General features: G+C 50.7%; 1 protein-coding gene across 2 annotated transcripts; it reads right to left on the reverse strand.

Moving 5' to 3' along the window:
* Positions 1-4,446: 4,446 nt before the first annotated feature.
* DRD2 (dopamine receptor D2) lies at positions 4,447-16,756 on the reverse strand. 2 transcript variants are annotated; one of them, XM_068988617.1, is made up of 7 exons: positions 16,472-16,756; positions 11,017-11,126; positions 9,869-10,005; positions 8,502-8,692; positions 7,395-7,481; positions 5,489-5,816; positions 4,447-4,640 (listed from the first exon to the last, which is right to left on the reverse strand). In XM_068988617.1, the coding sequence occupies exons 1-7, from the start codon at positions 16,754-16,756 to the stop codon at positions 4,447-4,449; spliced, it is 1,332 nt and encodes a 443-aa protein (XP_068844718.1). The 2 variants fall into 2 exon arrangements, with proteins under 2 accessions (XP_068844718.1, XP_068844719.1); XM_068988618.1 differs by lacking the exon at positions 7,395-7,481.
* Positions 16,757-71,255: the final 54,499 nt, after the last annotated feature.

Raw genomic sequence — 71,255 nt, forward strand, 5'->3', positions numbered from 1 at the left:
TGCATGGTTCCAACCACGTAAGAGTCCTTTCCAGATGCCCTGCAGGCCAGGGGCTGTGCCCAGCAGCACTCACCCTGCTTTGTTTGTCAAGGAGCAGAGCTGGGATGGGAGAGGGAGTGGGAAGCTGATCCTACCACGTGCCCCCTTCTCCCCGCCCCCCAGAGATCCACTAAGGCAGCACAGTCTCCCTCTGCAAAGAGGGTCTACTCTCTCCCCGCCAGCTTCCTACTTCCCTTGATCCCCCCAGAACCGGAGGCAGGGAGGGATGCCTGGCTGGCCAGAGGGGACCTTCAGTCACGTGGATGCCCAGAGTCCTGCCTACTGCTACTGAAAACCCACTAAAACCTGCTCCTCCTAACCTGCACGTCCACCCCCATCACATACTCATGTGGTCCAGCTGCCCAAATGGTCATTGTTCTATTCACAGTCACCCTACGGGCCACATCCTGAAAGTCTGGTCCCAGATGGTTTTCTTTTTCTCTCTCCTCTTTAAAAAAATTTTTTTCCTGACTACAGTGCCCTCTCCTATCTTCACTCAGGGCTGGCTGGTCAGGGAAGGGGCTGGATGAATAACATCAGATGCAGAGTTGAAAGGCCTGGGCTCAAAGGCCAGCCTTGACACCTGACCACCACCCTCCCTACTTGAAAGGTCTCTTCTCTGTAATGGGGGGTCATATGGGCTGACCACCGGGGGTCACGAGGAGGACAGGACGACATGGGAGGCAAAGGTGTCTGCTAGCGCCATGGACACAGCCTGGGTCCTGGGCTCAGGACGGTGGAGAGGCAGTGGGGGCACAGGCCAGGCCACACCTCCCCAGGACAGGGGTGGTGTGGGAAGGCAACCCAGGTAGGTGGGCACCCTGGCAAGACCCCCAAAGCATGCCAGTCCTCAAAGCCCCTGGGTGCAGGCAGCTGACTGCCCTGTTCTGAGCCCACCCGGAGCAGAACGTGCAGTCGCTTCCAGGGGCCTCCGCCCCACCATCAAGGAAGTCCTCTGCCATCAGACTTCCTGCCCTCCCCAGGTCCCTACCTATTTGCTCCCAGGTCAAGCCACGCTGGGGCTGCTACCTCCCGAGTCGCCCGAGTCATCTAGGTAAAGAGCGCCACGGGGCTGGGCATCAGGTGCCTGTGACAGTGGTCACCGCACCCAGCTGGGACTCTGCCCAGAGCTTTCACCACTGTTGTGTGAGTGTTGGGCTGACGCCTGACGCCCACTGGGTTGTGAACTCTGCAAAAGCAGGGATGGTAACCCCCTTCTTCACTGCTCGTTCCTAGTGCTTCGCTTAGGGTCTGGAGTACCATAAACAGTTGCTCAGTGAATATTCACCGAGTAAGACCGCGCTGGGGTGATGGATGGATGAATGGATGCAGTTTATCCGGCACTACTGCCTTCTCAATTCCTGGGACATCTCCTGAGCCTGCGGCCACCTGGAACCTCTCCAGAGCCCAGCAGGGGATGAATAAGGGACTGAAGCTTTGGAGACTTGCGGCCACAAACAGACATCTGAGAGGATGGCTGCACGGCGCCCCACCGTGCCTGACTAGGAAGGCTCCTCCCTTAAGTGGTGCTTCCTGGCTGCACGCTGCGGGAGGACGCCCGGGGTGTAGACTCCGTGTTCCATAAAGGCAGATCAATGATCCTTTGATTAAAAGGTGTTCTACAGACAAAGACAGGCATGGAGGCAGAAGCACAGCAGAATGGCCAGAAAAGAGAAAATCAGGGGGCTGCTATGCCCAGCCTGGGGCTCCCTTCTGCCCTCGCTGATCGGGGCAAACGTGGGCTGTCGGGCCCTCTGGGGAGACAGCCAGAGCCTGGGCCACTCCCTTCCACCTTGGTGTTCCCGGGTCCCCCGCCACCCCTTTGCCCCCGAAGCACTGAGGGGGGAGGAGGTGGAGCCCAGCCCGCCCCCTGCCCACTCCCGCTGTCAATCTGCTGTCTGGCACGAAGACGTGAAGCTTCGTGACAGCTGTGGGCAGCCTTCCCTGCCCCGCCTCCCACCCCTGCCTGCCCTCTTCCCCTCTTCTGTCAGTGCTCTTCCCCACCTGCTCTTCAGGCTACCTTCCCTGCCTCCCCTCCTCTTTCCTCCCTCCCTCCCGCCTCTCTTTCTCCCTCTTGTTCTCTCTCCATCCTTTTGTCATCTCTTCCACCCTGTGTGACCCCCTAAGATTTCTAACGCTAACAGGAGTTCTTAAGCTTCCGTTCCAGGTCAATATCATTTATAGACTCTGTGTGCACGCATGTGTGTGTGCGTGTGTGTGCACGCACAGGTGTGTGCGTGCACGTGCCCTCATGCATGTGCCTTGACTCCGGGCTGCATAACAGAGCTGAGAGGTCCCTGGGGGTGCTAGCCCCCTTAGGGACCTAATGCCTTTCCCAGGATGGGGTGGCTGGGTTATCGACCCCCTCCCCTGAGCTAGACTCGGAGCCTGCTCTGCCCATCTTCTGAAATCAGGTGTTCTGGGGACAGGAGCCTCTCCCCGGGCTTAGCACTATGTTCAGGTTCAGGGAGAAGATCAAAGTCCATAATTAAGTGTTCAGGGCAAGTCAAGTGCTCCAAACTTTTGGTGCTAAAAATATTGTATTTAGCATGCAAATTACGCCCTGACAGCTCCCAGGAGCCTGAGCCCGTGGGTGCCAGCACCCTGTTTGTTACCACCGCTGTTATTCTCAAGCTGGTAAGAATATTCCTCCTTCACCGGCTTGATTTTATATTTCATTTTTTAAAAGCCAAACTTCTGTTGTTGGGTCAGTACCGAGTCGTGGCCCCAGAAGGCTTGGAGCTGTGACCGGTCTGGAGGCCAGGAGGCAAGAGGATACCAGGCCACGTTGCGCAGTAAGTGGGTCCTGATACCAGACAGGGCAAGGGGCAGACACAGACCCGGGCAGGGCCGCACCTCGAAGGCCACTGTTTCCAGAAGCCTCGTCTGCCCCGGTGGGTGAGCAGAGCTGAAGCCTGGGCCTGCAGAGGTGCTCGAACCTGGAGACAGGAAGCAAAGGGCAGGGGGCAGTCTGGCTTGCCCTGCAGCTCTGGTGATTAGGAAGCCCTGGGGACTCCACACGAGTCCCATTGGAAATGTTCTGCCCGCCATCCTGGCCGACAGCTGAAGCGCAGGGCCACCCCACAGCAGCACTGAGCGCTCAGGTCCACTGGGGAGGAGGGGCCGGGATGAGCGGGACACACACAGGCACGTGCCTCTTCTCCCGGTCCTCCTGGCACAGCCCCTGTGCTCCCCCCCCTCCCCACCAGCACCCAGTCCTGTCCCTCTGACGGTGTCAAGGGCCCCCCCCCCCGGGGTCTCTCCAGCTCTCAGCCCCCCACACACAGAGCCCTGGCCACACCCGACGTGGAGGACGGAGGGGACACTGCACCCCCCGCCCGAGGGAGCCTGGAGGGGACTCTTGTCAAAGTTTTATTGGTGTGGAGCATGTGTGGTGACGTTACAGAGTGTGGGGCCTGAGGAGAGGCTTCTCCTCTCCCCTCAGCAGCTGCTCAGCCGTGGGCTCCTCTAAGGCAGAGGCAACAGAGAAAGGGGACGGGACTGCGAAGAGGCGGGAGGAAGAGAAAAGGACAGTGGTTTGTGGCAGAGGGTGGCAGGCCCCCCGCCAAGGACCCCAGACACCTCCAACCCCGACCCCAGATACCGCCAGCCCCGGCCCCAGACATGTGACGAGCCTGCCTTCTCTGCCCGAGACCCCGCTGGCCCAGCATTTGCTAAGAGAAGGGCTGTACCCGTGTCCGTCAGCAAAGTGGGCTTGGGGTGGGGGCGTTCTGTCCACACAGGACCCCGCGCCCAGGCCCTTGGAGACCGGGGCTCCTCCATCTCAGGGCGTGGAAACCTCACGGTGAGCGGGTGGATCAGGACCACTGCTGTGCATAACTGAGCAGCTCCCGCCAGGCCAGGTGGGAGAAGGGGTGAGGAGTCTGGGCTTCTGCTTCTCTGGGGTCCGTCCAGACCTGGGGTGTACGCGGGTCTCCCAGGCCTGACACTGCCTGCGGCCGTGGCCAGAGCTCTGGCTTCTCAGGTGTGGGCCCTGGGGAGCTGTGACTGTCCACCCCTCCCCACTACCGGCTCCAGAACGGCCTGTGAAAACCAGGCCTCTGAGCCTCAATACTGGCCCCGCAGCCCCAGAGCCCCAGAGAAAGGTCGGAGAAGGCAGCTGCGTCTTTGGTGCCAAGGAGCGAGGGTCTGGGAGTAGGCGGGGGGGCCGTGAGCTGCCCCTGAGCCCGGTCCGCCCGTGGCGCCTCGCTCTCTAGCGCTGCCCCCCGCCGCTCCAAGATGCGCGGACGGTGCGGGGCGGGAGCCAAGCTAACACTGCAGGGCCCGCGGGCAAGGACGTGGCCGAAGCTGCCCTGCGCCCCCCTTGCGCGCGGCTCCCGGGGCCCCAGGCGGGGCCGCGGGGCAAAGAAGGGGAGAGGCGGGCTGCTGTGCAGGTAGGCAGCAGGGTCAGCAGTGTAGGATCTTCAGGAAGGCCTTGCGGAACTCGATGTTGAAGGTGGTGTAGATGATGGGGTTCACGGCGCTGTTGACGTAGCCCAGCCACGTGAAGGCGCTGTACAGCACGGGCGGGATGTTGCAGTCACAGTGTATGTTCAGGATGTGGGTGATGAAGAAGGGCAGCCAGCAGATGATGAACACACCTGCGGGGGAGGGCGGCGGTCAGCGGGCCCAGCGAGACGGGCGGGCGGGAAGGGCGCGGCCCGAGGGCGCACGGGGTGGGGGAGGGGCAGGGGACCTGACCGGATCGCTTGCTGCAGCCCCGCCCAGGCACCAAGGCACAGCCCAAAAGCCTTGTCTCGCTCACCCTCATTTAGCTCGGGGGAGGAGGGGTTGGGGGCGGTTGGGGGTGTTCCTCACTGCCCCTTTAATTGTTCACAGCGTTGGTTCCACTGGGCCTTGGTTGAGGCAAGAAAACTTCCTGATTCTTCAACAATAGCAGCACTCACAGCAGCGCAGGGTACTGACTTGCGGTGGTAAAATGCTTTCACCACCGTGCATCACTTAATGACCACAACAACCCTGAGAGGTAGTCTACTCTGCTGACAAGGAGATCGGGAGAAGGGGCTTGCTCAGGGTCACTAGGTTCTCAGAGCCACGATGGAACAGTGGTCAAGTTCAGATTCTAGAATCCGCACGTGCTTGCCTGTGTGCTAAGTTGCTTCACTGCTGTCCCGACTCTGCAGCCCTATGGACTGCAGCCCGCCAGGCTCTTCTGTCCATGGGATTCTCCAGGCAAGAATGCTGCCTGAGTTTAAGTCACACATCCTCTCTAATCAAGTGACACAAGCCCTCTGAACCTCAGTTTCCCCGCCTTTAAAATGAGATAATTATAGCATCTACCTAGTCAGGAATGTCATTGGGTTTGACCTGTGATCTACCAGCCCTGGTTAGGGAGCGATGACAGGTAAGGGGGCCTGAATTGCTGGGTCCGTCACCCAGCCGGGGTTGGGCAGGGCAGGGCTGTGGCCAGCGGCCAGGGCTGACTCACCAAGAACAATGGCGAGCATCTGGGTGGCCTTCTTCTCCTTCTGCTGGGAGAGCTTCCTGCGGCTCATGGTCTTGAGAGAGGTCCGGGTTTTGCCATTGGGCATGGACTGGATCTCAAAGATCTTGGCAATCTTGGGGTGGTCTTTGGCATGCCCGTTCTTCTCTGGCTTGGCGGGGCTGTCGGGTGTGCTGTGGAGGCCGTGGTGGGATGGGTCGGGGAGGGTCAGCTGGTGGTGGCTAGGGGCAATGGGGCTGTATCGGGTCCTCTCGGGCGGGCTGGTGCTGGAGAGCATCTCCATCTCTAGCTCCTGGGCTCGGCGGGCGGCCTCCTGCACAGAGGCAGAGAGCACTGGGTGGAGCCAGGCAAGCTCTCAGCCCTCGGCCACCCAGCCTCACCTAGCCTCCTTGGCCTCACCTGGCCTCACCTGGCCTCACTCAGGCTCCCTTATCTCCTCTGGAGACCCCTGCAAGCATCCCAGGGTCCCTCTGCCAGAGAGGCAAGGGGGATGGTCACTGGGAGGCAAGGGCTGTGTGGGTACAGGACCCAGGGCCCACAGCAGCCTCCACCAGCCGGGTTACCCCCAGCCCCTTCCTGGAGCAATCCTCAAGCAGCCTCAGGGATCCCACCACCACTCTGTGGGGGCTTCATGCCCAGGCACTTCTCTTCCAGGAGCTGAACAACCCTTGCTGAGTGCCAGGCTGAATGCCAGGAGCCCAGCTGGATGCTGAGAGTGAGTTAGTGATTGACATTTAGTGCCTGCCTCTCCAGGAGCTCATGTTCTAACCACAGAGAGGGCACCCTGTTCTTCCTGCCCCGGCTCACCCGAGGCACTTGCGCCAGCACTCACAGGTGAGTGCCACTTCTCCTGCTAGACTGCTGGAGGTGCCGAAGGGCGAACCCCTCTATCCCCACATCTTCCCTGCTGGGCTGATCTGGAGGGCCTTGACCTCAGGTCTTCACGGCTCCTCAGGTCCTTCCCCATGTCCCCTTATTCCAGGCTTTGGGGTCTCAGCCTGAGCTTCTGGAATGCAGCCTCACTGTGCCCTGATCCCTGCCCTCAAATGGTTCCGTGGAGTCCTGCCTTTGCAGGTGAACCTCAACTGCTCAGATGACAAGCGGGGGCCCTGCTTGCGGAAGACACCTGACCTGGACTTGGTGTACAGTTCTCTGTGTGTTCCCTGGTCCCCATCCTCTGCTCGTGCTGGTGGAAGGGACATCTGCTGCCTGGACCCCAGTGCTACTATCCCTGGGCACAGCCTGGGATCTGCTGGGATTGTGGGTTTCTGGGCTCTAATTACAGGCTGCACTGCACTGTGAGCCCCGAGTGCTTTGCTCTCTCCCTCCTGCCACGAGCTCCCAGCTTCCAGCCCCCAAACCTGCCTGTCTGTCAGGCAGTATGTGCAAGTAAAAAGAACATGGGCATGGGTTTCAGAGAGTCACTTAGGTCTGGGCTCAGCTATTCATTCTCTTGTTAACTATTTAGCCTCGGGTGAGTTACCTAACCTCTCTGAGCCTCTGTTTCCTCTTCTGTAAAATGAAGATCCATAAAATCAATAAGACTTACCTCTCAGGGTCGCTGTGAGGATTTGATGAGAAAATAGAAAGATGGTAGGTATTCAATTAATGGTCATAGCCATTAATATTATTGTTCTATGGCCAAGCGCTTTCTCCCATCCACCTCCTTGCACTAAGGGTAATTCTTTGTCCCCTGTAGAATTAATTGAACTGTCCTGCTCCACGCCTACTTATGAGTGTGTGTGGTGAGCTTGGCCTCAGCTGAGGCAAAGTGAGGGTCCTGGGAGAGGCTTATCCCTCAGACCAGCTGGTGAGGTCTCTGAGAATCATGGCAGGTCGTTTCCCTGGAGGCAGACAGACCGGGCTCTGGGTCCCTGACCTGAACACTTACCACTCTCCGCCTGTTCACTGGGAAACTCCCATTAGACTTCATGATAACCGTGCAGAGTTTCATGTCCTCGGGGTGAGTACAGTTGCCCTGTGGAGTGAGCCAGCACATGGGTCATGATGGGGAGGGGGGTGGGAACAGAAACCCAATGCAGGGTAGTCAGACTGGGCACAGGAGCTCAGAGAAAGGCAGAGATTAGGAGGGTGGGGCCTGAGCAGGCAACTGAGGCAGGGTTGAAGGTCGGTACTGTGAAGTGATGAGGTGGGCCGGAGAAGGGTCAACAGGACTCTGACTTTCAAGTGGCAGCTGCTAAGGATCTGGCACGCTACTGGGCATGCCCAGTCCCTCTCACGCTGAATCCTCAAGACCACCCTGTGAGATCGGTATTCTTATTCACACTTAACAGATGAGAAGACGGAGGCTCAGAGAGGTTAAGCAACTTGCCCAAGGTCACTCAGCAAAAAAAGCAGCAGTGCCAGGATTTGAACATGATGTATCTAAGCCCCAAGCTCTTATTCCTCCTGTGCCCACATACCATCTTCCTCTGGGAGGGCTGAGTGGGGAGGGAGGGGAGGAAGAAGTCACAAGACACAAGGGTGGAAATGCAAAGAGGGCAGAGGAGGGAAGCAGGTGAGAGCGGGTGAGCAGAAGGAGGTTTGAGCAGAAGAGGATGGCGGAAAAGAAAGAAGATGGGATGAAGGCGTCAGAGGGACGGAAATGGAGACGGAAGGCTAGAGTGAGCGAAGGAAGAGGAAGGAAAGCAAAGGAGAGGAGCAAGCCGGGTGCCAGGAGCTGCTGCGCTCAAAGGTTTCCTCCCAGGTGGTCTCCACCCCCTCCCCACCTCCCCGTCCTGGAGACTCAAGTTGCTCACTGAGGTCCCAGCTCTGAAATCTGCCTTCCTTGTGGCTCCTTCAGCTTGGACCCCAGCCCACCCCGCCCCGCCCCGCCCCGCCCCGCCCCCGCCCCCGCCCCCGCCCCGCCCCCGCCCCGCCCCCGCCCCCGCCCCCGCCCCCGCCCCCGCCCCCGCCCCGCCCCCTACCCCGCTCCCTGCCCCGCCCCGCCCCCGCGTCACGGTGAGGCAGAGACATTGGGGGAGGGTGGTCTCGGGACCTTGAGCGGGGCCTTCAGGTTGGCCCGGAAAGCCCGGCTGCTGCGCTTGGTGTTGACGCGCTTGCGCCGCCTTCGGAGGACGATGTAGATCTTGATGTAGACCAGCAGGGTGACGATGAAGGGCACGTAGAAGGAGACGATGGAGGAGTAGACCACGAAGGCGGGGTTGGCGATGATGCACTCATTCTGGTCTGGGGAGGAGGAGGAAAGCCCCGGGGGTGGGTGCGTCAGCGAGGCGCCCCCAGCCTGGGGCCACCGTGCCTCCCTGCCGCCAAGGAGCAGTGTTACAGAGAGTAGGCTAGATGCCTAAGGTGGCCTGGAAGCGTTAGATGTGAACAAATGCACCAATCAGAGTATTAAAAACAACCATGAACAAAAAGCTGCTTCCAAGTGTTTCCGTTAATAACCCCTCGTTGCTTCCTCATTGATTTTGTCATCCATGAGCCCACAAGTGGAGCCACGGGGTTTTTTTGGAAAAAATAATGGGAGAAAACAATTTTTATAAAGTAGATTATTATTTTAGCTTTCCTGTATATTGTGCAGGGTGGGGATCTGACACCTTTTAATTTTAGGAACAAGACCACTTGGTCCTGTTTGCTGAACTTAACCTGTGTTCCACTGGCTTTCCAAGCTCCCTGCCAGATCTAGCAGATGACTGTGCTGTCTCCCAGGGCCTTTCCAGATTAATTCAACCATGTTTAGCCCCATTCCCGCTTCTTCACGTTCTCATGACACTTAGATTTTGAACCACATGCTTTTGAGTCTTCCTTGTGTCCTGTCCAGTAATGGTCTCCAGAGGCACGCTGGCGTTATGTGCCAGGCATTATGTGAGGCATGATGAGCCCCCAGAGGCTCCCACGTGGCGGCTGTGCCCTCTCTGTCTGAGATGCTCCTGACTGCCTCACACAGGACCTGGTCACGATGGGCTAGCCTCTTACTTTCTTCTATCTTTTCTGCTCCAGGTGAGTTTGGCCAGCCCTTGGGGCTGAAGCTTCATTATCAGGGGTGATGGAGGCCCAGCAGCCTCCCACCCTGGGTGCTCACACACATACAGACAGGCACAGACATGCAGTCTGCCAGGCTGTCTGGTCGGCTCCAATTTAATAAACAAAGTTGAAAATTGCCAGCCATCCTCCTGAAACATTATCCCCATTCCTCACCCAATACCATTGTGCTCCAAGCCATTCTTCCTCTCTGACCTCACCAGGAACAATCCAGGAGACCTGAGTCACCCTGACCCAGGAGACTCAGCCTGGCTTCAGTCTAAGGTGGTGAACAGACTCTTGGTGGGCCACCACCCATGTCCACGCCAGGGTTTGGCTCCCTCAGGGGCCGCTGAGCCCCAGGAGGACAGAGGCAGGACTCACCTGTGTTGTTGAGTCCGAAGAGCATCGGGCAGGAGATGGTGAAGGACAGGACCCAGACAATGGCGATCATGACCGTGACTCGGCGCTTAGAGCTGTAACGTGTGTTGTAGAGCATGGGCATGGCCACGGCTGTGTATCTGCAAGGGCGCGGGGTGTGGCCCCTGAGTCTGGGGCACAGGCCCAGGGACTCCTCACTCCACAGAGACACCCCACTTTGGGAGGATGGAAGATTGGTCCCCCTCCTGTTTACCCTAAATCAACCCTTTCCTGTCCCGGACTTAGCAAGGAAGTTGGTGACACTCATCAAGTGCTTAATGACTGACAGGCTACCATTCAATCCTAGACTGTGTCTACCACTCCAGTCTCCCTGCTTGGATTTTAGGTTTCTTGAGGGGTCGTGGCCTGGGTCTTTACATCTTTGAAACTGCACCTGCTGCACCTGTGCTGGGCCCATGGAGGGTAGACGTGTTTATTGATGGATGGGTACCTGGGTCCCACAAAGCAAGGATTAGGTCTCATTCAGCAGAAAAGAATAACAATGGTAATCGTTTCTGATGCCACACATGGCTCTACTCAGCACTTCTCAGACATCAGCTCCACTCATCTTCCAAGAATTCTGTGAAGGGCAGAGAGCCAGGGCTTCTGGAAGCCCATATGACTGTGTGTGCAAATTAGTAAAAGGCTCCAAATGTAGAACTTAGCAAAGTGAGCTGAGCCTGAGTCCCCTTGGCCAGGTGCCCTATGCGGGACAGAAATCGCTCAACTGACGGTAGAGTCCCATGTGGGCAGGTGTCATCATCTTGGTTTCCAGACAATGAAACTCGGGTTCTAAGAACATCCACAATCTGCCCAAGGTCATGTAAGTACGAAGTGATAGGGCCTCCTGCAGTCGCATCGAGCGCTTTCTCTTCTGTTCTGATCCCTGTCCAGGGATGCTTGGTCGCATCACTGTCCACAGACACCTCCCTTTATGGGGTCTGTCCTCTCCCAGCCAGACACACGTGCACACACATGTGCATACAGACACATGGACTTAGGCACACAGCCAGCCATACAGCATCATGGATAGAGCCTGACCCTGCAGGAGAGGCAGGGCAGCCCGCAAGGTGGATGGTCTGGGTCACCTCTCCCACCCTGGCTGGGCTCACCTGTCGATGCTGATGGCACACAGGTTCAGGATGCTGGCTGTGCACATCATGACATCCAGGGTGACAAAGATGTCACAGTGAATCCTGCTGAATTTCCACTCGCCCACCACCTGGAGACAAAGCAACATAATGGGTGGGCCGCAGAGGATACTGGCCCATGCACCAGAGCTTGGTCTCCCGGGGTGACGGGCTCAGCTGAGGCCTGATGGGTCTCAGTGATGGGTCTCCAGCCTGGGGAGAAAAGGGGCAGCCATGGGGAGTTGTGTTCGTGGGTGAATGAGGTCCTTGCCCGGGTCACCTCTCCTCCTAGACACGTAAGGCCACTCACTCTGTGCCAAGAAGTTTGGGAGAAGAAAGATGATGAAATTATACAAGTGCTGCAGCTTTGAACCTTCACCTGTAAAACCTTTTATGACTCTCATGTTACCAATAGGGAAACTGCCCCAGAAAAGGGTGGGGACTCACCCAAGGCCTTCCAGCTCAGTTTCTGGACTCGCCCTGGCCCAGGTGTCTGGGGGTGGTGGGCTGGGCTGCTCCTTCAGTGCCCTGCATGGGGTATGACACAGACCTGGGACTCAGTAAGTGTCTGTGAAGAGCAATGGTGATTAGGAAACAGTGAAGACATTTCTACTCCTTGCTGCACTTGGAGAATGAAAGAGGGGGAAGCTTTAAGAAGAACAGAATGGGCTGGGGAAGATGTGTAATAAATCATCCCTTGTTCAGTGCAGAACCATGAGTCCAGCTTATGACACAAGCATTTTGCACCCTTCTTTCCCCTGACATACACACACATACCCCACATGCACACCCCCACCCCACAACTCGCCTTTACACATACAGACACACACACTCATTTAGCAGGCTACCCTGGCATCTGTGGAAGCTTGGAGCAGCCCCATCCCTGGGGACAGAGTCAAGACAGGGAGATACAACTTGGGCCGCTACCTATTGGAGAAAGAGGGGCAGGAAAGCCCGTCCTGGTGATGGGAGCAGAGCAGTAGCTGCTCTGTGGGGCACAGCAGGGCTAGTTACAAAGCTCATTCTCGGTGCTGCCCTCTTAGCTGCTCGCAGGCATAAAACCAATTGCTGGCATAAGGACAGTGATGGGCAGTGCATGCAGGAAACTGTAGCTTTTTCTGGAAGACAGGAAGCCTCTTGTGTGGCACTGCCCTCTCTGGGACTCATGTGAGGCAAGGGTATCTAAGCGCTGGCCAGGCAGGCACGCAGCCAGGGTGGGGGGCATGGGATAGGAGGGGCTTCCCTGGCATAAACAGAGTCTACCTTTAAGGAACCCCTGGGAGAGTCCCAGGCACACCTGGCTCTGTGCCCCACCTTGACATCCTCCTAGGGTAGGACCAGTATTTCCAAGCTGCTCTCACTCACCTAACAACCTAGGTCTGAGATATCAGGGTCGTCTCCTCCATCCTCCTCACTTCCTTCCCTCTTCCCTGCCTTCCTTACTTCTAACAGACACTTACTGAGCATCTCACTATGCGTCCAGCTCTGTCCTAGACTCTGGGGCACAGCGGTGAACAATCCGGACCAAGTCTTTAGGGAGCTCTCAACCCCTGTCCCTAAAGGGTTTCCCGGAGCACAGAAGTGGGAGCGGGAACAGCTGCTCTAGAATGCAGGTTGGGGCTCCTGAATCAAAGGCTCAAGAAAGTGTGTCGGTAGCCACTGTTTATAGAACATCTCCCACGAGGACTTTACCTCATTTATTGTAACTTAAGGCAGTGGCGCCTCACTCCAGTACTCTTGCCTGGAAAATCCCATGGACAGAGGAGCCTGGTGGGCTGTAGTCCATAGGGTCGCTAAGAGTCGGACACAACTGAGCGACTTCACTTTCACTTTTCACTTTCATGCATTGGAGAAGGAAATGGCAGCCCACTTCAGTGTTCTTGCCTGGAGAATCCCAGGAATGGTGGGAGCCTCGTGGGCTGCCGTCTATGGGGTCGCACAGAGTCGGACACGACTGAAGCGACTTAGCAGCAGCAAAGCTCATGCAAGAGGGCGCTGCTTACGCCCACTCCTGGATGAGGGGTGAAGCTCTGGAGTACAGCCAGATCATGTGCAGCAGGGCTGGGATTTGAAGCAAGCTTTTGGGGGCAGCACATCCTATGCTGTTTTCCGAGCTGCCTTGGAAGGGACCGTCTAGTTTGTCAGAAGAGGAGACAATTAAGTAAGAAGTCCTTAGATAAACAGGGCTTTCCAGGTGGCGTTAGTGGTAAAATATCTGCCTGCCAGTGCAGGAGAGGCAAGAGACACAGGTTTGATTCCTGGAGCAGGAAGATCCCCTGGAGGAGGAAATAGCAACCCACTCCTATAGTATTCTTGCCTGGAAAATCCCATGGATAGAGGTGCTTAGTGGGCTACTGTCCGTGCTGTCAGAGTCGGACACGGCTGACTAAGCACAAGCCCTAGATAAGCATAAAGTGGGAAAGGAGCGACTTTAACTGCACAGGTGGGCTAACTTGAGGTCAGGGAGGGAAAAGGTTTGTCCAGGCTCTCCTGGTGATTTAGTAGCAGAGGGAGGACTGGCCCTCAAGCTTGCTAGCCCCACTCCAGGGCTGTTTCCTCGGAACCTTTGACAATGTGCATCAACATCCTTGCTCACCCGAGGCTGGGGTCTGCAGAACTGGCTTTATCATCTCCATCAGACTCCACTGTAATGGTCCTGCTGGGGCCTCAGACCCCAGCCCCACGGATGCTCGTGGCTGTTGACTAAGTCAGTAACTGTGATCTGAGTCTGTTACATCTGTGCTTCTGGAAAATGCACCCAGCAAACCCTCCCCTCAAAGGCCAGTGAGGCCAAAACAGCACAGGCTGGCGACTGGCTCTCTTCTCTCAGCTTCTCCAGATGTCAAGTGGAAGGGTAAAGACCGGAACTGGGTCCTCTCACGCCAAAACCAGCGTGCTTTCCTTATTCTGAGCAGAATAAAGGCTGCACATCCAGTCCCACCTAGCCGGGTGCTGGCTGATGTTATCAGAGGATTTAACATCCCTGGAAATGGAACCGGATGGAAAACTCTGGACAATCAGAGCATCTCCTGGAGAGAACACAGTATAGGCTGAGAGGATGCTTTAACAGGATATTGGCATAGGGTGAGACTCCACACTCTCTAGGGACAATAAGTAGCTGAGATGATGTCACGTAAGCAAGGCCCGCTGTCCAGCTCTTGTTTTGAGAGTTTGGGCACTGCTGTCTGAACTACCACTCTCCTCTCTCCCCTGAAAGACTGAGCTTCACCTTTAAAATAATGTGAACAGATAATGTTTAAAATATCCGTGTGAAGGACTTAAAGATTCCTAGGGGCCCTAACACACACGTTGGGCCCTGCCTTAGAGGGTCTAGGTAGGGGTGGTGGGTCTGAAAGCCCCAGAACCCACGCCCAGAGCCCTGGGTAGAGCATGCCTTCCTCTGGAAGAGGGCATCTCTTTGCCTGGACATGGGGAGGGTCCTTCAGTGTGTGTGTGTTTGGAGGGGGGCGGGTGGTGATGATCTATCGTCACTTTCATCTTCATCACCGTTGTATGGCTACTTTCACACGCTGCTTACTATGTGCCTGCTGCCATTCTAAGTACTCTTTGTATATTAACCCACATGATTCTCAAACAGTGCTTATGAGGTAAGTACTGTGATGATCTCCATTATGAAGATGAGAAGACCAAGTACAGAGAAGTCGCTTGCTTGGCCAGACACCCATCATTTTTTTCCTACTTGTCTGTGGCCTGGGAACCCACTTAACAAGGGAGCAGGAGGGGAATAGCCCCCAAGAAACAGAAAGGCGTTCTGGAGGGAGAGGCCCTCAGATAGGATGTGGGACCGACCGAGGCTCGGGGTCCCCGTGAACATGCCATCATGGAGGAACCGGATGCCTGGCCCCTGGTGCCTGTGTGTTTTTAGCTTGTGTTGTTTCTACTGTTTGTTTCTTGCTGGTTCTCTCTTAACATTCCGGTCACTTTGAAAGCTACAACCTGTCTGGGTCATGCCAGAGGAAACCAGGGGTGTGATGGCCCAGAGCTCCCTGTGGTCGTGACAACAGGAGGCCCTGGGGACATGGAGACAGAGGGACCAAGCTCCCCTCCCCGCCTCTGCTTCTTCTCCTGGATGTCTCCTCTGCTCAACCTCAACCAATAACAGTTTCTTGTTTTCTTTGAAAGGTGGAAGCCTTTCCCTCCCAGGCAGGGGCTTGCCTCTACAGCACAGGTAATTTCCCCTCGCATCCAGGGCAGGAAGTTCACGACACAGAGATCTTAGTGACCTGGGCATCTGAATATCTGCCCAGTTTTTCCATGTAGCCAGACAGCACCACAGAACCCTGGGAAGAGAAAAGAGCACCCAGCCCGTGCCCACCCCAGTTCCCCCCTCATCTGCCTGTCACCTCTAGAGTGTGTCCTCCTGGAGGCGGGGCCCCACTTTGGGAATCCCAGAGGTTTCTCCCTTTGCAGCATGATCTGGATACAGACAGGCAACTTCTCACAGCTTCTGTTTCCCCTTCCTTAAAGTGTGAAGAATGGTATCAACGCAGGAGCAGCAGGAGTATTTGCTGAGAGTGGGTCTGTAAAGAGCCTGGTAGCTCCTGGCCCACAGCAGGGGCTTCGGGCTGGGTGGGCTCTGTCCCCAGCCAAGCAGTGGATCACTGCGCGGTCCTTCCTGAAGAAAGGAGCTGGAGTGCAGTTGACAGCCACCTCAACCTCGAGGTCCCAGACACACGGTGGGGTGGGGAGGCAGAGAGGAGAGTGTGGAGCCGCAGCCCCCGTCTGAAGTCAGGGGGAGAGGGGTGAAGACGTCAGGCCTGGGAGCACAAGCCTCTGCCGTCCTCGGGCTTCCTCGTCAATGACTCCCATTCTCCATGTGACCTAATGAACCGACTCTGGGGCCCTGGCTCCAGTCACCACGTGAGGCTGGAGAAGTCACCTAACTTCTCTGACCATCCAGCTCACCGTCTAGAAGATGCCATGAGGACTCGGTGGGGAGATGCTGTCTTTGAAGGACTAACACAAGGCCTGACACTTAGTGCGCGCACGCTTCAGTTATGCCCAACTCTGTGCAACCCCATGGACTGCAGCCCTCCAGGCTCCTCTGTGCATGGGATTCTCCAGGCAAGAATACAGGAGTGGGGTGCCATTTCCTTCTCCAGGGGATCTTCCTGACCCAGGGATTGAACCCACATCACTTACATCTTCTGCACTGGCAGGCAGGTTGTTTACCCCTAGCACCACCCGGGAAGCCCCTGGCATTTACTTAGTAAGCACCGTATAACCCGTAGTCAGGACTGTTAAGGAGACGATCCACCCATTTTTGTGAGACTGAGCCCAGAGTGGAGAGAGGGCCTTCCTGAGACGGCACACTCTTGAGGGGTACCAGTGAGGAGCCTGGACTCCTCACTGGATGGGAACCAGTGAAGAGCATCTCCAGGGGAGGTGCCAGAGCACTGTGGGGGCCCAGACCTACCTCCAGGTAGACCACCCAGGGCATGACCAGTGTGGCCACCAGGAGGTCAGCCACAGCGAGGCTGACGATCAGGTAGTTGGTGGTGGTCTGCAGCGCCTTCTCGCGGGACACAGCCATACACACCAGCACGTTGCCAAAGACGATGACGAAGATGAGCAGGGTGAGCAGCATGGCATAGTAGTTGTACTGGGGCCTGTCAGCCTTCCCTTCAGACCCATTGAAGGGCCGGCTCCAGTTCCGGCTCTCTGGATCATCATCATACCAGGACAGGTTCAGCAGATCCATGGGGGCAGTGGGGCCACTGGGTGGCCAGGCTCTGGCCAGGAGAAACAGATGCAGGGAGTGAGCAGGAGGACCTCCCAAAGCATGCTGCTATCCATGGGAGGCTCGGGGCTAACACCCAGCACTGGAGGTTACAAGAGAATTCTCCAGCCTCAGGATTTTAAGTTTGCATCCCAAAACTTTCTTGAAATATTGCAGCCTGCTGCCACTCTTCTGATAGCAGATTCTTGCTGATGGTAAAACAAATGAGAAAGTACCATTTTTTAAAGTATAATAAAATCAATGAGCTTGAAAACAGCTAATCATTTATTCACCCACTTATTCAACAAACAATTAAGCACATCCCATGCCCCACACAAATCCGCGAGGAGATCTAGCTTCTAGTGGTAAGAACAGAAATACGCATTCCCTCTTGATTCTATAATTGCTTATTGAACATTGTTCTATATAATGCCAGAAACGGGCAGGAAAAAAATATACAAGGAACAATAGCCAATTAACCAAGCAGTTAAATGTCTGAGTGGTAGGCGTTAGAAAATGGAATGAGGAGAGAGACACAACTTAGTTTAGGGATTCAAAGAAGGCTTTCCTGAGGAAGCGACGTTCAACAGACACCTGCAGGGTGTAGTCAGGTAAACAGTTGGGAGCCAGGGGACGGGTCCAGACATAGGAAGCAGGTAAGCAAATGATGGAGCTGGAGAGTGGGTGCCATGTGAGAGGGATAGCAGGGGATCCGGGGCAGCTGGAGTGCAGAGAGTTTGGAGTGAGTTGAACTGGAGGCTGCAATGGGCTTGAGCCTAGAAGGCTTTATAAATCACTCCAGGAGTTTAGACTTGACCCCAAGGGCAGCAGGAGCCACATAATGAGATTTGTCTTTCAGAGAGAAGAGGCTGACTGCCTTGCAGAGAATAGAAGGGTGCTGCTAAGTGGACAGGTAGGTCACCAGCTGGGAGGCTGCAGGGACCCCAGGAAGAGCTGGTGAGTGCCTTTGTGCACTGAGACCCCTGAGAAATGGCATCCCATCTCAGAGGGAAAAGACTTCCTGAGGGAGGCATCATCGGAGATGAAGCAGACAGAAGAATGAGCCGGGCGACTGAGTCCAGGGGCTACGTCCCAGCCAGAGGGAACACAACGTGATCCCAAATAGCAATCAATTCTGTTTGGCTAAAACTGTAAAGCGTGATGGAGAAGCTGGGGAAAATTAAACCAGAGGGCTCTTCATGGGACAGAATGGGTCTTATAAGCTTGGAGTCCCTGAAAGCCCAGGTACAGAGGAATGACTCCTTTGGATTGGTTTTTAGGAAAAGTTGCTGACTGTGCAGTCAGTGGGGACGTTAGCAGGAAATGAGGTTGTGACTTAATTCAGATAAGAGGTACTGGTCCTCTGAATGATGGTGCAGGGATGAAAATGGAGAGACATGTTCAGAGTCAGTAGCTAACCTGTCAATTTCATGGAATTTGATCACTGGATAGATGTGGGATGGGAGTGGGGGTAGGCAAGCCGGGAAAGAAGGAGACGAGGATAACTCCAGATTTCTGTATTGGGCTCTGAGAGGCTTGGAGATGCTTCTTCCTGAAAAAAGAAAGTGGAGGGGCTCAGAGGCAGCAGGCGTGCAGGAGCTTGACAGCCTGTGTTTTGGTTGTGATTGAAACATAATGCACGCATGATACAGTTGGCTCTCCTGCTAACAAAAGTGTTCCTATTTCACACAATGGAACTAAATGAACAGCACTTCAAGGCATTCTGTACAGAGCTCCACAACTTCCAGGTGTTTTGCTACCCGAACGGGTTTGAAATCCAGCACTGTATTCCAATCGATCTGAACATGGTACTATACCCAAATCAGGGAGGAGGGCACACCAGCCTCGACGGGCCAGAGGGGAGCCCTGGAGAAGGGTCTGCCCCGCTTCACGTCACTAACACATCTGCTCTGCCAGCTCTCAGCAGAGGAGTATAGATGATGTCCAAGCCAGCACCACCACTCCGGAGCCTAATTCCATGAGGAGGACATGGAATGCCACCCTTGCAACAAGTCTTCCAGTTCCAAGGGAGCGAAGCACTGTGTCACGTGGAGGCTGCCCTCTGCAAAGCCCACTGGCTCCTCTTCCCATTTGGAGCCCCCAGCAGGAGACCTGCATGTCTGTACTGATCAGGCAGCAGGAGCTGCTTCGGCCGTTCATTTACTCCATCAGCATCTATCGAGCTTGCCGGGCAGAGAGCACTGTGCCGAGCACTGTCAGGGGCCTAAGAAGTCAGAGACACACTCCCTTCCCCCACGATCCTGACTGCACCTCTGGCCTGCTCCCACCTCTTTGGTTCCTCTCTCCGTAGAGCAGGCGGCATTTGCTGGGGACTCTCAGTCCCCTTTCCCTCCCACCCCACCCATTATCCATGTCCAACCAGACTTTCATTTCTGCAGCACGATTCTGACCCTACATATGATAACAGCTTCATCTGCCTGCAAAGGATGTGATCGTTTGCCAAGTTTATTTTCTTTTTTAGATATACTATCTCATTTACCCTCAAAATAACCTCTAAGGCTTGTAGTTCTCATCCTCACTCTACGAATCAGAAAAGTACCTGGAAAACTTTTCCTTGCACCTACTGGCCAGTCCTACACATCTTTCAAAGCAAGCCCCTCACAGAATCCTCCTGTCCTAGAACTGTCCCAAGTTCTCCTGGCTGGACCATCTCCCTCCTTCCTGGGGGCTCCCGAGGCATTGCTTCATGGTTCTGTTCTGGAACATTCTCCATTCATGTGCCTGTTTGGTTCATTTGTGTGTGTGTGTGTGTGTGTGCGTGTACGTGTGTGTAACCTTCTCCAGGATTACACCATATCTTGCTCATGCCTCATCTATCTTATTTGTGGGATAAACAAAAAGCATACTATCTTGTTTTTCCCTTCTGACTCTTAATGATATGATTGGCAGGCAGTACGTGTTTAACAGATGTTTGCAGAACTGAATCAAAGGGTGAGTCCAACTGGGAAGAAAACCCCTCCACACTTGAGATGTAACTGCTAGCGTAACCCGTCAGATAAACAAGTGACAGAGGAGAGATGCAACCCAAGAATATCATGGGTGTTACAGGCTGGTCTCCAGAAGGCAGACAGAGGAGGAAGGCAACATGCAGATCTGCTGGGGATACAGTGATGCTCAGGTCCCAGGGAGCATGTGTGCGTGGGCACAGCTGGGGTGTTCATGGAAGGCTTCCTGGAGAGGGCAGAACTTCAACTGAGATGTACATTATGGGTGCAGTTTTGATGGCAAATGTGAGTACTGATGGGTGAGATGGGGGGCAGGAGTGGTGGCTGGGGGTAACACTTACTCCCTTTGATGCTGGTTACTCCACAGAGCAAGTCTTGCCAAAGGCTGGAAAGGCCTCATGCATTTAATTTTCAAATTGAACATTTATTCTTAATTGTTCTTGTAGCTTTTTGCTGATACAAATGTAACATAATTACATTGTAGAAAAGAATGGGAAAGTATGGAACATGCCTAATTACCTGTAGACCCTATCAACCAGTGCTCAGAGTGAGCTCCAACTTCCCCTGTGTCCTCAGCAACCTTCCTAATCAGGGCTGACATCTCTTAACCACAGGGGCTGCCTGGCTGGCTCTCAGACTGATCTGGGATCTGGACATCAGGAAATCCATCCCCACAGATGGGGTTTATTGGCGTGAGACACACTACTATAACATAGGTGCTAGAGACCAGAACACCTGGGTTGAATAACAACTGTAGCTCTCCTAACTCAGGGGTTTGGGCCAGATTTTTTGGCTTTCCTAAGCTTCAGTTTTCCCATCTGCAAAATAGGGACAGCAGTTTTTGTTGTGAGGACTGAGTAAGGTGATGCATATGTGGCCAGCACAGGTAAACCCTCATGGAAAAATCAAACCTTTGAGAAAACAAACCAAGCGAAATAATCCAAAGAAAGAAGCAATCAGACAACAAGCTGAAGACCCCCAAGAGATGAAGTGACAGGCGCTGTCCAAATGCAGCCCATCAAGGTCAGAGGACCTGCTGGGCTCCTGCTGTGACACCTGGCCACTCATCCTTGGAAAATGGGCACTAGACGAGGAGAAAATTCTGAGATGCAGCAGTCGAGCCCTTGGGAAGGAGTGAAGGAAAGAACAGGTAAAGTGCTTTCCTGGACTGTGGTTGCTGGATAAATCTGAAAGACCCTTGGGATGGGGTAGCAGCTGGCCTGGAAGGACCAGCTCTCCCAGCCCACTTGCTCCTCACTGGAGACTGCCATATTTCCTAGGTTTTAAGACAGAATTAAAAGTAAAGTGCACCGTTGTCTTATGTTCCACTCGGAAAGAAGAAATGCCATCAAACTCCAATACAGCTCTTAGATGGCATCGATCGTAAAAGGCATTATGACTTCAGAGACTTTAAAATGTCGGAGAGGATTGGCATCTTAGAATCCATAAAATAGTGACCTGCAGGCATCTCTCTGCTGGCATTTTCTCAGGAGGAATTTTCTAAGAAAACCTGCTGGTCCCCAGGCTCCCCCTGCTCCAGCCCCAGCCCCAGCCCTTCCTCTTTTCCTCTGCCCAGGGCTCCCAGGGGCGTCCGTCAGAAGATAGAACAAAGGAGAAGCCAGGCTGTGGTCTTTCTCACTCCAGAGGCACCCCTCCAACTCCTGCCCCTGCCCTGCCCCTCAAACTTCTTCTGTGTTGAGCCTGTGCCTGCTGGAGGAGAGGAGAGCCCTAGGTAAGTCTGGTCTGGCCCCGGGTCTGGAGAAGCCAGGTGAGGCCAGCCAGGTGAGATCATGGGCTCCCATAGGTGGGAAATACCACACAACGCTGGCTCCCTGGATATGCCAGGATGGCCCACATTTCTTGCTCTTTTTTTAAAAAGGAGTTAGGGCTTATGCACAACCCAAGGAGAATTATTCTTACAGTTAAAAGACCTCAGATAAATAAGATCGCATATTATTGAAAAAAAATTTTTTATCAGAACAAGCATTTTGATTTGGGATTATGAGAATATGATCGACTTGCTCACCAGCCTCCACATGCCACCTCCGTCTTCCTCCCAGGTGGCTCCTGCCACATGCATAAAAGCTCCAAGTCGCAGTCCCCAATCAATGTCACTCAGTGAACTCCAAACACATGCATGGTCGTGGCTAATTCTAAGCTCTCGGGGCAGGGGAGGGGGGGGGGAGTGGGGGTGGGGTGGGGGGGTGGTTAACTATCGGGTTCTGTCTCCTGGGAGAGAGATGGATGATCTGAGTCTACTGCGATGGACTAAACTGTGTTCATACAAAACTCCTATGAAGTCCTAACCCTCAGTGTGATCCTATTTGGAGATGGGGCCTTTGGTCATGAGAAGGTCACAGGGGTAAGGGTCCTCATAAGCGTAGGGATGTGTGTGTTAGTCATTCAGTCATGTCTGACTCTTTGCAATCCCATGGACTATAGCCTGCCAGGTTCCACTGTCCATGGGATTTCCCAGCAAAAATATTGGAGTGGGTTGCTAAGCCCTCCTCCAGGGATCTTCCCGACCCAGGGATTGAACCCAGGTCTCCTGCATTGCAGGCAGAGTCTTTGCCAAGATTCTTTCTCAGGCTCTGAGCCAACAAGGAGGCTTGAGGGTAGGAGTGGCTGCCCTTATAAGGAAAAGCACCAGAGAGCTTGACCTCTCTTTCTCCCTGCCACGTGAGCACACAGTGAGGAGCAGCCATCTACCAGCCAGGAAAGGAGCTCTCAGCACAGCCTGACCACCCTAGCCCCCTGGTCTCAGGCTCCCAGCCTCCAGAACCACGGCGAAAGTAATTTCTCTTGTTGAAGCCCCCCAGTCTAGGTGTTTCATGAAGGCAGCCCAAATGGGCTGACAAAGACACATGCAGATACCAGGCCTCGCTCACAGCCTCTTCCCCTAAATACCATCCTCACCTGGGCAGCAAAGTGGGGCAACCACTGCTCCCGACCCCCAGCCACATCAGCAGAGGGGTAACTGCAGGGTGGGGCAACCATGCCCTGACCCCCAGCCTCATCAGCAGAGGGGCAACTGCGGGGCGGGGCAACCATGCCCTGACTCCCAGCCCCATCAGCAGAGGCTTCCAGATGTGCTCTGGCATAACCTGGGCTCTTCTTCCTTAACTGCCTTAGTGTGGGGGAAAGTGGAGGGAGCCAGGAGCGAGGGGAGACCCCTTCTGTGTGGGTGCCTGCAAGCCTTTGGCTGTCAGAGTGCCAGAGCTCACTCGTGTGTCTTCAGGACTCACTGCCCCACCCCTCGTAGAAGGCCAAAGACCTACTGAAAGATCTTCCAGAATAATCCGCCCTGGTGGTCAGCACCCCACCATCGTGCATGCATGCTACATCGCTTCAGTCGTGTCTGACTCTTTGTGACCCCATGGACTGTAGCCCACCAGCCTCCTCTGTCCATGGGATTCTCTGGGCAAGAATACTGGAGTGGGTTGCCATTTCTTACTCCAGGGGATCTTCCCAACCCAGGGATCAAACCCACGTCTCTTATGTCTCCTGCGTTGGCAGGCAGGACCCCTCCGTCAAGTTCTCCCTAATGGCCAGTCTGACTCCAGCCTGGTGTGATACCTGCTGTCTTCAGAGTCTCCGAAGCAGAGCTTCCTCAGGAGATGTTTAGGAGGATGGAGCTGCGTGGGGCAATCAGAGCAAGTGGACTGTGTACCTGGGCTTGTCCAGCCCCCAGGGCCTCTGCTGTTACACTACCTGCTTTCTGACTGTTAGCATTTTGTGTGTGTGCTCTAATTTGAAAATATGCTAGCTCCCAAGCTGAGAAGTGCTCTGTGAGCCCAGCTAGCCACCTGGGGCTGAAGTGGCCCACTGAGAGAGCCCAGGTCTGCAGCCCACCGGGCTCAGACCCGCCCTGTCCAGGGAGTGGGGAATGGGCAGACAGGACAGCTGGGAGGAGGGCTGAGCTACAGGTCACTTTCCAGCCTGTAAATAAAAACAGCTTCTAACAGGTCTATTGGAAGAGGGAAAACTTCTCTGAAGCTCCACAGTCCTAGGCTGACACCTCAGCCTGATATTTTCCTCTCAGGAGGGACAGAGAGGCGATGGTCGCCCTGGTCCCTAGCCCGGCTGGGTGAGGGCAAAAGGGTCAGTCTGCTAGGGTGCCTGGGACCCTGGAAGAGAGCTGGAGGCTTCGGGGAGGAGAGGGGCGAGGATCCTGATCTCTGGTTTGGATTCCATCCACCAGTGAAACTCCAGGGCGCGGGCTGGAAGGAAGGGGTGAGGAACGCTCGGCAACCTGTTTCCAGGCTGCGTCCTCCCCTGGGAGGCTGGCATTTGAAGGAGTCAAATTGTCTAATTAAAATTTAACAATTCCTTACCAGGCTCGATGGCGGGTGAGACACTGCTGTCTTAAACACATCATTTTTCCCTCTTTTCTGAGACTTGAAGCATTTCAATGAAAAAGAAGGGGGGGCGGGAGGCGCTTCACATTTGCATCTCAAAAGCAGCTTGCTGGCACTGGGTGGGAATTGGGAGTGAGTGGTAAGGGGGCTCCTCCCTACAACCCATGACTCAGGTCACCCTCTGCGCTTCCAGACCGAGGTCCACGCTGTGACTTGGGGTGGGCACTTCTCCAGCTCCTGGGGCAGCTCTGGGAAGGAAGGGTGGGAGGGGAAGTGGCGGGGAGAAGCCCCCACCCCAACTCCATTCCTTCCTTCTCCAAAGGAAAAAGGAGAAGGGTCCCTGAACAAGGCCTCACTTACTGACCCTGGAGGGCGGCCTCCACAGGGAAAGGGGTGCCCAGGGCCCAAGGCCAGGCAGCCTCGAGAGCCTTCCGCGCCCAGATCTTGGGAAGGCTGACGTGGGGTGCTGACAGATGCAGTCCCGTCTTACCTGGAAAGGCTGAGGAGCAGAAAGGCTGCTGAGCTGGGGGAGGGGTGGGACAGTGGGGAAGAGTCTTTGGAATTGGGGGGCAGGAGGAGTGGAGACAGAGGCATACTGGGGAGGAGGATAGGGGAGACTGAGTTGTGGGGCTGGTGCAACAGGTGAATGAATGCTGCCTCAGGGTTCAGCCTCTCCTGGCCTTGAGTATCTTTCCCAGCTTCCCAGACCCACATGCACAGGGGAGCTGGGTGGTGAGGTTGCGAGTCTGTCAGGCAGCAGCAGCTGGAAGGCAGAATCCCAGTTGCTTTTCTGCAGTTGTTGGAGAGGGACCTTCCCAGACTCAGACAAGGTCTAGCTCCCAGAAATTCCTAGGTTCTCCCCATGGCTGCCCACGTGGCTACCTCCCTCCGCCCAGAACCTCAATGCTGCTTGTAGGGGGACAGATCTGGACTGCTATAAGGAGCCATAAAGAAGGCTGAGCCTCAAAGAATCAATGCTTTTGAACGGTGGTGCTGGAGAAGACTCTTGAGAGTCCCTTGGACTGCAAGGAGATCAAACCAGTCAATCCTAAAGGAAATCAACCCTGAATATTCATTGGAAGGACTGATGCTGAAACTGAATAATTTGACCACTTGATGTGAAGAGCTGGCTCATTTGAAAAGACCCTGATGCTGGGAAAGATTGAGGGCAGGAGGAGAAGGGGACGACAGAAGATAAGATGGTTGGATGGCATCACCGACTCAATGGACATGAGTCTGAGCAAGCTCCAGGAGATAGTGAAGGACAGGGAAGCTTGGTGTGCCGCAGTCCATGCAGTTGCAAAGAGTTAGATGTGACTGAGCAACTGAACAATAACAAACAAGGAACCTTGTTTGGGAAAAGGTTTAGTGGGTAAACCTGTCTGCAGTGGACTGGGGGGAGGGGAGGCCACACTGACCCCACCCCCTAGTGCTCCTCCAGGCCTTCAAGCTTCCCTGGCCCAACCCAGAGTCCCACAGGGCAGCTCGGCAGCAGAACTCAGACCGCTTATCTGTGGGGAGAGCTGCCCAGGGCTCCTTACAGTGTGTGCAACAACTTGGAGGAAACCCTCCCATTCTTGCTGTCCCACTGTGTCTGGTCCCACCCAGCTGGAGCCAGGAGGGTGGGCCTTTGAGGGCCTTCAGTTACCCCACCTCTAAAGTTGGTGAGCTGGTCCCACTCTGCCCTGGAGTTACACGTGGTCAGGCATCGTCTCCCATCTCAGAGCCAACAGAAGCTACCCTGGGACGCTCGCTCACTCAGTATCAGTTCACCAGAGCCTCAGACTGAACTTGCGGTGTCTCCCGTCCTTCCCAGCCCAGCCCTCCCGCCCAGGCTCAGGACCCTTCCCAGCCCAGCCCTCCTGCCCAGGCTCAGGACCCTTCCTGGCTCAGGTCCCTTCCTGGCTCAGGTCCTCCTCCTTCTCACCCTTCAGGGCAGCCCCTCCCCAGCAAGGCTCCCTGATGCTCCAGCACAGAGCCGTCCTGTTGCCTCAAGCTCTCCTGGTGCACATGCTCCTTGGTGGTGTTATCACGGGTAGAATTAAGCTGTTACTTGTCTGATTATTTATTTGGTGTCTGTTTTTGCCAAAGTGTGGGCTTCGCCAGTGTACGACTCACACCTGTCTCGACTCAGCGTGGCTTTCTCGCCTCCCAGCACGGCGCCTGGCTATGGCAGGTGCGCCTTAAATGTCTGAGAGGCGTCCATGGGAGGTAGTGCCTCACTCCGGTGTGAAGGAGTCAGCCCCTTGGTCTTTACCCTGGTTGTTGTTTCTCCCCTGGATTCTCCTCAAGGGGTACCCAGGAGCCTCCTTTGAGGTCTCTCCCTGGGCCCCTGCATCCCAGTCACAAGGTAGCTGGGGTTAAATGTCCAGATGGTTGGGGAGTCATCCGTGTAGGCCATCCGTGAGCTCACAGGGTTAAGAAGCATTGAAAGAAGAAAGCGAACACCCCCTGAAGTTGAGTGTAGGTGGGTCTGGAGGTGGCTGGGGAGATAGCTCGAATTCTGTAGAAAGGGGAACACAGAGGCTGGAAGGGAGGGCTTCTGGTCTACCGGAAGGCCTGGGGACTCAAGGTTTGGCGGCGGCATCCAGACTAGCGCCCCCTGTGGGTGTGGAGTCACAGCCGGCCAAGGCGGTGGCCAGGAGTCAGCCCCTCACTGAGCACCAGCCGGAAGCTCCAAAGCCCTCCCAGGGCACGCTGGGCGCGGCTGAGAGCCGGCGCACCCGAGGAGCTGCAGTGGGCGGGGGGTACCAGGGAGAGGCAGCCACAGCTCCCACAGCTGGGGAAGGGGGCCTCCGAGTAAACGCAGGAGACCAGCGCAGAACGCAACCAGCCTCCTCCCCTCAGGCTTCCTCCCGGACGCCCCCTCTGAGGTTCCGCTTCTCCCCAAGGCGGCCAGCGTCCCTGGGCCTGGCCGCGCGTCCCTGGGCCTGAAATGCTGGCAGAGGCCGTCAGGGCGTCGTGGCCTCGCCCCAGGTCTCCCGGGGGCTGGGCCAGGGTCCCTATATCTAACCGAAGGGAGAAGGGCGCGCACGCGGGAACGGATCTCTGCCTGACAACCCCGTCTTTGTGGATTTTGATGGCTCCGTAAAAAAAAAAAAAAAAAGTCTCCTCACCAACTGTCAAAGTGTCACAAATTAATTAACTGTTAGCTGGAGTGACTCAGTGTGGGGAGGGGGTGGGGGGGGGGCGGCGGCACCGTTCTCTGCCTGCTCTGCCTTTTGATGAAAAAACTCCTCAGCGCTCAGCAGTGCCGATTCCTGGGGGAGCTCACATGCAGAAGGGCAGGCGGGAAGCAGGGCAGAGGTTGTGGGGCTCTGGGGCTCGACCCTGTGGGGACGAAACCTCCAGAAGCTGCTCAGGAAATCTAGTCAGAAGGCAATCCACAGGCTGGCTCTGTTTTCCATTTTCCTTCCTCTTCCTCCTCAAGCTTCCCCCAAGAAGAAAAGAATTGGGTAGTGGAGCTCGGTTCGCCCTCGGGGCCGGGCTGGGTCGCCCGAGTCCAGAGGGCAGGACCCCACTTAGCTGCCGAACTCACCAGCAGGAGCTGGAGAGGAAGGAGGACCGGGCCTCAGACCAGCCTCCTTGACCTTTACTTTAATTTCAGGAAAGAATTGAGAAAACATGCTCTTGAAAGTCAAGAGGGAGACAAATCCTGAACCTTATTGCTCTAGAAGGATGAAAAACAATCCTCGCTATCTGGTAGAAAATTGTTCTGCTTTATGAAAAGACGTCCCTGTTCATAAAAACAGAGAGAGAGAGGCCAGTCCAAATAAGAGCCCACATCCGTCATGTGCTGGGGACCGCCGGGAAGCCCCTCTCCCGACTCCCCCCATCCTTCAGCCCCAGCAGGCTGGCTCAGGGGACACCAGGGACATTTCTTTTCCACAAAGGATAAAGCCCTTTCTGAATGGGGGTGGGGGGTTGGGTGTGGTGGCAAGCAAGCTATAACTTCAGGACTCCCAGGCAAATAGCTGTCTGGTGTCCGTATCTCAAAGACGAATGGAGAGTAAAACTTCACCACAGGAATGCAGTCAGCAAAATCCAGATTGTGGAAAATGAACCATAACAAATGGTATGGTTTCTTCCAAAATTAAATTGCAAGGACACAATAGAAAAAGCTGGGGGTGGGGAGAGAGCCTTAATAATAACAGAAACTTAAACCCCTATCAACCAATTGCAACGTGTGGACCTTATTGGAATCTTGATTCAAAAGAAACCAACTTTTTGTGACATTCATGAGACAACTGAATATTTAAATAGTACATTTTGGATGATATTAAGGAGTTACTGACAACAAGTTTTAGGTCTGGCAATGGCATTCCGGTTCATCACTTTAGAGCCCTTATCTTTTAGAGAAACACACTTGAGATATTTACAGTTGAAATTATATGATGCCTGGGATTTATCTGAAAATAATATGAGATGGAACAGATGAAACAAAATCCACTGTAAGCTGATTATGGTTAAAGCTGGGTGATGGATACATTGAGGTTCATTATATTATTCTTTCTAATTGTGTGCATGTTTACAATATTCTATAGCTGTTTTTTAAAAATCTAACTTTCTCTTTAGCGCTCATCACCCACTCTCCCCCAAAACAACATGGATATAAACCAGGCTTCAAGCCAGCCTTCCCATCCTGCTCCTTTATTATAAATGCTGACTTCCTTTCTTGCCGGCGGGGCGGAGGGGGTGGGGGGAGTGATAGACCATCTCCTTGTCCCCATCACTGCTGTGGCCTGTCCAGGACAGCTGGAGCTCTGGGACCCTTCCTTGATCTAATGGGCTATCTCCTTTTCACAGAGGACAATGGCTCTATTGGTAGGGACAGGAGGTAAGAGTGGATGCCCGCTTTAATGACAAACATAGTCACTACTGAACGCCTATTCTATGCCAGTCACCGTGTGAAGCACCAACCACATGCATTCATTTAACCCGCACAGCAGCTCTATGAGATTAGGTACTATTTCCATGTTGCAGACCCAAGTAACAGGCACAGAGAGGGTAATTCGCCCAAGTTCACCCAAGTGCAGTGCTTTATGCACACAGATGTATCTGCCTTCAGGACCAAGGCTCCGCTCCTTATACCAGGGGATGCATCTGGGTCGATAACTTCACCAGGCTATTAGGGCTCACACTGAAGCCCACAGGAGCCCCTCGGACCCCTCTCAGCCTTACAAAGAGGGAAGATGCAGTCCCAGCCTCACCCATGTTTCCTCAGAGTCCTGACTGCCCTTAGGCACCCGGATGCCTTCCAGAAAACAACACTTTAGAGGTCTCCAGAGCATTAGACTGCCTGGACCAAGTGAGGCAGAGGAGGACAGACATGCTGGATTCTGCATGGCAAGGAAGAGCGTAGACAGCCTCCAGGCTCATCCCCCTGGGCCAGGTCAGCCCGCCTTCCTCCTGTCCTTTCTGTGTTTCCTTTCCTTCCGTGGGGTGGGGGCGCTGCAGGTCCAGGCATCCAGTGCCCCCTTCCGCTTCCCCAGCATTTATAATAAAGGCCCCGGGCTGCTGGCACCTCACTCAGGGGAGAGGTGCACCACACAGTCACAGAAGGCAGTGGGGGGCAGTTTCCCTGCCACAGTGAAAGGCTGGGTGTCTCAAATAGAGCCTCACCTTCCTCTCCCACAGGACAGCAGTAGATCAGAAGGGCAGTGTCGGTGATGGGCACAGAGCCTTGGTGGTGAGCTGTGTGCCCACTGGCACTGCGTTACCCTCCCCATCCCTGTCCTCAACATTAAGGTTTTTTTAAGCAGTGATGACTAGAGAAAAAAGAGGAGGGGCTTCCTTCTGTCCTGAGGATTGAAGGACAGCAGCCGGGTTGGCCTGGTTATTTTTAATCAGATAGACCTGGGTTTCGGTCTCATTTCCAACATCTGCAAGCACTGTGGCCTTGACAATGTCATAGCTCTGGGCCTCGGTTTTCTCATCTGTAAAATGGGGACAATAAATCCCTCCTCATTGGAGTGGTTGTGAAATTAATGTAGAAAATGCAAAATGAAGGGGTCAACAAAGAGCTCAATAATCAGAAGCTAGTATCACTGTTGGGGGCAGGTGTGGAACTCTGCCAGGTCCCAGCAAAAGGGTCTCCTCTGGGCTAAAGGCTATGTTAAAGGCTCAGTGCGTCATCTTTAAGCTTCAAAATAATCCATGAGGAAGGCGGTCTCACCCTGTTTTAGAGCCACACGGGGCAGCACTGTTGCTGTCAGTGCCCACCAGTACCACTGGCAAAAGACCCACACTGTGATGAGTGCCCTTGAGAGAGAGAGACTTCCTACTTCTCCATGGCCCCCAGTCCTCTGAGCACTCTGGAGGGACTCCAGTCACAGCCAACATTTGGCTCCTACAAACCAGCCCTGTCTGAGAAGGCAATGGCACCACACTCCAGTGTTCTTGCCTGGAAAGTCCCATGGATGGAGGAGCCTGGTGGGCTGCAGTCCATGGGGTCACTAAGAGTCAGACACGACTTAAGCGACTTAGCAGCAGCTGCAGCAGCAACCAGCCCTGAGCTAAAAGCCATGAGATGCTGGGGACACCTGGCAGGTGACCTTGGTGACGATCTTCTCAGGGTGTCCCACGTGGATCTGCAGCCACCTTGACTTCAAGGAAAAACTCTAGTTGGCCAGGAACCTTCCTGATAAATACTATGGATAAAACAGCTACGGGATGTCTCAACTCTCTAAGGCAGAGGTGGGCCAGGCATCCAGTGAGACCTCAGGGACTCTTGAGAGTCCATCATCAGCACTGGATTATTTCATCCACCTGCTAGAGTCTGACAGGCAGAAGAAAAATCCAGTTCCCTTAGATGACCTACTTCCCTAATTCTCAATTTAATAACTGATAATAATTTAATGAGAGCAGTCATACCTGAAATAATCATGTAAACGGATATATTTCAAAGTGTCCTACAAAGTCTAAAGTTCTATAGAATGTTAGTGTACTATTAGCACTTGAACCTAGACCTTCATTGGTCATCTGTAAGTTGATCCCACAGACATCCCCACTGGAGCATTGGGGGCTGATACCGTTCACTCGCTGTTGTACATGTTCTTTGCTACTTCCTGGCTTTGGTCTCTCTTCCTGTTCAGTCTCTGTGATGGGTCTGTGAAGCCTGCAGGGCAGAGGTTGTCTTACACCCATGTATATCCTTAGCATCTACTGAGAAGGACATGCATGCGTGCCTGCTCAGTCGTTCAGTAGTATCCAACTCTCTGCAACTTCATGGTCACTGGCCCACCAGGGTCCTCTGTCCATAGGCTTTCCCAGGCAAGAAAACTGGAGTGGGTTGCCATTTCCCTCTCCTAGTGGTCTTCCTGACCCAAGGATCGAAGCCAGGTTCCCTGAGTCTCCTGCCTTGGCAGGCGGGTTCTGCACCGCTGCACCACCTGAGAAGCCCTTATTGAGAAGGATACCAGCTTGCTAAGAGTTAACGTGCGTCCGTAGTGCTGGTTGCTGTTGACAGCAATAGTGCAGCTCTAAAACGGGGAGACCACCTTCCCTGTGGGGTTATTTTGAAGGTTAAATGAGATACATCAAGCCCTTAGCACAGACTCTGGCCCAAAGGAGACATTCAGTTGTCCCTATTCTCTTGACAGGGAAAAAAGTGTAGAATATTGAGTTTCGTTTGTCAAAGAAATCTTATCTAATATAGTCCCTTTATTTTACAGATTAAAAAACTAAGACCGAGAAAAGTGAAAAAACTCACCCAAGTTCACGGACCTGGTGGTTTTCATTACCAGGATTGCCATTGAGGTTTCTAGATAGGCCCCCAGCTTGACCTTACATGGCCTCTGTGGCTGCTACAAAGGGCTCAATAAATAGCAGGTATTAGCTACCATCACGGCCTCTATGATCGTCATCATCAGCTGCATCTTCAAAGCTATTAAGTCAGCTAAAGACAGGGTGACTCTGGAGGCTCTGTATCTCTCCTCAGTCTAACCTGAATTCATCCAGTTTCTCGTGTGTGCTCATCTCCCCTACAGATATGTCAGCAGAGATGAGCAACAGCAGGCATCCAGGAGTATAGATCCTGGATGTAGAGATGACGTGTGAGTGCCTGCTCAGTCGTCTACACATCCAGTCTATACATCTATACATCCAGTCCCCACTCAGCCCGTTCACCCTGGAAATAATCCTTTCTTTACAAGCGTTGCTCTCTAAGCCTGACATTCTGCTCTCGCTTTCCCCTGGATATTGATGAAGGCTTGTACATCGCATGTTACATGCTCATGGACTGTGTCCTGAACATCTGTTCAGGGAGCAGCCTGGGGCCATAGGGTGTGCTAGGTTTCTTTGCATGAGCTGCTCCTTGAGACAACTTTTGGGGGAGGCTTTTCTGTTCTAAATTCGTGGACAGAGGAGCCTGGCAGGCTACAGTCCATGGGGTATCAAAGAGTGGGCCGCAACTGAGCATGCACACACACAACACACATGCACACACACACAACACACACACATGCACACACACACACACACACACACACATTCTTCCCCAGGAGTCCAAGGAAAGGGCTGAATCTCTGGCTTTGCTGCTCAGCAGCCTGACAAGGCCAAGGCTGGAGACAAACAGCAGAAGCCAATAACCCAGGTCCAGGAGGGATGCGTGAGATAGAGGATTCCCAGGGGGCAGAGCTGCTCAGCCACGAAGGATGAGGGATGTGACCAGAAACCCTGCTCAGCCAGGAACCCACCTATGGAGTCAGGAGACAGAGGAAGGGAGGGAAGGAGAGACACACGGAGAAGGTGCCCCTCGGGCAAGTCACTAAGGAAACACCTCTGGCTGGAGTTCTCACTCTAGCTTCTGATCCTGAGAGTATCTGAGGCGGAACACAAATACTTTCCATCTTGTGTTGGGACTCCTGGGACACAGAGCAGCTAAGTTTTCTTAGCTCGACAGGGCAAACAGCACAACGTTGCTAATCGAACTTCCCGTGCACCCACCCTATTTGATAAATCTGCCAGCCTTTTGATGCACTAAGTGAAGATGAATTAGCAGTAATGAGGCTGTGACAGCTCCCCGAGGCACAGGCTGATGGAGAGCTCTGATGGCTGTGGCAGGAGGGAGGGGAAGTTCTCCTGAGGGATTAGCTGGAGCTGCCAAGTTCGTGAAAATAACCCACTGATGTCAAGGCACCTCGACTTCTCCCCACAAGCCACGTGCTGTCACACACAAAGTTGCTGTCCAAGAAGTCTAACCTGCTGGGTGTCTGAAGAACAGAGTCGGCGGTCTTCCTCCAAATAAGCCACATGCCATAAGCCCCAAGGCAGGAACAACTTTGGGCAGGCCAGAACATGCCAGAACGTCCGGTTGCCTAAGGGCACCCAGGACTCTGAAGAAACACAGGTATGGCCTGGACTGCATCTTCCCTCTTTAGAAGGCTGTGAAGGGTCCAAGGGCCTCCTGTGGGCTTCAGCCTGAGCCCGAAGAGCCTGGGGAAGTAAGACTCTGGACACACTCCTGAAGAAAGCCTGTCTGCAGGGAGATAAAGGCACCTGTGTCCTGGGTGCCTCTAGGGCTTGTTCCCACAGACCTCACTCCTCGCTCTAGACCCAGACTCACCCCCTGGTATAAGGAGAGGAGCCTGGGTCTTGTAGGCAGATGCACCTGTGTGCATAAGCCACTGTGGTTGGGTGATGTTGGGTGAGTTACTCTCTCTGTGCCTGTTTCTTCATCTTAACATGGAAATAGTATCTAATCTCACAGGGCTGCTGTGCAGATTAAATGAATGCATGTGGTTGGCGCTTCACACGGTGACTGGCATAGAAGAGGAGTTCAGCAGTGGTTCTGTCTGTCATTAAAGTAGGTGTCCACCCCCACTTCCTGTCCCTACCAGCCGAGCCATCGTCCTCTCTGAAAGGAAGGAGACAGCCCATTAGCCCAACAAGAAGTCCAGAACACACCAGAACATGCCAGAACACGCCAGAACATGCCAAAACGTGCCAGAACATGCCAGAACATACCAGAACATACCAGAACACAGGATCCATCTATTTTGTTATGGGAAAAGTGAAGGTTGGCGATGGCAGGCTGGTAAAATCCTTTCTAGTCACAAGTTTGCCGACTTCTTAGTTATGTTTTTTGCCAGCCCAGCAACAGAGACCCAGCACTGGCTAGCTAACCTTTTCATACCAGAAGTTGCCAACTGGCAGCCTTGGGCCGCATTTGGTTTGCAGATAGGTTTTGTTGGGGTTACATTGCATTGTTGAAAGATTGCAACTTGTTGCCAATATTTAAACTTTGCAGATGTCACATGAAAATACAGGTTCCCATCAAAAGAATCACAGGATTTTGGAAACACTGGGTCAGCATTCTCACAAGGGAACAACAAGCTGGGGTCAAAAGAGGCGGCCCCCTTCACACAGAGTACACAGTAACTAAAGAAGGCAGTGGCCCTGCCCAGCCAGAGGAGGGGCCAGCTTTGGGGAAGAGACTGTCTCTGCACTCCAAGGATGGAGGGGGCGGCGGGAGCTACATCCCTACTCTCTGCTCCTCACCCCCTGCGTTCTCCCCACTCATCCCAGTTTGCAAGGGGCCAGGCCCCAAGGCTTTGGCAGAGCTCCCCTCTCCCCTTCCTTCTGCCCTCCAACAAGGTGGGGCACAGTGCCCTCAGGTTTACCACAGTCTCCACCAATCTCATTTATTTATTTGGCTATGCCTGGTCTATTTTGCAGCACACAGACTCTTTAGGTTTGGCATGCGGGATCTAGTTTCCTCAACAGGGATCAAACCCAGGCCTCCTGCACTGGGAGCATGGAGTCTTAGCCACTGGACCATCAGGGAAATCCCCTCACCAATCCTTACAACCCTGCGCCCAGCTGGTGTCACTCAGGTTATGTTTCTTTCCAGGCCCCGCATACATTTAAGTTTGCAGCCCGTTTTATAACAGTATCAAGGGTAACCGAGTTGTAGAGACATTGCTGAACTATGAAGACTGGTCTGAACAGTACTCTAGGATCTCCCCACCTGATCCTCACCCTCACGCCTGGTGGCCGCAGGAAGATGGGAACCCTCAGGGCTGGGAGGCTTTAGGAAACACCAGTGCCGTTTGGACAAAGCCGAGATTTTCCTACCACTCCTCGCTCTGCCTGAAGGCTTCAGCGCTCTTGCTGGAGGCCTTTGTGTCTGAAGCACAGCCTCTCTTGGGGCCCGTTCTGCCCAGCTGATATTCAAACTGATGCCATAAAACAAATCTCTCTCCCCCAGGTCTGCCTTGGCTTTAGACTTTCTATGATTGATCATCTAATTACAGTTGCGGCCCAGGAAGTGGTAATCTCTACAGCAAATGGGGTGCACATCACAGGCTGAGACAAAACATTCCATCTTCCTGGCATGTGGCAAACCGAGGTCTGTAGTTTGCCTCATGTACCAGCATGATAGGCAAGCCGCTACTGAGCTAGGAGAGGTGCCCGTAAGGTATTTCCGCTGCCTTCTTCACTCTGTGAAGTGCTGGGCCTCCCCAAGGGAAGACTGGTTCTATCGCCCCACCCTCCTCCCTTATCTGTTAATTCTAACAAATACACCAGGGTTTACTTGTTGGAGGGGAGGCCCAAGGGTCCTGTCCCCTCCAGGGAGGATGCTAACAACAATGAACAGCTGGTACCTTCTGCATCCTTTTCAGAGAACACTACCATCTTGAGTTCCTTGAGAGGATGATGTTCAGTGACCCCTGCTTCTTCAAACTCTGTTCTCACCTGTGGTCTCTGATGCCACCTCCTCCAAGAAGACTTCCATGATCTGCTTCAAGGGAGGGTCACTTGTTTATTCCTCTTCCATTTCATAAACAGGATTCTTCCTCTTTTGGGCATCTGTGGTATCAAAACCTGCAAGTCTATGTCTTCTCATCTCCCGTGCTCTTTCAAGGCAAGGTCTATATCTTATTCCTCTTTTGTACTTCCAGCATCTGGGACATGCTAGCCATGAAGTGTGAGCCCCACAAATAACAATGAAATTAAGGTGAAAGATTGTGTGCTTCATCTGAGGGGGGTGGACAATTTTAGTTTTATTTACTTTTAAATAAGAAATACATTGATGTGATTAAAAGTTCAAAATGTATACAGGATTCACAGTCAAAGGCCTCTGATCCTCACTGCCTAACAAACCACTCCAAAATAGTGGTTTAAAACAGTAATGACAGAGCTTCCCTGATGGCTCTGTGGTAAAGAATCCACCTGCCAGTGAGGGAGCCACGGGTTCAATCCCTAGTTGGGGATGATCCCACATGCCGAGGAACAACCAAGTGCAGGCACCACAACGATTGAGCCTGAGGTCTAGAGTCCAGGGGCCACAACTGCTGAATTCCAGAAGCCTGGGAGCCCAGAGCCCATGCTCTGCAACAAGAGAAGCCACCGTAATGAGAAGCCCAAGCACCGCCTCTCTAGAGCAGCTCCCGCTCGTGGCAGCTAGAGAAAAGCCTGCACAGCAAGCAAGACTCAGCACCACCAGAAATAAAGAAACAAACAGACTCATTTAAGAAAACCAGTAATGATGTCATTAGACACTAACGAAGCTGGTGAGTCCATGGGTCAGCTCTCCTTCAGGGTCTCGCATGCAATTACTGTCAGAAAGTGGCTGGATGCAGGTCGTCTCAAAGTTTTCTTCACTTACGGGCCTGGTGCTGGAGCTGGGAAGAGTCGAGCAGCTGGGGCTTCTCTCCCTCCTCGAGGGACTGTCCTAAGGGAAACCTGCAGACACTGAGGGACTTTCCAAATGCTGCCTTGGACCTCACACAGCACCAGCTCCACTGCTTTCTACTCAACAGGGCAGTCAGAGAGGCCCCCCAAGCTCCAAGAGGAAGGGCGTGGAGTCCGCCTCCTGATGGGAGGAGGGCCAGAAAGATCATGTACTGTGAAAGCTCTCCAAGACCCTCCACACTGCTGGCCCATTGAATTAGTTCTCACTCAGGAGAAGATGCTGACTGGCACCCATGCATCCCCTGTAGGAACCTAGGCTCAGCTACTCTCCATGCACACCTGGGGAGCTGTCTGCTTTCCCGTCACATCTGTTCCCAAATCCGCCCATGCTAGTTTTCCTTCTAATTGCCATTAATCTAGCTCACTGTTTAATAAACAATAAAGCATGAATACCAAATTAAAATACTGATTCCATTCAAACTAATTTGAATGGCCTGGGGACATTTTTTGATAAAGAAAAATTGCTTAAAAAAAAAATACTGACTAGCTATGTGTGAATAAGATAACGCAAAAAATTCTGAAATCCAGGAGTCTACATTTATATTCCTTTGTAAGTTTAAGTCTTTGCTCTGCTTTAAAAAATAAAAGTAAAAATATTGGAAGTTGTAGCTAAAGCATTATGGGGATTCTAATGCAAATAAGATGAGGCAAAAACTCTAGTAGGTGGAGTCATAACTCAAAGAAAAAACTGAAAATATATACCAAAAGTCTGGTAAATTAATGGACACAAATATTCTAAGGTACAATGAAATGTTTGAAGTATCATTTTTAATGCATCTTCTCTTTAATGAAATTTTTCAATTGGTCGATCAACCATACTGGGCAAGAGGGCTTCTACTGTGTAAGTGGTGAGAATGGACATCCTTGTCTTGCTCCTAATCTTAGAGGAAATGCCTTCAGCTTTTCACCATTGAGTATGATGCGAGCTGTAGGTGTGTTTTCTATGGCCTTTATAATGTTGAGGTAGATTCCCGCTATGCCCATTTTCTGCAGAGTTTTTTAAAATCATAAACGGGTGCTAGTAGTAGGGTTAGTCACTCAGTCGTGTCCGAGTCTTGCGACCCTGTGGACTGTAGCCCACCAGGCTCCTCTGTCCATGGGATTCTCCAGGCAGAAGACTGGAGTGGGTTACCATTTCTTTCTTCCAGGGGAATCTTCCCAAGCCAGGAACAAACTCACATCTCATGCGTCTCCTGCACTGGCAGGCGGACTCTTTACTGCTGTGCCACGTGGAGCCTGCCATTTAATCAGAGCATTGAACAAACCTTACTTTGTCAGTTTTGATCATTGTGCTGTGGCTAGATAGGATGCTAACATTAGGGGAAGCTGGGTGGAAGGTAGAAGAGAACTCTCTGTACTACTTCTGCAACTCTTCGGACAGTCTAAAATTATCTCAAACGAAAACAGGCGTCCAGGTGTGGAGTGTTGCATGGTCAGGTGGGTGGCCTCTCCAGTGCCCAGGTGTCTGGCTGAAGGCGCACGGCCACAGCTCCCACCAGCAGACAGGAGGCCAGAACTCCTCCTAAGCAAAGAGGAGGTCCCCCATCCATTCCTCTTCAGATGGAGCACAGACAGAGAGTCAGGTAGGCATCAAGCTTCCAGTGCAAGGGCAGGAGAAAGAGAAAGAGGCAGATTAATATTACTATCTGCCAATTGATCAATACCAGTCATTTTGATCCCCTAATGTGTTCTGGACATAGCAATATTCCTTATTTGCACTCATTTAATTCTCATAACGCCCCCATTTTTCAGGAGACGGAGGCCCAGAGAGGAGCAACAATGTACGCACAGTCCCAGCTGGAAGGCGGTGGAAGCAGGTCTCTACCCAAGGCCAGCCTGTCCCCAGAGCCCCTGCTGGATACAGAGATGCTGAGAGTCATCTGGCTTGGAGGCACTTCCCAGCCAAGGCTCCGGTGCCTTTCCAGGGGCCTGAGTCTGTGAGTTCCAGTGAGTTGCCCACTGTCCTGATCCAGGAAATTTTTCTCTCTGCCTGTCCTCCGTTCCTCCTCCGGGGGCTTCCTGGATTGCTAGTGCTGGGACACGTGGACTCTGCTTGCACGGGAAGCAAATGGACAGTCTTAGCTCCAGTTGCCCCTGGAATTGCTTTCTGAGCCTGAGGTCCACGGATCCCACCCTTAATTACCCAGGCACCCTCGCTGTCCAAGTGTTTCTTGTAATCATTTCTGCTGAGAAAACCACTGTCTACCCCTGTGTCATTGAGGGTCAGAAATGGGACTGCTGAAAGTGCTGGAGAAAATGGGTTCTCATTTATTACAACAACAACAGTCATAGTAATAGCAGCTACGGTTTCTTGACTGTTGACTGTGTACTCAGTACTGTGTTGCACACTTTACACTCCTTTTTCCTAATTCTTAAAATCACCTTAAGAAGTAAATCCTATTAATCCTTTCATTACAGACGAAGCAGGAGAGTCTAAGGGAATCACAACTTAACACGGTGGGAAATTGAAACCTGGGTGTGTCTAGTAGCAGAGTCCCTCTTGTCCACCGGGCTGTGAAGACTCTAACAAGTGGTTGGAAAGCAAGACCCTCAGAGATTTTACCAGTCTCACCACTCAGCCTCACAACAGTCCTCCAGAGTCAGTCCAACAACCCCATTTCACAACATAGGTTTAGGCAAGTCATCGTGAAAGTAAGAAGAATCAGGTAGCATTTATCATGCCGATGCGTGAAGACAGAAAGCAGAATGCTCTCTCTCCTGATATAAGGTGCTGCTAGAGGTAAAAACACACCTGCCAATGCAGGAGACTAAGAGATGCGGGTTCAATCCCTGGGTCAGAGAGGTCCCCTGGAGGAGGGCATGGCAACCCACTCCAGTATTCTTGCCTGGAGAATCCAATGGACGGAGGGGCCTGGCGGGCTGCAGGGCATGGGGTCATAGAGTCAGACACGACTGAAGTGGCTGAGCACACACACACGCATAGTTCTTGCCTGTCATTCCCCCAAGAAACTTCCCGAGCACCACACAGCTGCTAAATGACAGATCTGGGGTTCTCCGCCAGGCCCCTTGGTCTCCCCCAAACCCCACACTTCTGCCATCACCAAAGCCAGGCCTCAGGCCACTGGTTGGTGAAGCACAACCAAACCGAAGGACTCCCAGGGAGCTGTGTCGTCATGGGGCACCATTTCGGAAGTGGGTGTCTGCGGCAGATGAAGGTGATGCTGTCAATACAGTGAGCCATGCTCTCCGTGTTCTGAAGTGGGAGAAGCTTCACGGGACCATCCATACGGTCCCCTCTGCCTACCCGCCTCCCACCCGTGCTGACGGGCTGGGGTCACCGAACCCCGACTGGCCTCCTGTGATCCCATGGCAGCCTGGACCGCAGCAGGGCTAGAACTCGCCCAAGAACGCTGAGTTGACACAGATCTGTGCAGAAGCCCTCAGAGCCCGCTGGGATGGACCTGGTAGCGTGTCACAGCCCTTGGAAGTCCAAACTCGGCTCCGGCCTCCAAAGATAGCAGCCTTTCCCTGACACCCGGGGCCTGGACTGGGAGCGGCATGGGCTGAGGGCTGGAGACCCACTCCCCGCTCAGGAAGTTCCGTTCCTCTGTCCCGTGTTTGTGCCCACTGCTCTGCGCTGGCAAGTGCATGGCTTCGAGAGGCTGTTTTTAAAGATCGTAAAATCATCTTCCACTCCCGCACCATTCCTGGCCCACTCTCTCGGGTTTCCTGTTGAATTTGCATCCCTGTTGCACAGGAGGCCTGGCCTGGCTGATGGAAGTGGCTGTGAGAACAAGACAAAGAAAACTTTACCACTTTTCAAGGCTCCCCTATCACACTCTGGGGGAAAAAAAAGATAGAAAAGATGCCGCTTTCTCAGCATTCTGAGAACACACAGGTCAGCCAGCCATGCTGCTATCATCACCTCGGCACCCAGGCAGAGCTCTGGAGCCGGGTAAACACCTGGGGACAAGACGGACAGGAGGTCGGCTGTGCCCTGCATCTCCAGCCGTGCGACCTCCAAGCCTCAGTTTCCATTTCTAATAGGGACATGTGGCCACCCTAGAGAAGCTCCAAGGCTGTTTCCCCTCAGTGTCCTCCCACCTGCCACCATGCGAGCTCCAGCCCAGCCAGGGCTGAGAGCTCGGGGTGGAAGGAGGGTAATCAGAGGGCCTAGGCAGTTCCCCATTCACCTCATCAGTCTGGGGACCACTGTCTGCTACAGTTACTGCCCACTAAAGCAGATGTCTGTGGTCGTGATGAGGGCAAGACCCCATAAAGGACCCCAAGAGGTCTCCAAGAGGGGGCCAGCAATAGAACACACTCAGAAGAACTTCAGGCAAGAAGTCACCATCAATCAGTGAAATGGGACCTGGAAACAGAGCTGGGTGAGTCACAGGGATAATGAGCTCTGAGACAGCAAGGCTCAGCCGTCTTCTGACACCCTTCTGAAAGTCCTAATGAGATCTCGGGTCCACAGACCAGCAGAGCACTCATGCCCAGAGAGGGACCCAGGGCAGTGGGGCAAACCAGCCATGGAGGCAACTGGCTGGCCACCGTCACCCAGAGGAGCTCTGGCTGGAGACCTCACTCCCTGTTCTGCTTATTCCTGGAAACACAGGGACTCCTGGCACCTCCCAGAGGCTCCCCACTCTCATAAGCCCAGGAGTTCCTGCCACAATATTTTCCCCTTGGAAGGAGATAGTGTCCCAGTAATTGCCATGTGGTGCTTCCTGGCAGCAGTATTAATCACCTCTCCCAGGCCCAGTCCAGCCAAGAAAGAAGGAACCTGGGAAGGGCCGAAGCAGAGGGGCCTGGGGCCGCTGACTGCCCCACCCAAGGGCAAGGGCAATGCAATGTGCCTGGTGCCTCCCTCAAGCCCCATCCCACTTCCCGGAGAGGCTGGTAAATGACAGATCGGACTTCACTCGGGTCCTCCTGAGGTGGGACGGGGCCACAAGGAGCAGGGAGCACTCCTCAGCCGCCCTCAAGGAGCTGAGCCAAGTGTGATCTGTGGGGTGAGAGCAGGCCCAGAGGGCACAAGCGGATGGAGGCGACGTGATGAGGGAGCCGGAACCCAGAGTCTCTCCCCCGAACCCCATCTCCAGCCTCACCTCCAGACTACCTGCAAGTTCTCCTGAGATCACCTCTTCAAGCCACGGCTTTTGGCTGCCGTCACCATCTCGCTCAAAATACCTTCAACCAACCACTTCCCCCAAAGGAGACAGTCTAGATCCTTCTATTTTTGACCTCCCCAAATGAGACCTGCTGCTCTGCTGTGGGAAGGAGACTCGAGTTGGAGCTGATCTGTGCTTTTCCGTCCTCCTCTCGCCTCACCCTCCCGGTTCCCTCAACTCTGAAAGCTGCCATTTATCCACCTGCCGCCCCACCCTCCCCCCACGGACCCTTCAAGGGTAAAGCCCACCTCCTAAAGGAGACCTTCCCTGACCACTGGATCGGCACCCTGACTCCCTCAGAGCAGCGACATGACGCTCAGACAAGGCAACATTCTTAACTAGCTTCCATTATAAAGCTGAGAAGCAGCCTAGATCCCTGGGGAGGGGGTGCCCAAGATGCCTTGGGCAGGTGGGAAGGTGGGCAGGCCAGATGGCAAGAGCTCAGAAGTCACGAGGCTCAGGCGAGGCAAGTGTGTGCCATGCCCTGAGCTATGAGAGGCGGCTGTTGCCCCCGCCAGTACAGGTCACTGCAGCCAAGAGCAGGAGGAAGAGTGCAGGGCATCTCCCACGGGGCACACGCCCATCGCAGATGCCCAGGAAAATGTGCTGAATTAGTAAGTGCTCCGCTGGCAGAGTAGCAGGGTGACCTGGAGCTGTTCCCAACAAGATGGCATTTGCCAGGGGGATAGCAATGGGGGGTTCAAAGCCAAGATTTCAAGCTGGAGTCATAGTTGAAAGAGAACAGATCTAGCCTTAGTATCTGGCAAGTGAATCAGCTCAGACAAGTCAGATGGGTCTTCTAAGACCTGGAACTAGAGAGATGACCAGAGAAGTGAAAATCAGCCCCAAAGTCGGAGCACGATGGCTAGAAACCAGGAAGGAGTCTAGGGGTGGTGTTTAGCGAGCAGCGGTCCATCCCGATGCTGGAGAACTGATGGCTTCCTTAGCTCCCACTCCCACTCAGACTGGCACCGACCCCTGTGCGGCACTTGTCACGCTGAACTGTTGACTCAGCGTTTGCATTTGGTAAGCATCTCTTCCCAGCATCATACCAGGCACCTGCGGGCTGCCTCCATAAACTCAGTCCTTGGGAGTGAAGTAGCGGGCAGGGCAGGTAAAGTGGATATCTTACAGCCTATCACCCTCGTACAAGAATGTGCCAGAACCTCCAGTGCTTCAAAAACAACCAGAATTGAGACGTTTATTTGAAATCTCCTTATTTTAAAATGCTGGCAACACATTCATCCCATCATCTGAGCCAAAGCACTTTGATAGATCAGATGCAGCTTGCATCCTCCACTCACACAGTCTAAAACACCAAAACGACACAAGTAGCCACAGTCTAAAGACTCTGTGTTTAACTGGATCACATTGTTGCACGCTTGAAACTAACACAACATTGTAAGTCAACCTTACTCCAACTAAAAAATGATAATAAAGACATGGTTATATTTTTCAAAGCTTTCACGACAGCCTTCTTTCCCAGCAGGGGAGGGTTAGTACTCCCTTTTTAAAGGTTAAGGAAGATGACTCAGAGAGACTTATTAATTTGCCCAAGGTCACCCAGCTAGTTAGTAGCAAAGGCAGAACCAGAATTCACATCTTATTCTTTCTCATGGACTCTTTCTGCAGAGCCCACGTTGTCTCCAGGCCCTAATGGACAGCAGAGTCAAAGAAGCAGTCAGAAAAGTCTGACTCACAGGGACCTGTTGAACCAGCTGGTTGACCGTGGTGTTCCCAGAAGAGACGTGAATGGTCATCTTCTAAATGCTTCATCTTCTAAATGCTTACCTGACGTGTTTAAGTGGAAGAGTTCTGGATCAAGTGAACAGAAGCTAACTTGAATAACCAAGAAAGGGAGTCATCACCCCTCAGTCAATTCCCAGACCCAATTCATTTACCCAGAATCCCTTGAATGAAGGGGAGGTCAGGGCCCCTGGAGGAAGATCCTTACTACATGGTGAAAAATTAATAGTTAATCTTTCTCCCAGCCTTCCCCAAAGGGATCTTTAGTCTGTTACCAGGGTGACCATGCACTGGAGAAAAGGAAATAATCTGACTTTTCTGGGACTGCAGCTTACCCTGTTTTATTGCACTTCAAAGATGTTACATTTTTATAGATTTGAAGGTTTGTGGCAACCCTGCATTGTCAGGCCACGGTTAGCATTTTTGAGCAATAGAGTATTTTTTAATTAAGGTATGTACTTTGGGGGACATATAAACTACAGTATAGTGTAAACATAACTTTTGTATACACTGGGAGTCCAAAAAATTCATGCAATTCACTTTATTGAGATATTTGCTTTATTGGGGCGATCTGGAATGGACGCCACTCTCTCTCTGAGCTCTGCATATACTGCACTCTGGCTGCGAACAGGCACCAATGCCAGGAAACCCAAACATCACTGCGATCCACCAGTCCTCATAGGAGCTTGTGGAGGACAGGTGATCAGTGGGTCTCTGAGCTCAGTGCTTCTCACAGTAGGTCCAGTGGGTCACTGAACCCGTGCTGTGGTTCTGTCCCCAGTCTGGGAATGCATATTTGAACTAGACTAAGCTGGCAGAATCCCGAGTAGCACAGGACCAGCTGGGTTCCTTTGAGTTGTTAAGAAAACGTGGAAATCAGGCAACAAGGCCACTGGAGAGGAGTGTCCTTTGTTTGTTTGCTGTTCACTATCCATTAGGGGCCCAATCCTGTAAGATAGATATGAACAGAGAGAAACTGGTAATATGCAAATGTCTTCCATCCAGTAGAGAAGAGAGTCCCAAAGTCTATGATTTTATTGCCCTATAAGACATTAATGTTCTTTATCAAATTCAGCAATCTTACTCCAGCTTGCTTCCTTTCTTTCACTGATTTTTTCTTCCTTTATCCTCTTTCGAATCTAGCTTTGTCATCTCACTGGTTGCTTCATTAATAAGGTAAATAAATTGTTGACATGTAATTGTTTGATTAATGTGTTTTTAACCTTTTGAAAATTATTTAACAGTTCACATGACTCACAACGGAGAAGGCAATGGCATCCTACTCCAGTACTCTTGCCAGGAAACTCCCATGGATGGAGGAGCCTGGTGGGCTGCAGTCCATGGGGTTGCTAAGAGTCAGACACGACAGAGCGACTCCACTTTCACGCATTGGAGAAGGAAATGGCAACCCACTCCAGTGTTTTTGCCTGGAGAATCCCAGGGACAGGGGAGCCTGGTGGGCTGCCATCTATGGGGTCGTACAGAGTCAGACAAGACTGAAGCACCTTAGCAGCAGCCGCAGCAGCAGCATGACTCACAAATTAAGCACTGACAGGGATTCCAGCATCTGGGGATGGAGCAGTGAACTTCACTGTCTCATTTCTCCCTCCCTCATCTGGCTTCCTGCCCAGAAGCGTGAAGCGCAGTTCACACTCTGCCTGCCTGGAGGATAGCGTCCACACTGCCTCCTCCAGCGGTAATTCATGGCTTCAGGCTCTGCCCCTGTGGTTGCACCGCTGCCCTCAAAGTCAGAGGGGCTGACTCCAGGTTATGCGTAGGAGACAGGCACTTTCTAAGTGATCGGAAGCACGACAGCCTCTCCTGGAGTCAGAGATGAAGGCCACTAGAAAGGTCGATGCCGTCTAAGCAACCTAGGGGCTGGTGGATCCTTTATACGAATAACTAACATCCACATGGGAGAAACAGCAGCTGCTGCTGAGCACATCTCCTGTGGAGTCTCCATGAGATGGGGTGAGCTTGTCTGAACGCTATCCCCTTGCTTTCCACATTGGAGACCAGGGGTCAGGGCCACTGGGCTCTGTGTGTGTGTGTGTGTGTGTGTGTGTGTGTGTTTGAGGACAGGAGGATGACATCTGCGGATCCAGGTCCACCTCCAGCTCCCCAGGCTCCAAATCAAGCCCAGTGTCTTCTGGAAGCTGCCCTGACCACTTGACATCCAGTAGTGCCGTCTTTCTCTGACACGGCGTTTGTTCTGTGCGTCCCCTCACACTGTACGTTATTATCCTGTTAGAAAGCCTAGGCCTTAATCCTGGTTCCACATCCTGTGAGCTGTGCGACTTTGGACAAGTCACTTAATCTCTCTCTCCTTCTTGAAGCCTGTTTTCTCACCTTTATGGAAGAGAGATTTTGTAATATGGATAGAAACAACATAACCCCTTTCTCCACTTCTTGAGGCAGTCATGATCGAGTTTGAAGTGCAGAGCCTGGCACTATGCATATAATCAAAACCATCGGGAAAATCCACTGGGTTGGCCAAAAGGCCCATTCCCAAACAAATATTTAACGGCTGTTGTTCAGTTTACTCATATATGAAATGGGATAATGGTAATGACAGCACCAATTCCACTGGGTTGTTGCAAAATATTAAATGAGATAACACTGAATGGTTGTTAATACCTGACATACCTGAGCACTCAATTGGCATTAACTGTTTGAACTGAAAATGCTTTGAAGCACTGGGATTCTTACCAAATTGAAAGTTTTGTAATTATGGCTCTTGTATTACTCTCTGAATGTTTCAGATGCATTAGCTTCATCTCCTTAGATAGCTTTCGAGTTTCAGAAATCACCTGACATTACTTATTGGAGACCTTCAAGGTGCCAGACAGTGTGGATACCAAACAAACACACAGTTGTTGTCTTCAAGGAGATCACAGCTTGGCAGGAAAGATAGACTCTATGCGACCCCATAGACGGCAGCCCACCAGGCTCCCCGTCCCTGGAATTCTCCAGGCAGGAACACTGGAGTGGGTTGCCATTTCCTTCTCCAATGCATGAAAGTGAAAAGTGAAAGTGAAGTCGCTCAGTCGTCCCCGACTCTTAGCGACCCCATGGACTGCAGCCCACCAGGCTCCTCCATCCATGGGGTCTTCCAGGCAAGAGTACTGGAGTGGGGTGCCATTGCCTTCTCCGAAAGATAAGCACAAAGGTGGTTAAAATGCTACGTGAGAGAGATGACGGCCTATGGGAGGATCACCTAGCCACGCTGGAATCTCCGACAATAACAGACTGAAAGCAGATCTCCTGCCTGTTCTTCCTGAGCTTATACTCTGCTCCAAGGACATAATAGGAGCTCAATACATACAAGTACATAGTTGAATAAACATGTTAAATAAACCCAAGAATTCTTTCTCAAGTCCCTACAGTGGAAGGCGGTGAGGAAGGGAACTTTGTTGAGACCCTGACACCTGCCAGATCCTGGGTGAGGCATCTCATGGGAGGACCAGTGATGTGCTGGAGCCGGTCTGCGGGTCCCTCCTCCCCACTGCGTCCAAAGACACCAAGTTGGTGGCTTGAAATTAGCCACAGTCTGAGTGCTTACATAACAAAATCAGCAAATGCTACAAACCAGAGCATTATTTTCTCCTGGAAAGCTCACTGTCAAAACATTAACCACACAAAACCACATGGATCTCCCACAATAATCTATTTTAAGATGAAGACATTAAGGTTCACAGAGGTTAAGTAATTTGGTCCAGATCACACAGGCCATAGAAAGCAGACTTAGGACTTGAACTGCTCTCATTCTAAAGCCCTGGCTTTTCTCTTTGCAAATTACAACTGCCCTCCTCCCCTGTCAGGCCCTCCTGGGCTTGATCAACAGCTGATTAGCGCCTTGTCCTGGCTGAAGGACAGAGCAGAAAAGCTTCACCCTCTATTCAGTCTCCTTGAACAAATAGGGCTCCCTGGACCCAGGCCAAGGAGCCCTGTGATATCTGCCTTTTTATTATCCACTGTGAAGATTCTTGTTCAGTTCCACCAAGAATGAATGAACCTATGAAAAGATGTTCAACCTCACTAGTCGTTTTTGTTTTAGACACTAAGCCATGTCTGGCTCTTTTGCAACCCCACGGACTGCAGCCCACCAGGCTCCTCTGTGCACAGGATAGAACTGGCATCTCTTCAGGTCTCCTGCTTTGGCAGATGGGTTCTTTACCACTAGCACCACCTGGGAAGTTAATCTTATTTGCAAAACAGCAATAGAGACATAGACACAGAGAGCAAACCTATGGACATCAAGGGGGGACGGTGGGATGAATTGGGAGATTGGGAGTGGCATCTATACACTATTGATACCACGTATAAAATAGATAACTAATGAGAACCTACTGTATAGCTCAGGGAACCCTACTCGGTGCTCTACGGTGACCTAAGTGGGAAGGAAATCCAAAAAAGAGGGGACAGGTGTATACGCATGGCTGATTCACTTTGCTATAGACTAGAAACTTACACAATATTGTAAAGCAGCTACAATTCAATAAAAATCAATTTAAAAAACAGTTAAGATGGTGAATTTTATGTTATATGGGTATTTTTTTACTACCATAAAAAAAGAAAAGAAAAAGAAATTAAGGGACTTTCCCGGTGGTCCAGTGGCTAGGACTTCATGCTCCTAATGCTGGGAGCCCCAGTTGGATTTAGTTCCATCAGGGAATTAGATCTCATATGCTACCACTGAGAGTTCACATGCCACAACTAAGACTCAGCTCAGTCAAATAAATTTAAAAAAAGAAAAGAAATTAATAGTGATTCAGAATGGAATTCACTTCCCCTGAAAAAGTATGAATGCACCAAGGGGCTTACCGTGAGTCTTCCGGTGCATCATCTGAGAGGCAGACTTCATCTCCAGAGCTGAGAGACGGATCTCAGACAATCCAATATCCAACCAGCTCTGGAGGTGACTGTCATCTAAGATACTCCCAGGAGGAATCGGAGACACAAAATGTCTGTAACTTGCCCAAGTCTCAGTAGCTAACTGAGTTTCAGTAGTTTTAGAAGAATTCTAAAAACGTATGCATTCATTTTAAGAAATATGCATCTGTGCCTACTGGATGCAAAGCGCTTTGCTAGGCCCTGTGGGGTGATAAAGAGGCAGCATGCTCCTTCTCAAAGCTCACATATGTGTAGGAGAGGCAGGCCAGTGCAGGGGAGCTGTTGGAAAGGTCAGATGGAGCTGCTTTTGAATCCTGATTGTGCCTCTTCCTTGGATCAGTCACGCCACCTCTCTGAGGCTCAGCAGACACATCTGTAAAATGGAGATGGTATCTCTTCCCTCAGTGGGTCTGGATAAAAGTGGATTAAAGGATATGAGCCTCATACAGTGTGTTGCTTGTTCAACGAATATCCATCCTTTCTATCAGAGAGAGCTATATGTAAACAGCAAGAAGGACAGCTCTCAGCGACAGGAACAGTGACCCTGTGCTCTCATATAGCACTTCTCGGTGGTCTGTGTCTGTATCATTCTACGCAGGGGACTCGAGGATTAATCTATAGGGCTGATAGCACTTCTGCTTCCACTGAACCGAAGTTGTGCGGTAGAAATGGCTCTTAGCCAGCTCCAGCTTCACTAACTACAACATCTCCTTTCCCTGCTCTGGACTGGCGCCCACCAGGCTCCCCCTCGTCCATGGGATTTCCCAGGCAAGAATACTGCAGTGGGTTGCCACTCTCTTCTCTAGAGGATCTTCCCGACCCAGGGATCAAACCCCAGTCTCCTGAACTGCAGACGGATTCTTTACTGTCTGAACCACCAGGGAAGCCTTTCCCTCCTCCAGGCCCCTGTAACTGGGTAACTGGGTCCTCAGGAACCAGAGCTGGAATCTCTCGCCAACACCACAGCCCCCAGGACCAGGACGAGAGCAGCAGCAGGACTTCCGGGCAACAAAAGCTCTATTTGCATCTTAATGAAAAAGGTGGAGAGGGAGAGGGAAACCTGAGCGTGTGGACTGTGAATGAAATCACTTTCTGTGTAAGATTTCCGTTTGTTTGCTTTCTGCAGCTTCAGCCAGAGCCACCTCTGAGCGTGTCTGCATCACAAAATCCAAGCCTCAGAAATATCTAATTTGGAAATTATGTGCGCCATCCAAGTGGCAGCTCTCCAGGCGGCTGGTTTGATGCTCGGCCTGGTCCCTCTGCAGGTAGCACTTCTAAGCAGCTGATGGGCTTTGTCATCTTGGCCCTGCTCAATAGAGCCTGGGCCAATTACTGCTCAGCCTTGGAAGCTAGACTTGCCAGGAAACCACTGGTTCCCAGGGCTGCCCACTGGGCGTGGGGCAGGGCCCCACCAGGACCATCTGGGCTGGGGAGGGGCTCCGAAGACCTGCACTTTCCTAGAGGCAGCCGGGTTGGGAGTTTGGGAATAAGGGAGCAAGACTCTCTAAAAGGGATTAAAAGGACAGAATGAGACTTTCTTAGCTCCCCCTGGGGCTCCTAGCTTGCTGGTGACACAGCGGGAGACCTGTAATTAGAAAAACAACAGCCCAAGGCAACAGCTCAGCTGGTTAATTGTAACTAACCTGAGTATTTAGTAATTTTTATATATAAACACACAAATGTAATTTTTCAAATTATACGATCATTTTCCAGGCTTCCTTCATATTTTGATAAATGCTTCTCTCTCCAACTTCCTCATTTCATGATTTGACTCTCCTGTATTTGTAATCTTTGGCGCACATGGGTGACACAGAATGCCAGGTGTAGGCCTACAAATATCACTAGGAAAAAAATGAGAAAAAGGCTGTGTTTACTGCGTCTCAATGTTCTTGCCATGTGGAGAGACAGCTCTGCGTGGATTTTGGAGGCGAGGCCACGGGGGTCACCCTTGCACTGGTGGACAGGCTTACTTTTCCTCCAAGTGTGTCAGCCACGATTAATGAACTAATTTATTTGAAAGGACATGTATCATTTGTGATCTGGAAAAAAATATGCTGGTCCGTCACAACTTAGGCTGTGTGAATACCACCACAAACAAACACTGATTATTTGTGGGTATGTGTCTGTGTGCATGTGTGTGTGTGTGTGTGTGTGCGCGCATATGAATTAGAATTCACTGAATTTCCATTATTGTGCATAACACTATGGAATATATATACATATATTCTCCAGTTTCCCCAGTCCCAAATGTTTGGAATACACATCCTCCTTCATTCACATATTCACTGTACGTCATTCATGTGAAGTGAAGTTGCTCAGTCGTGTCCGACTCTTTGCGATCCCATGGACTACATGTAGCCTACCAGGCTCCTCTGTCCCTGTGATTTTCCAGGCAATAGTACTGGAGTGGATTGCCATTTCCTTCTCCAGGGGATCTTCCCGACCCAGGGATTGAACCCAGGTCTCCCGCATTGTAGACAGATGCTTAACCGTCTGAGCCACCAAGGACAGGAAGTTGCCCTGATTTAAAGGGTGAAGTCGGGGAGGTGAGTCATTATAATACATTGTGGCAGGTACTGTAATAAAAGGGAAGGAAATAAACCAAGCACATGGGAGAACTTAAGGTGGCCCAGGGGCAGCATGGGGGCAGCCATACTAGCCAGACCTGTGCTCAATACAGCTTCATTTCCTAGCACCTGTGAGGCCTTGAATACGAAATTCACTTAATATCTCTGAAACTCAGTTTTCTCATCTGTAAAATGAGGATCATGGTTCCCATCTTTCAAGGGCTGTCACAAGGATTAAAGATGATGTGTATGAGATACGTAGCTTACATAGCAAAGTCAGGATTTTAAACTGGTAGATATTATTCACTTGTAATTTGAATACCACCATTGGTAAGAAGGCATCTGATAATAAAATTAACACCCAAATAGTAGATGTGTTTCAAAGCAATGTTGGTGACTCTCAAATGCTGCTCTGGGTGAAGGGAGAGAGGATTAGAGCAGCTCCTGCTGGCCATGGTCTGTTTGCACTGGAAGAGACCTCATCCAATCCAATCCCATCTTCAGAAACAGGAATCAGAGGACAAAGGAGGTTAAATATCCCTAGGCCACCCGGCTAGGGTTGATCAAGCTTTTACTCAGGCTCCTCGGAGAACTTTTTTCTGCTAGAATTTGTCCTTGGGACCTGTCTTGGCCCAGCCCAGTTTTAGCAAGAACCCTGCTGTCGGTTTACAGAGAATTCCTCATCCCTGGCACCTGATCACATTGGCTTTGCCTTCAGCAAGAATTCCCCTCTTCTTGATGCCTCTGCTTAGCAATCTTCCATCCACTGCCCCCGACTCCCCACCCTTAGTCCCATTCTACCCACTGATTGTAATCCACCCACCACCACCACCGCTGTCTTTGTATATTTGGAGTTGAGGCAGCCCTCCAGCCTGTCTTGTGATCATCTTGACACCTGTGACCACAGCCCTGAATCAAGTCTCCCCTACTGTCTTCACAAACGTCAGAATAATGCTTTCTATGACTATAACTGAAGACTCCTGACTCCCTAGACCCCTAAAAAGGCCCATGTGGGTCTTGCTTGCATAAACAGAAAGCAAATTAGCAGATTGCCAGATGGGATCACCGAGAAACTGGGCTGTGGGCTCCAAAGGGCAGCACTATAACCTGACAGAAACATCCTGGAGCCCAACTCGGCCTTGTATGTCTTTGTTTTTTGTGTCCATTTTGTTAGGTTTTCCTGGGTCTCTGTCTGGTGGACTGAAACTTAGAGGATACGCTGAGAAGCACCATCCGATCTGCTGTCTTCAGACAAGTTGCACGTTTTGACCATTACCCTAAGTTTATCCAGCTGCTCCTAGGGACCAAGCAGCCAGTGCTGGTAGCCGAGGACCCTGCAGGGATCCAAAGAGATCCTTGAGCCACCAGCCTCCAAAAACCCCCTCCACCTGCTGCTCCAGAGTTCCAGGCTCCTTTCCTGAAATATCCAGGAAGGGCACTGCCGTGAGGCCCTCCTCACTACCAGCCTGGATGGGGGCCCCTCCCTCGCCTGTTGGAGTCTCACTGCTAAGAAGAGGCATGTGGACACACATGGCCTCCTGCCCTTGCCCTTTTCCACCTCTGCCCCCAGCAGGACCATGGACCCCTGGGCGATGACATTGCCATGGAGACAGCGTAGAGAAATGCTATGGTGAGCAGGTAACTGCTCGGGAAACCAGAGAAGCTGGGAGGCCCTGGCATTCTAGTGCTCAGGATGCTGGTGCAGTTCCCAAGCCAGGCCTCAGGCTGAACCTCTAAGACTTCGAATCCCAAAGCTGGGCTCAGGGCAGCTCCTTCCCTGATTATAGGCACCCCCACCCTCCACTCCTCACCCTCCCCCACCACACACACACACACACACACACACACACACACACACACACACACATGCACACACGCCTATCACAGTGAAGAGATTCACTCACTTAACACAGAATTCCTGAACATCTACTATGGATCAGGTCATTATAGACCAGCATCCAGACTGAAAAGTCCAGGAGGGAAGGTTCAGAGGGAGGTAGGTCCACTGGGAAACACTATAAGCAGCAGCCATGCTGGCTTCTAAGGCAAGACTCCAAGGAGGTGAATCTGCAAGGCTGTGGGTTCCTTACTTGCAGGCATGTAATCCACACTAAGGGCTCAGAAGGCTCCCTAGCACCTTCGGCCTCTCCCAGGTTCTGGAGGACTGGTCAGCTGGGCAAACCTGACAGTGGGGTTCCCTCGGGATCTGTGGTTTATAATGCAGAGTCTGCTAGGCTCTGTCTGTGGTCCCAGCCCTTCTCTCCAGGGGGATCTCATTCCTCCCTTCCTCTACTCCCAGCAAAGCTGAGCTCCAGGGCAGGAGCCAGGAAGCTCTCGGCACTGTTGCCTCCAGTCCCACCATCTCAAGGAGCAGTAGTAAAATGACTTCCAGAGACACACCCTGCACGTGATCACACCCTGCACGTGATCAAGCCCCGTCCATACACACAGGTTGCTACTATTGTTACTATTCCCTGGTGGAGTCCAGAGATTCCGTGGCAGACTGGAGCATACTAGAGAAGAACAATGCTTTGTATAAGGTACAAGGTACTGAGTTAGAAGACTTGGTTTTTGGTCCCGACTCTGCTTCTAAGAGACCTTGGATGATTCCCTTGGCCCCCTGGAACCTCAGTGTTTTCACCTGTGAAATGACTGTGTTAGACTGAGGACCTGGACACATAGGAGACATTTACTAAATGTCTAAATGTAGGGCGAAAGTTGAGTGAGCAGCTCCACATCTCTGTGCTCCTTCCAACTACATCAGGCGCTTAATATTTGCACCCAGCCACCAGCATCATGGTGAAAAAGGCAAAAGGAGAAGGGAGCGGCAGCAGGTAAAATGGTTAGATGGCATCACCGACTCAATGGACATGAACTTGAGCAGACTCTGAGTGATAACGGAGGACAGGGAAGCCTGGAGTGCTGTAGTCCATGGGGGTCACAGAATCGGACACAATTTAGTAACTAAACAACCACCACCACTACCCTCATGGGGTCTCAGCTAAATTACTGCAGGAATTTGGGTTCCCACATCCCTTCTCCTTTCTGAAACATTCGAGGGACCCCCTTCCTTCTCCTCTCACTCTTTAAACTTTTCCCCTAGCCTCCCCCTCACTAACCACCTAGCCAGCAAGTCAGTGGATCCCTTTTAATCCTGAACTCCTAGTCTTACTAGTTGCTTTCTTTCTTGTCCTCATTGGCTTTCTAACTCAGGAGATGAGGTTTCCATCAGATAATAAAGCAGCTGTGCTAAGAACAGGTGTCTGGAAGGGAAGCGGTCCTGCCTGGGAGGAGGCAAAGGATGTCTCCAGGGACCAGATACAAGGGAGGCAGAAAGCTTCTGGTAGTGGGTTGAACAGTGTTCCCCAAATTCATGTCCATCCAGAACTTCAGCGTCTGACTTTACTTGCAAGCAAGTCTTTGCAAAGATAATTAGTTAAGGATCTAGAAAGGATCGTATGGGATTAGGGTGGGTCCTAAATCCAAAACCTGGTACCCTTCTAAGAGAAGAGGAGACAGACAGATACAGGGAGACAAAGACGATGTGCAGATGGGGGCAGAGATTGCAGTTACACTGCCACAAGCCAAGGAAGCCAGGAGCCATGAGAAGCTGCAAGAGGCAAAGAGAGCCTAGAGCCTTCAGAGGGAACACAGCCTTACCGGCACCTTGATTCCAGGTTTCTTGATACCTCGGAGCTCAGGGAACCCACAGAGGTTTGCCACCATCTCTTTTCACATTCTTTTCGTATCACACTTGGGAGCCAAGCCAAACAAATTAGAAATGAAGACAGCAGACGTTTGGCTTTTTCAGCCTGGTTTCCTGGGGGTTTTATCCAGCTTCTTCAAGATGTGATGAATCAGATCAATTTTGAGCAAATCTCAGTCTGCTCTGCATGAGAACAGTCTTCATTCACTCACACAGCAATTGTTTATTGATATCCTACCAATCACCAAGCATATGCTCAAGGTAGGGCCTGGAAACTCCTCCTTCTCCTGTTCTTTCCCTGCTGCCCAGCCCTAAATCTGACTGACAACCAAGGAGTGATTTATGATGTTATTGATGAATGATCTTATGATGTTATTGTGAATGATAGTAACATAGCATTCAAAGGCCTTCGCATGTCATGTGCTATGTAGAGTGAACACCAGCTTGCCTGCAGTCTTCTTCTTTATGAGAAAAGGGGAACATTAATAGCCATTAAGGCAACCCCATCACTCAAAGCTGTAAGCCCCTCAAAGTACCTGAAGTGCCCACTTGGTCCTACTCCATTTCACTTATTTGTATTTTCCAGGCAACAGAGTAGATCTGAGTAATAAGGGTCATCAACTCAACAATTCTGGACCTAGAAACAGGAAGAAAGGACAAAGCGATGATTCTTGGAGACTGGTTACATTGAGGAAACTTTAGCTGCGGCTACCTGAGGCCAAACTGTGTGGCAAACACCATCTCTGTCTATCAAGCACAGTACCAGACACAGGCTTCGTGTGGTGGGAGACGGGTCGGTCACTGGCAGGTCTGGGATCTGGGTTTGGTCTGGGCTTAGCAGCCCTGAGACTGTTAGGGGAAGCGTACTGACTGAAACCACCCACCCTGGCCAGGCACCATAGTAACCATTTGCATGAGTTATTTTACAACAGGAAGTCTTAGTAAGAACATGGAACTAGTAAGTCACCATCAACCACAAGAGTTCAGGAAAGGTCAAAAAAAGACACCACATGTCCGACCACCTCCCAGAATCCTTCTCGCTGGTATCCATCTTGGCTGAGCAATGCATGTGCCACCAGGAAGGATTCTGAGTCAGATGATTGGTCAAAGGAAACCCAGAAACTAATCTCATCACCATAAAACCCAAGACTTCGAGCCACGTGACAGAGCAGTCCTCCTGGGCTCCCTTACCCTGCTGCCCTCCACCCAGCGCCCCTTCCCAATACAGTCTCTCGCCTTGTCAGCATATGTGTCTCCTCAGACAATCCATTTCCAAGTGTCAGACAAGAGCCCACTTTGGGGCCTTGGAAGCGGGTTCCCCTTCCTGCAACAACACTCTGGATGGATCACTCAATACCTCTCTGGGTACAACTCTTTCATCCAAGCGTGAAGAGTTATTTGAGGTTCCTAAGGTTATTTACAGCCTTGACACGCTGGGGGCTCTCCTGTCTAAACGTCTTCCTGGAGGAACATTCTAGCCTGCCTTAATAATGTGGGGGAATTTAAGGATGAGCAGAAGACAGCTTGTCCTCCTATCTTATTATTGTATGTACGTGGGGTGCAGGGGAATTCCCCTGATCACAGTCTTGCCATGTGGAATTCAGTGAAGCTGGTACCTAAGCTTGGAAAAGTAAGGACTGCATTTTTGCCTTTGAGGAATTTATTATCTAGTGGGGAAATGGACAAGTAAACAGGCAATTACAGCGCACCATGATAAATCTTACACTTCTTCCTATGGTAATATAAACGAGGGTCCCTAGCCCAGGCTGGTGGAACAGTATAGGGGAAATCACTGAAGACTGCCTGGAAGAGGTGGTGCCTCTGCTCAGTTTAAAGGTTGACTAGAAGTTCGCCTTTCAGGTCAAGGGCTGGAGCATTCAGGCAGAGAAAACAACATACTCAGGGGCTGAGTGTGGGACAGTGAGCACAGAGGAACGAGGGTCCATCAATCCTTTTTGTTCCTCTTTGTTGTAATCCCCAACCCTTTCACCTCTCTAATCCACAGCTTTATACCATCACACTACCCTTTTTTCTTTTCTCTTTTCTTCTCATCTTTCTCTTCCATTCTTTTTAGATAAAGAGAAGAATGTAATCTAATGAGTTCATGAGCTAGTGAGGGAGCAAGGAGAAATCTGGTGTGTTGAGGTCTGGAAAGGTGTGTACTGGGTCCCAGGAGGGGTCTCCTCCCTCCTAGCCTCCACCAGGCACTTCCCCCACATCCCTTCCCTGGGACTCATGGCCACCTCACCCACCCTCTCGTAAGACCCTGTTCTCTTGAGGAACCTGCCAGCCCTCCATGACCCCTCCATCCCTCTCTGTCAGGGTCACCCACAGATTCCCAGTCACATCCCCTACTTCACTGATGACTGGCATGTAGCTCAACGTCTTCCACTCCAGCCCATGTCCTGCCACTGACTGGGTGGAATCAGCGCCAAGCACCTTGGCCTCTCAGCTCCTTGACCCCCCCGTCTCCAGTACACGCTCCACTTCAGTTCACCTGTTTCCATGATTGCGTCCTGGACCTTGTCATCCGCCAGGCCTGCTCCTCTCTGAAGTCAGAGACTTTGTTCTCTCCCTCTGTGACCACACTTCGTTCTCTCTCTCTGCATCCCAGTTCAGTCGATCAATTACTCCAAGTATAGCGGGTCTCTGACCTCATCCATGCCATCAGCCCACCGATTCTAATTCCCCTTTAATATCCACAGACTGTCTTCACTTTCCTTTCTAGTTGAATCAGCTTTCTAGCCCAACATTCAGACACTTTTACAAATATCCTTAATTTCCTTGCTTCGTTGTCCTTAAATCATCCTTGCCTTTTCCCTTGCTTTCATCTTCCTGGGTCCATCAATCATCAAGATCTTTTGAATTTTAAATAATTTTTCAAATTACCCCTGTCTTTCCATCTCCACTGCCCACCAGCCTCCAGCACGACTGTCCCAGACAATTGGAAACTCTCCTCACCGCTCTGCTTCCAACTTGCTTCTCTACCATCCAGTCTCCCACTGGGCAGCCTCTGCGATTGATTTTTACTTTAATGCAAATGAAATCAATTGTGTTATTCTACTGCCTAAAACTTCTCGATGCCCTCAGGATGGAGTCCGGTCTTCTTTACAAAAGCCTCAGGGTTCCTAGTTTGGCCCCTGCCCCTGCCTTTGGCCTCACCTGGGACTGTTGTTGTGTTACTCACTCTAGTCATGTCCATTCTCTTTTTGACCCCATGGACTGTAGCCTGGACCATGGAATTCTCCAGGCAAGAATACTGTAGTGGGTAGCCAGTCCCTCCTCCAGGGGATCTACCGTGCCCAGCTCAAACTCCATTCTTCATCCCTTAGTTTCTTTGAGTTCTTTTAACACTCCACGCTCTAACCTGAGGTTGGTGACAGCAGGATATGGCAGAAAATGCCCTGGGGGGCAGAGGTGAATCCTAGTCCTGCTCTGCTCTGCTCTCTTGCCGTGTGACAGTGGGTCCTTCCCAGGATAACGCTCTATGAGTCAAATCCCAGCTTGTCTAATTTCCTCGTCTGCAATGACATCCTTCTTCCCTCCAGAAAAGAGAAGATAAAACTTGGAGATGGGGAAGGATCCTGTGGACATTTAAATGCTTCCTACTAATTACGATAGAATAATGATAGTGAATGTTTGCTAAAAGTTTGCCACATGTCAGGCATCAGGCTAAGGACTTTATATGCATGCTTCATTCACTTCCTATAAAACCTTATGAAATGTCATGGTCATCCCTAGTCTGTGAAAGAAAAATGCTGATCTCAAAGGGGTTATAGTAATTTGATTGAGGTTTCTGGCAGAACACAAGTCTGAGCCTGCATCAGTCTGGCTTCCAAGTTCATCTTCTGAATCACTTTGTTATATTGAATAGTTAGATGGGCAGGGAGTAGGTATCTCATTTTTTAGAAGTGATTTTAGGAGATAGGTTTAAACTATTATTATTTAATATATAAGGGTCTTAGGTAATTATTGCTTCTCTTTTTAAACTAAGGCTCAGCCTAGTTCTTCAATCTCTAGATTCCGGCTTCAGAACAAACCACCTAAAGCCCCAAAGATCACTCCCAAGGAGTTTCCATCCTGTTTGTTTTCAGGCGGCCAGGCTCATCTGGACCAACACATCCTGTATGTGTTTCCTTGACAGTTCACCCAATACTTTCTCCTCTATATATGTGTCTGACTGAAGCAGGTTCCAACTATTCAATAACCCTTAATTCCATGCCCACAACTATGAAGATTTTCTAGCCAAACTATAAGGTGCTCACTGATAAAGGTACCCAGAGAGTGCTGCTGATGAAAGAGAGATGAAGCATCTTGCTGAACCCCTCCGCCTGTAGTGGATTCCCCAGATACAGCAGACATCCCTGCTGGGCTTCAAGTAGGTGTGGCCGTGGGGAGGTAAACTGTCACTCACCCACTCCCTCACTCAAAAATTTAAGTGACTAACAAATGCTTAACATCATTTTCGTTTATAATAGCTTCAGGAGAAATTTGAGACAGACTCTCTGTTTCAAGGAGATCTCAGTCAGGTGGGGAAGACAAGAAATGCATCATTGAGAGATTAGCATTGAACATTAAGATGGCACTATAAGAAAGGAGCACAGGAATTGTCATCAGAGTAGAAGGATGTGTGGTCATCTTCCCCGTGAGAATTCCAAAATTGCAACTCTGCTGCTAAACGACCATCGACAGGATGAATGTTGGATCCCACCAAAAAAAAGATACCCCACTACTTCTTGCACCCTAGACTGCCTCCTCCCTCTTACGTGCACCAGGACCCAAGGGCAAAGGAGAAGCTCCAACGAGATGGTTGCTGCTGCTGCTAAGTCACTTTAGTCGTGTCCAACTCTGCGTGACCCCATGGACAGCAGCCCACCAGGCTCCCCCGTCCCTGGGATTCTCCAGGCAGGAACACTGGAGTGGGTTGCCATTTCCTTCTCCAATGCATGAAAGTGAAAAGTGAAAGGGAAGTCGCTCAGTCGTGTCCGACTTTCAGCGACCCCGCAGACTGCAGCCCACCGGGCTCCTCTGTCCTTGGGATTTCCCAGGCAAGAGTACTGGAGTGGGGTGCCATTGCCTTCTCTGAACAAGATGGTAGGAGGGGTGAAATTGCATTTAGAATGAAACCCATACCCTCCAGAGACGCTTGGAGGGCTCACACAAAACCTTGTGCGCACCAGGTTCCAGAGACCCCACAGAGACTGAGCCAGACCTGCCTTTGAGTGTTTCAGTGTCTCCTGCAGAGGCACGGGTCAGCAGTGGCCTGCCACAGGGACAGGGGTTCTGCCTGCCGCAGACCTGGGACGTGCTGCATATGGCATAAGCCCTCTTGGAGGAGGTCGCCATCAGCCCCAAAATAGAGCCGCCAAGCACACGACCCACAAACTGCAGAACAATTATACCAAAGAAATCTCACACTATTAAGAAATTTCTAGGACACACAACAGATTTCCCAACCTGGGGATCCGGCAAAGGGACTGAGAACCTCCAGGGAATTTGACTGTGGAGGCCAGTGGGATTTGATTACAGAACTTCCACAGGACTGGGGAAACAGACTCTTGGAGGACACAACAAAACCTTTTGCACACAAGGACCCAGGAGAAAGGAACAGTGTCCTCACAAGGGACTGAGCCAGACTTGGCTGTGTGTGTCCAGAAGTCTCTGGCGGAGGAGGAGGTGTGGGTCAGGGGCACTGAATACGACAGTGCAGGCATAAGTCCTTTGGAAGGAGGTTGCCATTACTACAATTACCCCTATCATAGTTTAGCCTTAGGCCAAAGAACAGGGAGGGAACACGTCAACAGAAAATTGGATTAAAGATTTACTTAGTATGGCCTCATCCATCAGAACAAGTCCCAGATTCCCCCACAGTTAGTCTCTCCCATCAGGAAGCTTCCACAAGCCTCTTATCCTTCTCCATCAGAGGGCAGACAGAATGGAAACCACAGTCACGGAAAACTAACCAAACTGATCATATGGATCACAGCCTTGTCTAACTCAATGAAACTATGAGCCATGCCATGTAGGGCCACCCAAGACTGATAGGTCATGTGGAGAGTTCTGACAAGACATGGTCCACTGGAGAAGGGAATGGCAAACCACTTCAGTAGTCTTGCCTTGAGGACCTCATGGACAGTATGAAAAAGCAAAAAGATATGACACTGGAAGATGAACTCCCCAGGTTGGGAGGTAACCAATATGCTACTGGAGAAGAGTGGAGAAATAACTCCAAATGAATGAAGAGATGGAGCCAAAGCAAAAATAACAGCCAGTTGGGGACGTGACTGGCGATGGAAGTAAAGACCAATGCTGTAAAGAGCAATATTGCATAGGAACCTGGAATGTTAGGTCCATGAATCAAGGCAAATTGGAAGTGGTCAAACAGGAGATGGCAAGAGTGAACACTGACATCTTAGGAATCAGTGAACTAAAGTGGACTGGAATGGGTGAATTTAACTCAGTTGATAATTATATCTACTACTGCGGACAAGAATCCCTTAGAAGAAATGGAGTAGCTCTCATAGTCAACAAAAGAGTTCGAAATACAGTACTTGGATACAATCTCAAAAATGACAGGATGATCTCTGTTTGTTTCCAAGGCAAACCATTCAATATCACAGTAATCCAGTCTATACCCCAACCACTAATGCTGAAGAAGCTGAAGTTGAATGGGTCTATGATGACCTACAAGGCCTTGTTGAACTAACACCAAAAGAAGATGTCCTTTTCATGAGAGGGGACTGGAATGCAAAAATAGGAAGTCAAGAGATAGCTGGAGTAACAGGCAAGCTTGGCCTTGAAGTACAAAATGAAGCAGGACCAAGGCTAACAGAGTTCTGCCAAAAGAACACATGGGTCAAAGCAAACACCCTCTTCCAACAACACAAGAGACGATTCTACACATGGACATCACCAGATGGTCAATACTGAAATCAGACTGATTATATTCTTTGCAGCCAAAGACGGAGAAGCTGTATACAGTCAGCAAAAACAAGACTGGGAGCTGACTGGCTCAGATCATGAACTCTTTATAGCCAAATTCAGACTTAAACTACAGAAAGGAGGGAAAACTATAGACCATTCAAGTATGACCTAAATCAAATCCTTGATGATTATACAGTGGAAGTGACAAATAGATTCAAGGGATTAGATCTGATAGACAGAATACCTGAAGGACTATGGACAGAGGTTCATGGCATTGAACAGGAAGTTGTGATCAATACCATCCGCAAGTAAAAGAAATGCAAAAAGGCAAAAGGGTTGTCTGAGGAAGCCTTGTAAAGAGCTGAGAAAAGAAGAGAAGGTAAAGGCAAAGGAGAAAGGAAAGATATACTCATGTGAATGCAAATTTCCAAAGAATAGCAAGGAGAGATAAGAAAGCCTTCCTCAGGGATCAATGCAAAGAAATAGAGGAAAACTATAGACTGGGAAAGACTAGAGGTCTCTTCAAGAAAATTAGAGATACCAAGGGAACATTTCATGCAAAGATGGGCTCAATAACAGATAGAAACGGTATGGACCTAACAGAAGCAGACAATATTAAGAAGAGGTGGCAAGAATACACAGAAGAACTATACAGAAAAAATCTTCATGACCCAGATAACCATGATGGTGTGATCACTCACCTAGAGCCAGACATCCTGGAATGTGAAGTCAAGTGGGCCTTAGAAAGCATCACTATGAACAAAGCTAGTGGAGGTGATGGAATTCCAGTTGAGCTGTTTCAAATCCTAAAAGATGACGCTGTGAAAGTGCTACACTCAATATGCCAGCAAATTTGGAAAATTCAGCAGTGGCCACAGGACTGGAAAAGGTGTTTTCATTCCCATCTCAAAGAAAGGCAATGCCAAAGAATGTTCAAACTACTGCACGGTTGCACTCATCTCACACGCTAGCAAAGTAATGCTCAAAATTCTCCAAGCTAGGCTTCAACAGTACATGAACCAAGAACTTTCAGTTGTTCAAGCTGGATTTAGAAAAGGCAGAGGAACCAGAGATCAAATTGCCAACATTCATTGGATCATTAAAAAAAGCAAGAGAATTCCAGAAAAACATCTACTGTGCTTCATTGACTATGCTAAAGCCTTTGACTGTGTGGATCACAACAAACTGTGGAAAATTCTTCAAGAGATGGGAACACCTGCCTCCTGAGAAATCTGTATGCAGGTCAAGAAGCAACAGTTAGAACCGGACATGGAACAATGGACTTGTTCCAAATTGGGAAGGGAGTATTTCAAGACTGTATATTGTTACCATGCTTATTTAACTTACATGCAGAACACATCATGTGAAATGCCAGGCTGGATGAAGCACAAGCTGGAATCAAGACTGCAGGGAGAAATATCAATAACCTCAGATATGCAGATGATACCACCCTTATGGCAGAAAGTGAAGGGGAACTGAAGCGTCTCTTACTGAAAGTGAAAGAGGAGTGTGAAAAAGCTGACTTAAAACTCAGCATTCAGAAAAGTAAGATCATGGCATCCATTCCCATCACTTCATGGCAAATAGATGGGGAAACAATGGAAACAATGACAGACTTTATTTTCCTGGGTCCAAAATCACTACAGATGGTGACTGCAGCCATGAAATTAAAAGACACTTGGTCCTTGGCAGAAAAGCTATGACAAACATAGACAGCATATTAAAAAGTAGAGACACTACTTTGTCAACAAAGATCCATCTAGTCAAAACTATGGTTTTTCCAGTAGTCATGCATGAATGTAAGAGTTGGACCAGACAGAAAGCTGAGCACCGAAGAATGGATGCTTTTGAACTGGGGTGTTGGAGAGTTCCTTGGACTGCAAGGAGATCAAACCAGTCAATCCTAAAGGAAATCGGTGCTGAATATTCATTGGAAGGACTGATGCTGATGCTGAAGCTCCAGTACTTTGGCCACCTAATGCAAAGAGTGGAGTCACTAGAAAAGACCCTGATGCTGGGAAAGACTGAAGGCAGAAGGAGAAGGAGAGGACAGAGGATGAGATGGTTGGATGGCGTCACCGACTCAATGGACATGAGTTTCAGCAAGCTCCAGGAGATGGTGAAGGACAGGAAGGCCTGGTGTGCTGCAGTCCATGGGTTGCAATGAGTTGGACACAACTGAGTGACTGAACTGAACTGAAGGCAGTAACTCCAATACCCCCTAGCTGTGCAAGTCTAAGCAAGTTTCACTTAACCTCTCTGAGCTTCAGTGTTCATATCTGCAAAATGGGGGTCATAATAGATATCTCAGTGGTTTGCAAAGATCAATAAGGTTAATGTCTGTGAAAGTGGTGCTGGAGAAGACTTGAGAATCTCTTGGACGGCAAGGAGATTAAACCAGTCAATTATAAAGGAAAGCAACCCTGAATATTCATTGGAAGGACTGATGCTGAAGCTGAAGCTTCAGTACTTTGGCCACCTGATACGAAGAGCCAACTGATTAGAAATGATCCTGATGCGGGGAAAGATTGAAGGCAAAAGGAGAAGAGGGTGGCAGAAGATGAGATGATTAGATAGCATCACCAGCTCAATGGATATGAATTTGACCAAGCTTTGGGAGATAGTGAAGAACAGGAAAGCTTGGCATGCTGCAGTCCATGCAGTCACAAAGAGCTAGACACGACTTAGTGACTGAACAACAACAATATGTGAAAGTGAGTTACAAATGAAAGAGATTACTATTGTCTCATGGGTTTTAAAAATGAAAATGGAGTTCCAAATGCAGCTTATTGTTACCATTGCTCTTTAGGGAATAGACAATTATTTAAAATGCTTAAAAATTCATGTAGACTGTAGAATCCCTCTGCCTTGAATGTGCTTCCTTCTGATATATACGTAGTTCACTTTCCCATGTCCTTGTCATTTTTCACGTGGCAATGTCTCGATGACGTCCATCCTGACCACCTATTTAGTAATGCAAACCTTCCTCTCCTCCCACCCTTCAGCACTCCACATCACCTAACCCTAATTAATTTTGCCTTTTTCCAAGTACTTATTGCCTTCTAACACATTTATGAATTCACTCTTTATACTTAGTGTTTATCATTTTTCTCCTCCCAACCAGAATGTGGGCAGGGATCTTTGTTTCTTCATTGGTGTATTTGCAACCAAAATGAATACCTAGTAGGTAGTAGCTTCTCAATGTTTTTTGCTCAATGAAAGAATGAAAAGTGAAATGTATGTTGAACGGCTGCCACACCAGAAGACATTCTTGCAAGACTGAGTACAGGAAGGCAGAACACAGAAATCAGCAGCCTGGTCTTGGGAAGATGGTGGCTGAGAAGTTCCTGACTGCCATGTGTGAAGCATGAGTGATTTAGAATCCTAAAATAACAAACCAGAGAGCACCCCTTAAAACTCACAGAGGCAGTTTTAATCCAATAAGAGGAGACCTTCTTCATACATGGAGAATGAAGAGACTCCATGTCATTGTATAACAAAAGTTTGAATAATTTCCAAGTGTGAATAATTTCCAAGTTTGAATAATTTCCAATAGTTTCCCACTATGCATAATAAATTATTCCAAATCCTAGCAATTTAAAGGGATTTCCTGGTGACTCAGAAGATAAAGAATTCACCTGCAATGCGGAAGACCTGGGTTCGATCCCTGGGTTGGGTAGATCCCCTGGAGAAGGAAATGGCAACCCACTCCAGTATTCTTGCCTGGAGAACACCATGGACAGAGGAGTCTGGCGGGCTACAGTTCATGGGGTCACAAAGAGTCAGACACAACTGAGCAAAGAGACTCCGTGTCATTGTAGAAGAAAAGTCTGAATAATTTCAGAGCGTGTATTAATTTCCTACTAGGTATAATAAATTACTCCAAATCCTAGCAATTTAAAACAACAAAAATTTATTATCTCATAGCTCCTCTGGGTCAGGAATTCAGGCAGCTCAGTCAGGTGGTTCTGGCTCAGGGTTTTTCAAAAGGTTGTGGTTAAGACCTTGGCAGTGGCTGCGGTCATTTGAAGGCTTGTCTGGGGAGGGCAGATTGGTTCATTCATGTGGCCCTTGGCAGGAGGCTTCAGTCCCTTACCACGCAGACCCTTCCATAGAGCTGCTTGAACATCCTGATGACATGGCAGCCGACCTTCCCTAGAATAAGTGACCCAAAAGCAGAAGAAGGTGGAAATCATTGTATCTTTTATGATCTATCCTCAGAAGTCACAATCTGTCATTGATGTATTATTCTATTGCTACACAGGTCTGCCCTACTTAATGTTAGAGAAGATCACAAAATAACATGAATACCAGAAAGCAGGGAATCTGGAGGGTCATCTTGGAGGCTGGTTACCACAGAATGAAACTCAGGGAGAATGCAGAATGTGTGGCAGCAGCATGGGTCTATGGGGAACGGGCATCATCTCCCCTCACCCTCTTTGGCTCACCAGAGATGACTGGCCAGAGGGCAGACTTTGTGCCACAAGTCATCAACAGCAATTCCAGGCCTTCCGCGGTACACATTGCTCAGGGCAATGTATGGAAACATGGATCCATTTTAGAGTGCCTGACTTCTTCCATTTGGGACCCTGGATGCTGGCTTCTGCTTGCCAACACATTTCTCTTGTTGATTCTGCCATTAATAAATGAAAGAGGAGAGGGAGCCCAGAGTGTAAGGAAGGAGTGACCACATGACCTAAAGAAGATGATCAGGGAACAGAATACCAGTGTGGCCTCAGAAATCCCCTACCATGGTTAAATAAACAGCAAGGCTTTCTAATTGGCCAGAAGTATATGCATCAATTAAGAAAGAGTCCTGCGCAAGGAAGGCTTCATGAGAAAAGAAGAAGCCCAAAAGAGGGTGTTTCTTTCATGATTGGAGACTCTTAAGGCTGCAGCTATCATGTTCCATCCTCCTCTCTCAGGCAGGTCCCATACTTCATCTAAAAAAAATGGGTAGCATTTGCTCCTGCCATTAATGACTCCAAAAGATGAAGAGCGTGCATTTCCACCAGCTTTGGAGATCTTAGAAAAAGAAAAATCTCCTTGTCTTTGGGCACCAAAATATTCTCTTTGTTTTTCATGTTTAATAAAAGGTGGTCTGTGCCAGAGGGCACCACACCATGTGACAATGACAATCAAGAAGACTTCAATCAGAGGAGGAGGAGGAGGCAGATGAAGGGCCTGAGAAGCCAGGAAGAAAACTGAGGCTGTGCCAAAGCATCACCACGAAGACCAACGCCTCCTCCCGGCTTGTGCGTGGTAAGATGGGAGCTCAGCGGAACCTAATTCAAAGGGATGACAAGCAACTTGAACCCCTCTTGCTCAAGATGAGTAAGAGCTTTCTACAGGCAAGTGCCAAAGAATTGTGGTGCAGATAAACAGAATGGAAGAAAGAAATGTAAGCTTGAATTCTGTGAAAGTTCTAAAAACATGCTTAATTTCAGACATGTAAAATCAGAGGCTGAATTTGTGCAGAAGAAAAACAGCTGAAAATGTTCCTCCTGAAGTTTCTTAATAATAACTAACAGTCATTGGAGTTAACATTTATAGAGTGTTTCTTTTTGTCAGGACTCCCAAATGTCTTACATCTAAATGCCTTAATCAATCACCACAACCCAATGAAGTCAGTATTAATATACCCATTTATAGATGAGAAACTCAAGATGATAGAGGTTAACCAACTTGTTTAAGGTAACATCAGTTCAGTTCAGTACAGTATTTAGAGTCAGGATTCGAATTCTGGCAGGCTTACTCCAGAGCCCACAGCTGTAACCACCACTCTATACTGTTTTTAAAGGCTTTAAAAAAGGGAACAAATGCTGGTGAGTATCATTCACAGAATTCATGGGGAGATTCAACACAATGGTTTAGAAGTCTTCCAGCTCATTACGGAGTGAACACCATGATCTCATCACTTCAGTGGAGCCTTCTGTGCTGCTGAATTTCAATCCCTTGATTTTATTCCTGAAGAAATCAGTGTGGTCAAGCATCCTGCTCAGGGCTGCTGGGCCTCCACTGCCCCTGCCCAACAGAAAAGCACTGACCACCAACCAAGCTCCCATGAGTTACTCCTGCATCTGGGCAGGGTCCCAGGCCATGCTACTCCCGCACCCCACTCCCCCGCTGCCTCTAGAAAATCTGGGAGTTTAGTCGTGGAGATGTAACAAGTTTTCATCCCGTGATAATAAGAAAGCAACACCAAAGGCCTAAAGGTTGGAAGAAGTGTGGGTTTTACCGTTTGGACAGTTCAATTCACCTTGGAGAGGTGTGACACAGGAGGTGATATTATCAGTGTTTCTCAGGAAAGCTTGTATCAGTTCATACGCTCCTGCTCTTCCACTCCCTGCTCTTGCTCCCACCTCCCCCATCTCTGCCCCCAGGACTTGCTGAGGTTCATTCCCAGTGCATTTCATCCAAAAAACTCCTAGATCCAGTTGCCGAACTACTTCCTAGATCGTCCTCAGCTTTCAGAATCCCAGGAAGTTATTTCATCCTTTCTTTCCCCTCTGCTATCTCCTCCTTTCCTGCCTTCATATGCAAAGGTCACAGTCACTTCAGTTTATCAAAGAAAATGCCTTCTTATCCATATTCTCTTCCCTCATTCTGTATGCCACTTACATAGATCAGAGAGAAGCACTGGTTTAGCATCAGACAGTCTGGCTTTGAATCCCCTTATTAGCCATGACCTTGTGCAAGCTATCTACCTCTCTAAGTCCACACTTCTTCTTCTGTAAAATGGGGATAATAATAGTGCCTGTTTCCTAGAGTTGTCACAAGAATGGGAGTTGAAATAAAAAACACACATCACGTGCGCAGCACAGGGTCATGCACAGAGCAAATGCATGACAAATGGTGGCTGTTATGATGATTAGGTCAGTGACAGAGGGACTGGTGAGTGAGGTCACTTGTTCAGAGCAGCCCTTCTAAGGAAGCCTGTGAGTAAGCCACTTTCACAGACCAAAGGTTCCCGGGGAATTGCTAGTGATGTTGCTGCCTGGGGTAACAGAAAGGAGAGGAGGCAATTATACAGCATGTAACAAAAATAATTTCATTTCTAATGCCTTTCCCCTGCTGGGCCACTTAGACTCTAAACAGTAACAGCAACGTGGGGGTGCAAATGAGGCACGTTCTGAAGGAGCCCAGTGACAAATGCACGGGCCCTACGACTCACTTTGGCTCCCAGACATCTGCGGGGGAATGTCCTTGGGGACTGTGGTTGCCATTCTGTGTGCTGAGCCTCAGCGCCCTGGAAGCTGGGTCTGCCTGGGCTGACTGTGGGCTTATTGACAAGGCCCCTTGGGAAGGCCAGAGGTCTTCCCTTCTTTCCCTCCCCCATCACTAGAGACAGTAAAGAATTTCCCCTGTCTCTTCCTGGAAAATGTGCAAATCCTCTCAGGTGCCATCAGATTATGACAAGTCGCCCATCTGCGCCACACTGATGCCTTACACATGCATATTGGACATCAACCGCTTCCAAGGGCCCTCAAGAGTTCACTTCTCCTCAGCTCCCACATCCATGATGCTGGCCCCACACTCTCAGAGGCCCCCACGGCTTCCAGGGCTCTGAGTTTGGGACCCTGCGTGGACACAGCCTTTTCCATCCCCGGGATGGGGGGGGGGGGCGGTCCCCAGGCCCGAGGGCATCATCTCTGGCTCCTTCCTGTTCTTTGAAGCCAGCAGGGGCCTCTGCTCCTCCTGAGACACATTCCCAGGTCTCCTAGGGAAAGAGAAGGCTGCACCCTCCCAGGGGGCTTTGCAGCTGCCAAGGGTGTTGATTTACCTCATTCATCAGATTGAAAGGGAGAAGAAGAGGGGAAATGTACAAGACCAGAAGGGCAAATTTCTCTCCTTTCTCTGGACCCAAACAGGAACAAACCAAGTGGCTGAATCGTGGAGTTTTACTCCTCCACCCACATGTACTTACACTATAATCAAGCTATTTTCCAAGCCTATCCATTTAGATAATATGATTCTATTGTTTTTTTAAAAAAACAACAAGAAAGAAATCTTCCATTGCATTGGTGATGGGGACAGGTTAGAGGCAGCGGTATATTAACATCAGATTCCACAACACTGCTGCAATAATTAAATAGGCTGGAGATAATATCAGTCTACCACCCAGAATTGGTAAATAAGCAACTTGCTTAGTGGCTCTATTTAGTAACCTGGAGAGCTCATACAGAATCCCAAAGCAAATGCTGGAGTCTTCCCAGGGCCATAAGAGGCCCTACTGGGGGGTGAAAGGAAGGAACTATGACCCTGGGGGTCATCTAAGTGAGAGGCCACACATAGGGGAGGATGCCTACTGGGAAGTTGAGCCCTTCCTGCTGCCTGTGGTTCCCAAGTACTTCCTAGATGCAGGATGCTCTCCTGCTAGCACAGCTCCTGATAAGACAGAGAAGCTTTGATTGCCAAGCTCACTCCTGGTACACTGGAACTGCAAAGTTTACACTGCTCTTTTTTTTTTTAAAGAAATTTATTTACAGGCTATATTTTTAACATTGATCTCCTACTTTATTTTTTTTTAAACTTTTAATTTTGTATTGGGGTGTAGCTGATTAACAATGTTGCCATAGCTTCAGTTTCAGGTGGACAGCTAAAAGGACTCAGCCATATATATACATGCATCCATTCTCCCCCAAATTCCCCTCCCATCCAGGCTGCCACATAACACTGAGCAGAGTTCCCTGTGCTATACATTAGCTCTTTGTTGGTTATATATTTTAAATACAGCAGTGTGTACATGTCCATCCCAAATTCCATAACTATCCCTTCCTCCCAGCAACCATAAGTTCTTTCTATAAGTCTGCACCACTCAATTTTTGGAGAACTTTCCTAACAGGAGACAGAAACCGTATTTCTGGACTAAAGAAAAAGCTGCCATATTTGGAGTCAGGAACATCCAGAATGACTTCTGAGGAAGTCTAAATAATCTAAGGATTTTAAAGTCCCAGTAACTATGTCTGAGGGGAAATAGAACCGACTAAGCAGTCATCCTGTTCTTTTCAAGCCCTAATATCTTAGGTTGCTGTGACCTGTGATACACAACCTGATTCTGGGAGATGTTGGAGATATGGCTTGGGGTCCCAGAATTATAAATCAACTTTGATTCTCCTCTCCCTTCCTCAACCTTCACTGTTGGAGATTCATGGGTATTATGCCACATGGGAGGGAGAAATGAAGGGTGGCAGGTCAGAACGTGTGAGTCACTGGAAGGGGAAGGATTGGCTCAAAAAAGTCTCATCACCCTCTGCCCCCCACCCCTACCACACACATCACCTGTGCCATCTTCATAGCTTCTTCCTCAACACCGAAACACAACTTCCATGTGCAGGGAAGATGGAAACAGCTCCCTCCAGACCGAGTCCACAGGCCTTTCCCCTGATACATGTTTATACAGAGAACAGGGGCCTTAGACCAGTCTAGCTTCAGCAGGTCAGCTCCAGGTACGTGTGAGGCCAAATTCTTATGAGATCCTGAGCTC

The sequence above is a fragment of the Capricornis sumatraensis genome, chromosome 16, assembly GCF_032405125.1.
Source record: "Capricornis sumatraensis isolate serow.1 chromosome 16, serow.2, whole genome shotgun sequence".
NCBI lineage: Eukaryota > Metazoa > Chordata > Mammalia > Artiodactyla > Bovidae > Capricornis > Capricornis sumatraensis.

Coding starts and splice junctions, on each gene's coding strand:
- DRD2 (XM_068988617.1), bottom strand. CDS start 16,756: ATGGATCTGCTGAACCTGTCCTGGTATGATGATGATCCAGAGAGCCGG. Junction 10,006..11,016: donor TGTGCCATCAGCATCGACAG/GTGAGCCCAGCC, acceptor GCGCCCTTGCAG/ATACACAGCCGTGGCCATGC. Junction 4,641..5,488: donor GATGCTCGCCATTGTTCTTG/GTGAGTCAGCCC, acceptor CCTCCCCCGCAG/GTGTGTTCATCATCTGCTGG.